The sequence below is a fragment of the Triturus cristatus genome, chromosome 8, assembly GCF_964204655.1.
Source record: "Triturus cristatus chromosome 8, aTriCri1.1, whole genome shotgun sequence".
NCBI classification, from domain to species: domain Eukaryota; kingdom Metazoa; phylum Chordata; class Amphibia; order Caudata; family Salamandridae; genus Triturus; species Triturus cristatus.
The window spans coordinates 651,169,436-651,241,524 of record NC_140591.1 but is presented as its reverse complement, the minus strand read 5'-3'; positions in this window follow the sequence as shown (position 1 = coordinate 651,241,524).

The window sequence follows — 72,089 nt, the reverse complement described above, 5'->3', positions numbered from 1 at the left end:
TACTTTGATCATTATATTACCATCCTGTAAAGTTACAGGTTAAGTTAGCATAATTACATTACAAAAATATAAAATTCAATTAAATATCCGTAGGTTACATATATGTTACAATTTTCATATGCAATTTAAAAGACCTTAGAAATTCACTGGAAAAACACCACTAGGTCACAGGGATGTTATAGCTAGGACATATTAAATTAGAGAATCTATAAAAGTCCCTGTAAAACTCCCAATGGTTAGCAGGGCATTATAGTTAGGCAATAGAAATACAAACAAAAAAAAATAATTCATAGAAAAAATAAAGATCACAGGAACGTTATAGTTAGGCTATGGTTTCACTCATACAAAACCATAGAAATTTGGTAGTTATAGTTCCCTGAGCTAACTATAACTTATGGTCAGTGACATCACTGATGACATCTCAAATGATATCACTAATTACATCACTGATAATATCATCCACATAGCTACTCACACCCCACTCATACCCCCATATATCCTCTCACACACTCACTCACACACCCACATACTTATCCACAGACCCATACAACCCTCACACACCCACTCACTCACCCATACAGATACTTACAAAGACACTTACTATGCAATACAGCTACTCACACACCCACTTCCCTACCCATACACCCACTAAAACAGCCACTAACATACCCATACACCTTATATACTCAGTCACACCCATCGAGTCATTCACACAGCCACTCAGCCACCCATACAGCCACTCACACATCCACCCACCAATACAGCCACTGACATAGCCACTCAGTCACTGATACAGATATTCAAACACACTCACCCACCCATACCGTCACTTACACAGCAATTCACTCACCCACACAGCTACTCATACACCCACTTATCCACTCATACAGCCACTCACTATTCATTCACCCACAGTTGAATATATTAACTCTCTAATACAGCCACTCAAACAACCAAACATCTATATAAACAGCCACTTACTCACCCATACATCCACTTACATACCCAGTCACTCACACATACAGCAATTCCCACACACACTCAGCCACCCATGCATACACCTACACACCCACTCATACAGCCGCTCACACAACTAATCACTCACCCATACAGCCACTCACACACTAACCAATACAACCACTCACATACCAACACAGCTGCTAACAAACCCACAAATTCACCATTAAAGCTACTCACACACCCTTTTATTCATCCATACACCATCTCAAACACCCACACAGACCCATTCATACATGAATACACACAGCCACACAACCACTCACATGAAAATAGTATCACTCATTAGTACTGCACAAAGTAAACTAATTTAACTTGTGCAGTACTATAGTGTATATGTTTAACACTCATAAATATTTAGAAAATACTCATAATCTTTGGATGATGTCATCAATGATGTAATTTTAGATGTCATGAGTGATGTCACTGACTATACCATGAGTGATGTAATAGGTGAGGTTATAAGAAATGCATTGTGGGGGCGTAAGTTATAGTTAGCTACGTGCATGTGGAAACAGGCCTCTGCCTGTTTTCCAGACGATCCAACTTTTCCCAAAAATCTTGAAATGGCCCCCCACAAGCACAAGGAAAACAGTCACGCAAGTCCTCATCAGCAGCCGACTCGACTATGGCAATGCACTCTATGCAGGCACCTCGATTGAACTCATACAAAGACTCCAAACCATCCAGAATACATCAGCCAGACTCATCCTTGACCTATCCAAAAGGTCACATATCTCCACCCACCTGAGACACTTCCACTGGCTCCCCATACAGAAGAGATGCCAGTTCAAGCCCCTCACGCACACATACAAAGCTCTCCACAACATTGGATCCCACTACATAAACCACGGCCTCACTTTCTAACAACCCACAAGAAATCTCAGCTCCTCTCATCTCTCCCTCGCATGAACACCGCAAATCAGGCTCACCCGCACTGGAGGACAATCCTTCTCCTACCTCGCTGCCAGATCCTAGAACTCCCTTCCTCCCCACCTTCTCACTCCGTGGCTGACCACCTTCAGGAAGGAGCTCAAGAACTGGCTGTTTGACTGGATCCCCCCCCAAGGTGATTAGCAGCGCTTCACAAGTAACTGATTGTTATAGTTAGCTCAGGTAGGTTGTGCATGTGTGAAATCTGGGCCTAAAAAAACATCTGTGTAATCAATCCATCTATCTATCTATCTATCTATCTATCTATCTATCTATCTATCTATCTATCTATCTATCTATCTATCTATCTATCTATCTATCTATCTATCTATCTATCTATCTATCTATCTATCTATCTATCTATCTATCTATCTATCTATCTATCTATCTATCTATCTATCTATCTATCTATCTATCTATCTATCTATCTATCTATCTATCTATCTATCTATCTATCTATCTATCTATCTACCTATCTATATATCTATATATCTATCTATCTATCTATTTATCTATCTATCTATCTAGATCGGAATTTCCGGCCCGAGTGCGGACGTAAAGTTAGCAGTCGTGAATCCATTCTGTGAATACCAAAAGTAGTAAGTGCATTCTGTGAATACCAGAAGTAGTAAGTTTAGGATTTTGTCTTAAGTTAATTCTGTGAATCGGGCCCTAGGTGTTTGCTCCTACTTGGCGGGAAATTGAAAAATGCTCCTACCAGGCGAGAGCAAACACAGGGTTTCCTGTCTGCACAGCAGCACACAGGAGAACCAGTATGTGTGTGGCCCACTCCCATTTTTTGTTACATTTTGGCCCCAGAAGTGGGCTCCCCAGAACCTTTTGCCGCTTGGAAGGGGAGCTGCATTGCCCCTTCCCATTTTGCAAAGTTTGGGCCCAAGGGATGGGCTCTCTGGAGCCTTTAGAGACTCAAGAAAGGGGAATGCATGGCCCCCTGTCCCACATAAAGAAATTCTGACTCCAGGGTGGACTCCCCTGAGCCTCTGGATGCTTGGTGAGTGGGGTCACGCACTCCTCCTCCCCTTTATGAATACCGCCCGGGGTAAATACTCCAGGGCATGAGGATATTAAATGTGGCCAGGCTGTCATTTTGTTTTTAAATTGTTTTTCGATGCAACACTAGTGTGATGGGATCCTGACATTTTTTGCAGTTTTTTGGGGGTCCAAGAGGGCGGGGTCCTTCTGAGATTCCTTATGGGCCCTCTGTGGTCAGGGTACCCCTATCCTGCCATCTTATATATTTTTGTTTTAGTTCAGTACAGGGTACTAAGTCCCAAAGTTCTGTAATGGCTGCAACAAAATCTTTCTCATGTTGCTGGGAGGCAGGCAGAGTGCTCTCTCCCATGGGAAATAAAGCTCCCTTGGGCAATCAGAATGGTCAGTTTTTAAATTGGTGCTCCTGCAAGAGTCTCTCGAGACTCTAGTGGACCTAACTGTCCAGATATACAATTATATTTTTACCTTAATTTATCAAAGACTACTAAATGGCTTTACTCCAAATCGCAAAATATTGTGTATTTCTGTTCAGCAGGGTTTGCTCTAGCCTTGCCTAAAGATGTATATGGAAAATACATGGAGATTTTGCATTTTGGGCCTCCCCCTTTTTCTCACCCCCCCTCCCCTTAACAGATCTCCTGGAAACTATCCAGGAAGAAAGCATTTTTTTGGAAAGTTTGGTGAAGATTAGTCAAATAGGGCTAAAATAATTAGCAAACCAGAAAACGCTCTTTCCATGGAAAAGCAGACCTAACTATAAATACCAAGTGATGACCATCACTAGGTAATATATGTATGTATTAAATAAAAAAGTAATGGTTATAGTAGCCCTATAGTTAGGTGAATAGGTTCATAACAACATTAATGTTTTGAAATCCCAAAAGGCCACAGAAATTCACCAGTTATTGTCAGTATAACTTGCGCCCTACCATGCACATCTTGTAGCCTCACATATTACATAACTCATTACATGTGCATGATATCATTTATGATATCACTGATGGCATCTAAAATGATGCCTGCCAGGCCCTGTGAACAACGTTCCACAAGCAACCACCCGAAGGCAGCCAAAACACATGCCGTGCATTGACTTTGGTTGTGTGTGGTGTGGAGTTAGCTGCAATGAACTGCCTTTCAGTGATTTATTCAGCACAGCAGATAAATCATGTGCAGCGTCAGACGCGTTTCAGCTATATATATATATTTTTTTATTCAACAAATGCCCTGGAGCTTCGGTGGGAACTCGGCAGCAATCCAGCCATCTGGCTTTCACCTTTAACTCTCCTCTGCATTCCAGATTGCTTATTATTAGCCTGACACGTTTCAATGCTGTAGCATCTTCCTCAGAAGCTCACAAGAATTTGCACAGGAAAGGCTCCCTTCTATGTTTACTTTTTTGCATGAATGTTTATTTCCTATTCCTTTAGTAGGTTTTGCATAGTGCAGTCAATGGCAGGCTGGGATATGTATTTTCCCCCAAGCAGTCAATCTTCCCTCAGTGGGTTCCTGTAAAAAAATCTAATTAAAAGTCATTAACACATCCTTGGTAGGATTCCGGGTGCAGAGAAAGGTTACTTATTTGTCAGATTGCTGCGCTGAATGGTGACCAAATCGTTTCCCACCACAGCCTCTCTGTTCCTAAGCAAGATGGTGCACCTCCCCACGACCGGACCGCCCTGTGGTAATTTTATTCAACAAATGCCCTGGAGTTTCGGGAGGGCACTCGGCAGCATATATATATATAAAAATAACCCTGACATGCCTATTGCACGACATCGATCAGAGAGTCGTGTATTATTCAATCAGATTCTGTTTCCTTGAAATCAGAAATAGTTGAAACTCCAGGAAAATATAAACAAAGTAATCCTTTATTAAATCATCAAGAGACAGGCACATATGTTGATGTTTCTTCACTTAGGAAGTAATGCACCATCTAGGTCACTTCCTTTTCAAGTTCATAAACGGAAAAAATACATCTCTGAGCTTCATGAATGTTAAAGAAATAGCAGTTATTTATTTAGAATATTTATTTGTTCTGGGGGCAAATCTTGGTGATTATAATACCGAATTTGCCCTGCAGAATGCATAAAGTCCCCTAGACCCCAGGGAACTTATTATCAAATTGAGATCATGCAGAAAATGCATAACAGACTTCCTACTCCCCGGGGGGTGCCTTTGAGTGGTTTTACCCTCCAACCTGCCCCCAGGAGCATAAAGCCCACTAGAGGCCAGGGATATCTGTGTTGCCTATATCAAGGGGTGAGAGTGGCCATCTCATATATCAGGCCAGGTCTCTGGCTCTATTTTACTTTTGGGCCTATGTTGCCCTGTTGTCTAGTGGCCTTTCTGTCCTGTCTGGGCAGCTTTTGGTTAAACACACTCAATCCACCCCAGGGGCAGAAAGATTGATGCATCTGTTCTGAGTGGAATTACAGCATGATACATGGGTGAGCTGCCCCCCCCTTTTATTTTTGGGAATTTTTTCCTCTCATGTACTGTGGCCTTTCTGATTTTAGGTAAACACTCTTAATCCACCTGAGGGGGACAGGCAGACTGATGCACATATTTTGGAGTGGGAGCACAGCCTGATGCCTTTGGAAGCCACCACACAACTTTTTGAATTTGGGGAAATATTTTTTTCAATGGTGTCTAGTAGAGGTTTTGTCCCCTGGCGACAGATGTGGGGTAAACACTCTCAACACACCCCTGGGAAGGAAGGCAGAGAGACTGATACACCGATTCTGGTGTGGGAGCATGGCGTGATGCCTGAGGGGGCCACCGACCTCCCCCACTTTATCTGGGCCAAAACATGAGTTTAAAAGTTACACTTTACATGTCTGATAATTGTAATTAGTATTAGCCTGTTAGCTTCTGCCATGTACCTTATTGAGGTGTGCCAGAATGGATTAAAAACAAGGCTTTGCCTTTTTACAGGCAGACCTTGTCATGATGAATGTGAAAGATATGGGTCCATAAACATTATTAACTTGAAATGGACCAGTGTGAGGCATGCTCAATCACATTTAAGTGTAAATTGAGACCTGGGGAAGAGAAGCCTTTTGTTCCAACAGCCTTCTGTAGCTATTGTGTCACCAATCCAGAGGTAGAGGAAGCTGGGCCAAGGAACAGTTTAGTGTATTGAGAAAAATGGGATTGCTCATTTTCCTAAACACATTCCTGGCTGGCTCCTCAGCAGTCTCCAAGGGCAGAAATGTGCTCACATGTTGGATTTTACTCAGAATAATGCACTGTGGGATAGTTTGAAGTAAGGCAAACAGGATGTGATGCAAAAGTGGGAAGGTTTGCCCATGGGAACCTTTACTCGTTGAATAGTGGGTATCCAGGAGTCACAACTACTAAATGGCCAATTTCGAAAGGTAAACTTACACTTTTGTGCAAGTTTACAATGGTTTGCTGTTTACAAAGTTATTTTACTAGTAGTATCTTTGACTGCGGAGTCTTGGCATGAAAAAACATAGGACTGTCCTAACTTTTTATGTGCGGAGACTCCACAGATATAAAGATGCTACTAGTAAAATACCTTTGTGAATAGCAAACAATTGTAAACTGACATAAAAGTGTAAGTTTACCGTGTTCAATCAGGCCCTAAGTTGGATGTTATAAATCTTGACCTTTTGAAAGTGTAAACTTATCTGTCCAACAGAAGGACTTAAACAGCTGTGAACTTAGAATTTCTCCTGATCTGGATTTATCCTGCCAATACCAATGGCTTCAACAGGATCGCCAGCTTTAAGAGGACTTAAGCGGATGTGGCCTGCTACATTGACATGCTGGAGGTTTTTGACTTCCATTTCATAGACCACATTACAGGGTAAAGTCTTTGATCAGATGAACCTAAAAGATACCCCATACATGATTGCTTGGTGTCAACTATCTGAAATTGATCAATTTCTTTTGCACCCGCCTATTCATCAATTCTTTTTAAAACTCACTCTTATGGGGCATTACCTGTATGGATGTTCTAGATACATTTAGGAGATTATTATTTAGAGCACCTAGTCACTTTTGCACCATGTAAAATGGTACAAAAAGATTTATGGAGCCAAACAAAGCCACCTTGCTTTCACTTATACGGAGCCGTTTGCAAAAACCTGCCAGGATGAAAGCAAAAGCCCCATTATATGAGGAATTTATGAAGACGTGCCCCAAGGCATTTTGGATTACCACAAAATAAGAATCATGCCCCTCTTATAGGAACCTGTGAATATACTTGATACATTCACTTGTATTACAAAATAAACTAAATTATCACTACATAATACCAATTAGAAGGCACCAGAACTTCCCAGGCATAAGGGATGTGTGCTACTCACATAGAAGGAAAATCCAGTTTGCTGGACTTATGAGATGCTCCCCTTTTTGGTCCACCAGAATAAAGGTGAAACCATAGGTGGTCCTGAAGTAGGTGGATGTAATGTATTCATTTCACTAAAAAAGTGCCCTATCACACTTTTTCAATTCTTTCATTGCTTCCATGTTGAGCGGGATACACCACCAAATTAGCTTCCCATCAATCCCACAGGAATTGTAGCACACAAAATTAGACTTCTATCAGGTAGCCCAATTTCCCCACATAATTGGTTGCATTGGTGGGACTCATGTAGCCATTTGTCCCCCCTCAGTGAATGAGTACATGTATAGGAACAGAAAATCTTACCATTCACTGAATATCCAAGTTGTCTGCAATTCAAGAAACATTATAACTGACATAGTGGCACAATTCCCTGGCAGCACACATGACTCATACATATTCAGATACAGTGGCATACCCACTTGTCTCCTTGGGGGTGAATTTGGCAAAGGATAGCTGCTTGGTAAACATTTGTTACAATGTCTTGCATACTGGGTGAACAGGGCAGTGGCAGTACCCTGGAGCAGTTTTGTGTCTACCGGCTGCAGTCTTGAAAGGATCTAAAGTATAGTATTTATTTTACTGGAGGTGAATATTAGAGTGTGATTTTAACTTTCTGTTGGGGCATTCTGAGCTTACCTGGGATTTGGATTGAGTGTTACTGCCTGGGCTCCATCTTGCTTCCTTCCCGCCCCGGTCTGACGCGGTAATTAGTACCGTTGCGCAGAGGGCGGGGAAGGTCAGAGCCAAGCACTTCCGGGGGCGGTTAGCGGTCTAGGGTTTTGGAAGTAGGAAGCTATAAGTGCACATGCTCCGGTGGCCACGCAGTGGACGCGCGCAGCGGGCGCACTGAAGGCGCGCCAAAGGCAAGCCCATCTGTGCCCGTCCGCGGCCGACCGGGGCCTGGGGCCACCCCCCCCGGTTGTTCTAGCATTAAATTCCGGTATAGTACCCAGGAACTGTTTGCCCTCCGTCCCCAAATGGCGGAGTTATGTTTACATAGCATGCAAGGTGGAAGTTCAGCTAGGACTTGTGGGCATTGCCCTTTCAAGCTTAGTCTGGGGAAAGAGGGGAAGGAGGTATCGCCCATCTTGAGCTGCTGTCTGTTGAATTGCCGTTCACTTAGGAAACATAGATTAGAGATTCACGACCTACTTATTGATAGTCAGGTGGATGTAATGTTTCTCACCGAGACATGGTTAGACGAGGACTCTGCTCCGGAGATCCTTGAGGCATTGCCGAGTGGTTATGCGATTAGGCGAATTGACAGGGACTCTGGCAGAGGTGGGGGTGTGGCAATTATTTTTAAACATGTCATCCAATGCCTACTCGAGCCTACTATTATTGCTAACAGTGAGGCTGCCCTTTTTACTATCACGGTGGCGAGTAACTGTATTGTGAAAGGTATTCTGATCTATCGTCCTCCTGGATATCCCTCCCGCTTTTCATCGAATTTGATTGATTATCTCACTCAACCAGCCTTGCGTTACAATAAACTCCTTGTGTTAGGAGACCTCAACCTACATCTGGAAGATGCAAGGTGTGTGGCGGCAGAGGAGCTGCGCCAGGAATTCGCGACTTTACAACTGAGATTAACAGCTGTCTCTCCTACTCATCAGCATGGCCATTTGCTTGATCCCGTTTTCACAAATTGGGATGAGTTAGTGGTCGGTCTGCCTCAGCCTATGGTTTGGACGGATCATTATTTGGTCCCTTTTGTTATGCAGCTGCCAAGGCCTAAGGTGCAGGACAATTTGAAGGAGGGAATTACCTGCCGGAAATGGGCGGGTTTTTCCCCAGGCAAGTTCAATAGTGCCCTCTTGCAGGGGGGCCACCGGGGGGAAAGGATGCTGATAGCGCTTGTCTAGATCTGGATAGGAGGATTGGGGAAGTACTTGATAGTACGGCCCCTTGGTCACGGAAACTATCAGGTAGAGCTCAGAAATCTGCCCCTTGGTTCAATACCGTTTTGAGAAAAGCTGAGGCAAACTGCAAACGAGCAGAGAGGCACTGGAGGAAGGACTTTTCCATTCTAGGGAGGAGTGAGTACAAAGCGATGCTGAATGGCTACCATGGACTTATTCGAAGAACGAAGGCAGAGTATTATCTGGAAAGAATTGGGTCTGCAGGCAACTCGACCAGGGAATTATTTAGGGTTTATAAGGAAATATCTTCCCTTGCTACAGTGGCAGCACCTGCAATAGGTTCAGTAGCGCTGTGTAATGAAATGGCAAATTTATTTTCAGATAAGGTGGAGAAAATCTATTCCACCCTTCCGGACTCTGCCCTAGTAGACCAGAATATTCTGGATGAGATAGGGCCAGTTAATGAGGGTGAGGGACTAGACAGTTTTATTGTCCCCCCCCTGAAATGCTGATCAAAATCTGCATGAGCGTGAAGTCGGGTTCTCCTAAAGATCAGGCATCCCCAATAATGCTTAGAGGGTGCATAGAAACATTGGAACCCTTTATTAGACACCTTGTGGAGGTCTCATTTAGGACCAGCACAGTCCCAGGTCGTTGGAAGGAGGCAGTGGTACTCCCTCTGCCTAAAAAACCACACTTAGGTTTAGACCGCCTAGATAACCTGCGTCCAATCTCTCTTCTGCCCTACTTCGCTAAGATTGCGGAGAAAGTGGTGAATAAGCAACTCACGGCACATATTGGGAAATTTCATCTTTTACACCCTACCCAATCGGGCTTCCGAGAATGTCACTCGACAGAGTCTGCCCTGCTATTGGCCACAGAGACCATTAGGCAATATGTGGATGCGGGTCAGATGGCGACCTTGATCATTTTGGATCTAAGTGACGCCTTTGATACGGTTGCCCACCACACTCTAGTGCACCGTTTGAAGAAGGGAGGTGTGTCAGGCAGAGCACTAAGCTGGATGGTATAATTTCTGGCGAAGCGTAGTTTTCAGGTGAGACAGGGCGCGTACTATTCTAGGGTCGTCAGTTTGAAGCAGGGGGTACCCCAGGGTTCAATCCTGAGCCCGACCTTGTTCAATCTGTATGTGGCTCCCTTAGCAGAGATCGCGGATGGTTTTGGGATTAGGGTTGTATCCTATGCTGACGACACCAAACTGGCGGTCTCCCTGACACAGGAACAGGACTCTGCAGCACCCAACTTTGTGGCATGTTTGCAAGAGCTAGCATCATGGATGGATAAGAACTGTCTGAAGTTGAATGGTGATAAGACTGAGGTGCTGGTGGTGGGGAGAGCACCATCGGTGTGGTCGTCGGCCTGGTGGCCGCAGAGCCTGGGGCCCACCCCTGTGCCATGTGCCCAGGCTAAAATCCTGGGGGTATGGATGGATTCTAATCTCTCCTTTGAGTACCAGACCAGACGGGTTGCGGGTGCCTGCTTTGGAGTTCTAAAGGGACTCCGCAAAACCCTGGATATGCTGCCTATTGCAGCCAGGAAGACCTTAGTCCATGCCCTGGTGACATCTCGCCTCGATTATGGTAATATCTTGTATCTGGGTGTAACAGGGAGATGGATGCGGAGACTCCAGTGTGTGCAGAACGCAGCGGCTCACCTGGTTCTGATGCATCCTAGGAGAGCCCTATCGAAGCCGGCTCTTGCCTCCCTCCACTGGTTACTGATTCGGGAACGAGTCTTGTTCAAGGCGTTGTGTGTCTGCCACCGCATTATTCATGGGACTGCGCCAGTCTATTTACTGGACTTTCTCACTCCTTATGTTCCAACTCGCCGCTTAAGGTCGGAGGGGAGAGGGTTGGTATGTGTTCCGGTTGTAAAGAGAGCCAGGATGGGAGGTCGCTCCTTTCTCCTTTTGGCGGCTCAACTCTGGAATAAACTTCCACCGAGTCTCCCACTGGAGCCCCTAGAGGGCGTTTTTAGGAAAAATCTGAAGACTCATCTATTTCCTTCAGGATAATGGTTCAGTAGCTTACTTTAGCGGCTCTCACCGTAGCGCGGGGACACGCTGGCTGAGTGTAACCAGGCGCTTTATAAGTGCAAAATAAATAAATACTCTGGGCAAATGGTGATACATAGCAGTAAATAATCTGTTGCTTACTACCCTGTAGGTGACAGTGCATGCGCTGTGCACTCTTACATCCTGATGCCATACCTCAACCCAAGTGCCCCAAGTGAGCAGCGTAACAATGCAGCGCACATCTCCGCCCGCAATGTCATAGAGCACACCTTTGGCCTAGTAAAAAGTAGGTTCTGCAGCCTCCACAAGACTGGCAGGGCATTGCAGTACTGACTGGATACCTACTGCAAAATTGAGGCCACTTGTGCCATGTTACACAACATCGCAACTAGGAGAGGCATACCCCTGGAACTGTCTGACAGTGAGCCTGAGGAAGACAAACCGACAGGGCAACCACCACAAGCAGCCGCTGGGGCGAGCTTAGTGGAGGGGAGACAGAGACGTTCAGAAATAACACAGCATTATTTTTAAGGTGGGTAATGATGAGTGTAAGACCTGGGGTCACCAAGCCCTAAGGGGTTAACGTGACTCGAGCGGCTGGGCACCCAAAGGCTTTTGTGTAAAGCGACCATACAACACACACCTCCTCTGAAGCAGGGAACGCACACAATAAGGGACGCCACACTGTAGGGTTTATGCAAACAACTCAAGTTTATCTACGCAGTTATACGTAAATACAGTTCATTATATGTAAATGCAAATCATTAGATGTAAATGCAGTTCATTAGATGTAAATGCCGTTCATTAGATGTAAATGCAGTTCACTAGAGGTAAATGCAGTTCACTAGAGGTTAATGCAGTTCACTAGAGGTAAATGCAGTTCACTAGAGGTAAATGCAGTTCACTAGAGGTTAGCATCTGTTGCACCAATCATACATAACGGTGCTGTAGGCAGTACCTGGTACACTCTTGAACAGCGCTCAAGAACCCAGCGCTACTCGTGATAATTGTGCCATGAATCCGGGTGAGCAGAGCCTGCCGACATAGCGTTACTTGTACTAATTGAGCATCGAACACTTCAGAGCAGAGCCTGCGAACACAGCGTTACTCGTAATAATTAAGCATTGAACTCTTCAGAGCAAAGCCTACCAACACAGCGTTACTCGTAATAATTGAGCATTGAGCACTTCAGAGCAAAGCCTACCAACACAGCGTTACTCGTAATAATGGAGCATTGAACACTTCAGAGCAAAGCCTACCAACACAGCGTTACTCGTAATAATTGAGCATTGAACACTTCAGAGCAAAGCCTACCAACACAGCGTTACTCGTAATAATGGAGCATTGACCACTTCAGAGCAAAGCCTACCAACACAGCGTTACTCGTAATAATCGAGCATTGAACACTTCAGAGCAAAGCCTACCAACACAGCGTTACTCGTAATAATTAAGCATGGAACACTTCAGAGCAAAGCCTACCAACACAGCGTTACTCGTAATAATTAAGCATTGAGCACTTCGGAGCAGAGCCTGCGAACATAGCGCTACTCGTACTAATCAAGCTTCAAGTACTTCTGTGCAGTTCGTGGGGCACAACGCTACTCGACAGTCTCGGAGGTGAGGGGCAATCCCTCGGCGGGGTGTGACAGTCTTGGGTGAACGGGGGGAACTCCCATGGAGGGGGAATCCGGGTGTCGGGGTGCGGTGCCGCTCCCGGTCTGTAGGGGGCGCACCGGGTCCGTCCCAAGCCTCCCGGCTTACCTTGATCTTGACGTCTGGAGGCGTCCGACTCAGCTCCGGACTCCGCAGTAGGTCCTTCCACGACGGGGGCAGGCCACGGCCTTACACGCCTCTGCATGCAACTGCCACGGCAGCGGCGGGGCCCCGGGCTTCTCCGCGGGCCACGCTGTGGTGAGGATGCACACTTCAGTCTTCCGGGCCGCGGCGGTGAGCGCGCTCTGGTCCCCGCACACACAGGGGGGGTCAAATTAAGCAGGAGAGCTCTGCGCTCAACGAGGATTGATGCAGGGGATCCCAGGCCAGGTCAGGGAGCGCAGGGGTCTCAGCGCTAGTACCTGGTTGATCCCCAGCCGTTCCGCAATCAGCTTTAGCGTACAGTTTCAGTGTTCAGGTTCAGCATGCAGTCATGACACAAGGTCTCAGCATTCAGTTTCAGCATTCAGGTTCAGCATGCAGTCATGACACGAGGTCTCAGCATTCAGTTTCAGCATTCAGGGGTGACCTGAAGTCCTGATGGCGCAGATATTTCCGGCGCCCTTGGGGGGTTCTGTTCCTGGGGGGTAGGGATTGAGTTGGTGACTAGGTCCTTCCTAGTCAGGTAGGCAGAGGGTCCCTGGGTCCTCCTACTGCTGGGCAAGATCAGTGGGCTTTACAGGATCCCTCACTCACTTAAGAGGCAGCACTTTAATCCTGTCACTCTCAGAGGCATAAGTCCCTGGCTAGGCCCTACCGCCTAAAACTCCTGTGTGGATTTTCCAGCTCTGCTCTACCCCACTGGCCAACTGACTAGAAAAAGTTCCCTCCCTCTGTTAAGTATCCCTAGGTCAGGTGACCTCTATCCAAGGCGGCAAAAGTAAAAACCACACCTCCCTTCTAGAAGGTTCCAGCACATTCCAGGAGCTTCCCCATTCTACCTATGGGACAAAAAAGGTGGGCTGGTGTCGCAACATTGTTGTGGGGTCCCAGCCAGCTCCTGGCAGCTAGGGTGCTACTAATGAAGAACACTCCGCAGTAGCAGGGGCCTGTGGCAGCCATCTTGGGAGAAGGGAGCACCTGCACCTTAACACTGATTGGAAATGAAAAGGCGCCCGGAGACCTAAGTCCAACATAAAAATGAGGGTGGAAAAAATGAGGCACGATCCAAAATAGATGGGGAGACCACCCTAGGCCTGACAGGTCCAACACGCGTCCCCCCCAGCCGAAAGAGAGGAGAGCTACCCAACCTCTAGGGAGTTCTCATCGCTAAGGCGGAAAAACCTGGAGAGACCGTCAGCATTGGCGTGGTCAACTCCGGGCCGATGTTCCACCCGAAAGTCCATCCCCTGTAGGGAAATGGACCACGTCAACAACTTGGGGTTTTCGCCTCTCATATGCATGAGCCAGCGAAGGGGCCGGTGGTCGGTCTGAATGAGGAAGTGAGTTCCAAAGAGATATGGCCTCAACTTCTTCAGAGCTCAGACCACCGCGAAGGCTTCTCTCTCAATGGTGCTCCATCGCCGTTCCCACGGGAGGAGTCTTCTGGAGATGAAGGCCACAGGTTGATCTTGGCCCTCGGTGTTGAGTTGCGAGAGCACCGCACCTATGCCGTGCTCTGAGGCGTCTGTCTGTACAATGAATTCCTTACTGAAATCTGGAGTTGCGAGTACTGGAGCGGTACACATCGCATGTTTCAGCGTGTCAAATGCCTCCTGGCAAGCAGCTGTCCATATAACCTTGCGAGGCTGCTTCTTCGAGGTTAATTCCGTCAAGGGGGCTACGATGGTACCATATCCCTTGATGAACCGGCGGTAATACCCAGTGAGGCCGAGGAAAGCTCAGACCTCTGTTTGGGTTTTGGGGGGCCAAGATGGTTTCTATTTTGGCCTGGAGGGGTTTCACCTTACCTCCGCCCACCAGGTGTCCCAGGTACACGACAGATCCCTGTCCAATCTGGCACTTGCTGGCTTTAATGGTTAGGCTAGCGCGTTGCAGCGCCTGCAATACCTCCTGGCTCCTGGCAGCTAGGGTGCTACTAATGAAGACCACTCCGCAGTAGCAGGGGCCTGTGGCAGCCATCTTGGGCGAAGGGAGCACCTGCACCTTAACACTGATTGGCAATGAAAAGGCGCCCGGAGACCTAAGTCCAACATAAAAATTAGGGTGGAAAAAATGAGGCACGATCAAAAATAGATGGGGAGACCACCCTAGGGCTGACAGGGCCAACACTGAGACAAGACACTGCATGGTTTACCTGTAGCGGATGTTTATTACGAAGAAAATGTGGTAGTGTTAATGCACACATAGCAGGTGCAAACTAGCATTGTGGCTGTAAACATTAGACAGCATGACATTATCATGGAACTTGTATGTCAGCCCAGACAAATGGCATGATACTGGTTACCTCACCAGATTGGAGTTTGTCTCTCATCGCCACCCTACTTTTTGCAGCCACACACTCCCAAAAGCCTTTCTGTGGGCTCTGTCACATCCCTTGTGGAGCCTTCTGATGCAGTGGTGCTCCTAGTATTGCGCCTCCTGCATGTGGTCACTGGTGCCGAGAGACTACTGAGGCTGGTGGCCTTCTCGCTTTCCCCTCCACCCAGTAATTTGCTGCCCCCAAATGAAGCAGTCTGAAATTTCTCGACAGCATTGGTGACCTGCATGAGTCCCCTGGCCACATCCCCACAGCAATGGGTCATTTCCACCTGCATGCCCACCGCACAACGGGACAGGAAAGCTATGTCAGTGCTCAGGTGGTTGATGGCTCTAGTGTAGCCATGTAAGCACCCTAAGATTTGATGATGCCTTTTGCATTGGGACACCTGGTCTTCCTGCATCACCTTGCATAGCTCATGTATGGCTTCATTTGTCTGTCTATGTCCTTCCAGCATAGCTGTAGTGAGCTCATTCATGCTGTCCCTCATGTCTGCCATGTTTGTAGCTATTGTACCAAGTTGTGCCTGCATGAAATGCATGTTCTTGCATTTCAGGCGCTGCACCCTCAGCATTTGACTCCCCAGCCCACCCCAGATATTGGTACTATCATCTTTTGCAGCTCCCATCTGTGCCCTTGACCTGCGCCTCTGGTCGTGGACATTGCTGTGCCGCCCCTGTAATTGGGGTCTTGGTGTGGGGGTATGCCCAGCCTGAGATGTCTGTGGGTCAGGTTGGCTCCCCCTCTACTTCAAAGACAGCTAGTGGTGCCACTGTGGTTCTGCGTCTTGTGGGTGCAGGAATTGGGGTTGCTGGGGCCACTTGTGTCTCCTCTCCTGACTGAGTCTCCAGGGTGTCATGGCCTTCACTTTTCTCTGACTCCTGCGCAGCTGCATCAGTGATGTTAAAAAGTGCAAGTTTAGTTTTGTTTTTTAGACATGGATGTTACATTGTGCATAGGTTTGTTTCATTGAATCAGATAATAACACACGGTGTCTAGATGTTTCACTTGCTTGTTGTACTTGTGAGCAACAATGTTTTGCTCCCTACTTGCCTTTCGTATTGGAGTTGCTGTCCGCTAACGACATAAGTCATTTGTGTGTAGCAAGTAAAACGTGGACTGAAGTATGATTTGGAACATTAACCCTGATCTGACTTGAGGAGTTGTTTGTTAGATTTAGTATTGAATGGCCATATGCATGCATCTTACCTTCTGAAGTACTGGCCGGTGCAGAGGTGTCTATCTCTGTCACTCCACCTACAGCTTCAGGCTGAAGTGTTGACTCCACAAGATCCTCCAGGGGTGTATTTGCAGTTTGGGTCAGAGTTCCTCCTCCAGTCTTCTTGGCCTCTGCAAGCTTGGCAGCAACCCTTTCCTTGGCACAGCTCCGCAGGTCATACCAGCGCTTGCGCAGATCTTCTATCGTGCGCTGTATGACCACCACTGCATTTACTCTGGATGTTATTCCAAGCCAAATTTTGCATTTTTCTGACTCAGCGACCAGGAGTGACTACTTCCCAAAGACTTTATCATGCCTCCTCACAACCTACTTAATGAGGACTTCAAGCTCCTTCTCACTGAACTTCAGCTTCCTCGTGTGCTGTGCTGACTTTCCTCAGTTTGTCCAGAAGCCATGCTGATGTCCTTACACAGGTTTAAATCTTTAAAATGGTCCCTTCTTCATGCTCCTTCAGTCTGCCTCCTCCTCTGTTTCTCTCAGTGCACTAGCTTCAGCATGAGCTGCATCACTTCTTGGTTGTGATGTCATCATGCTGCATTAGAAATACAGAATCGCTTTCAGTGATTCAGTATTAGCGGATTAGCAATTTTGAGATTCGGTCAGTGACAATTGTAAATAGCAATTGCGTTTTTTATCAGTTTGCAAAAAAATTTCGATTTTCTTAATGCATTGCTCTTTGCGATTACCAAATAGTGATTCCTTAAAAATGGCTATTTAGAAATCGCAAAAAGGAAATTTGATACATGTGCCCCCAGGTTGTCTAAGTGCCAAAGATGGTATATTTAGGCACTGAAGTAGGCTCAGGCTTGCTCATGTATATATGATGGGCTAAATTCAAAACTATAAGCAATGCTACAAGCAAAACAGTAAATTTACCAAGTATACAAGCACATATACATTTGCGTTTTGTTGATAACGCATTAGGATCCAGCACGAGTCAAATGCAAAAGCATTGAAACCCTTTCATGAAGCTTTTGCATTTGACTCGTGAGGGACATCTAGTAATGACTAGTGGAACTGCAGCTTGATGTAATAATAATTTCAATGCTTTTGCATTTGACTCGTGAGGGACAGCTAGTAAGGACTAGTTGAACTGCAGCTCTTTGTAGAATTATTTTGATATTGGATACTATAATATTCACTGCCCACTGCTAATCTCGTCCCATAATGCTTTGCAGGGCCTTTGGTTGGGATTGTATTTTTGACAATAACTGTGCTTGGGGTGGTCCTACGAGGATGGGACCACCACTGAATCGTTCAAGAAGATGTGCTTTTTGTTTTCAAGGCATCTGCTTGGTTCTCGCCAGAGGTTAGGGTGGATCCCAAAATCATCACCTCTCTCATTGCTTGCTAATTTATCATTTTCACTTTGTGAAATTACTATTTGCATTTTAGCATATAAAGACAGAGATACTTATTTTATCATAACTTGCGCTGTGCAAGATGTTGTTTGCAATTATTGCTCAGAGCAGACAAGCACACAGTGCTAACAGCTACGCACTACGTAATTGCATAGCTGAGCGTAGATCAAAGTGTACTTCGTGGAGCTACGTGTAGTGCTACTACACAAACTACGCCCAGGGTTACTTAGGTCACGACGGTCCCAATAACAAGTTCAACTCTTCTGCACAAAGCGCTTCACTCAACATGGACTCTAGCCACTTCGCATAACCTCATATACCCATTTCACAATACCCCAAGCTTTAAGCATTTGTAACGTGCAACCCTATGCTTTGAGCCAGTCTCCATCAAACTCCTCCATCTGCACCGGCACTTGGTCTTCTTTAACCAGGCATAAGCTTTCAATGTAGGCTGGTGTGGGCAATCTTTTGGAAAGGGGACTTCAATAGAGATCTCAGTAGGAACCCTTTCTATTTCCTAACTTCACCGTAAAAACCATCCTCTGCTACCAGATATTACCTCTGTAGTGCCACTGGGCCCATTTACCTTTGACTCTCAATTTTTGACACTACACAGCAGAGTCATTTACATGGTACTCTGATGGATCGTTGAACTGTGACAAGAGTGGTCGGCTATAGGGGATCCAATCCAGCTATCCAATGAGGACTAGGAATTGGATAACTGACCTACAAACTTGTAATTAAATTCATGTATATAACCCTCAAGACTACACTATACAAGTAAAGAATTATCACAGCCATGCCAATTCTCCTGAAGAAATTCAGTCAAACTAGGATCATACAGACCAATAATTCAGTTAAAGATATGCAAAATAGTAACATTAGAATCTGTTCACTATAGAGCTCTCTATTTAGATTCCCGTCACTCATTAATACTCAATTTGGAAAGCACAATCCAAAATTGGAGAGAAGTCATAGAGAGGCAGAAACAGGATTTAAAATAGTTATATTTAATCAGTAAATTAAGAAGAATAAATACATAAATATCAGGCATCTGATTTTAGGAGTGCAGAATAATAAATGTTAATCTTTCGCAGGCTATCAATCAGTAAGTTCAAAAGGGAAATTGAGGAAAGGACATGAATCATCTCAGCTCAAAGATTCTCTCCCAGAAAGGAAAGAAGTCCAGAAATAGCACAAACAGCCTATACATCAGCCAAGAAAAACAACACATCTGCAAAGAGTAATATCTCCAGGAAGGAGAAGTCTCTAACAGCCACTGCCATTGTTTGAGAGAGAGATACCTTTGTCTCACAGAGTATATTAATCCACAAGTTCCAGGGCAACACCTTGTGAGTCACTGCATCTGGTCAGACCACTCAGACCATTGGTCAGTTTGTATAGGATGATTGACATGCAGCATACAGAAGACACATATTATAGCAAAAAGGTGGTGATCATCACGTAATTCATTGAACCATCCAGTGTGTATGATTTCCAATAATAGTTATTTTGCAGAAGCACATAAGTGAGTTCAAGAGGACAGCTTCTCATGGCAGATGTTCCTAATATAACAAGAAAGTTGCAAACAGTACTAGTATGTACATGGGAACACTCTATGAAACATATTTTGTTTCACATTGAAGGTTCACAAAGTCTTTCCATGAGAAAGGAATTAAGCAAAGTAAGAGAATTGCAGGCCCAAATTGGATTTAGTTCATAAAGCGTTTTTTAGTGTCATTGCAATATGCACATGTAACTATGGTACATTACTACATTTTGAATGTAGAAAAATATTTCAAAACACAGAAAGTATATGTAATTTTTATGAATCCTCATTAGTACATATATGAAGATTAATCTGTAGAAGTCTCGAAGAAATTGAAATTATTATACACATAAAGCACCTTTCTTTCTTTTTCTGCTTGGTGCACATTTTTACATTTTCACTCAGGTCCGTCCGACATCGGTCAGGAGCCGTAACCGACCAACCTGCTGTCGTCGGTTTCGGCCCTGCAAGTACAAAGCGACCGAACAGGGTTCGGTCGCACTCGTATACTTCACAATGGGAGAATGCATTCCGAGCGGAATGCATGCTTGCACTGTGAAAAGCAGGGGTGCAGTTCATCCCTGCACCCTGTGGTCGGCACCCCAAGGTGCCTGCCACCGGGTGCAGGGATCCACAGAAGGGCACCATGGGGGCCACCAGGCCGCCATTCTGCAGCTTCGCTCCAATGGAGGCCCTACTGGGGGCCCCCGAAGACAGTTTCCGACTGCCTTTTCGTGCCGTAAAGACCAGCACGAAAAGGCAGTGAAAAACTGCCATCGTACTCCCTCAGTCGTAAAGAGGCGGCCGGGGGAGTACTGAGGGATTTCCAGACAGCAGACGGGCTCTCCGAGCCTGTCGTCAGCCATCCGGAAATCCGAGTCGGATTCCTTTCCAACCGAGCCCATCGGAATGGCTCGGTCGGAAAGAAATACGGCTGACACGTTCCGATTCAGTCGGAAGGGCTCCGACCATCGTTCAGAGTCCTTCCGGCCGAAATCGGAATCGGCCCCTTAATGTCATCTGAATTTCATTAATCTAATTATTCTTCATGCACATTGGTATTTTAAGGAAAATGGTTAATAAACCCATTATAACACGGTAGTCATTGCTTCCACTTTTCTAGTACACGTTAAGATATACCAACACAATTTAATAAATCATTGAACCTATGTTTTTCAAATAAGCATTTTCGTCTAGTCTACACTCTCTGTAGCCTTAACGATGCAGTAACTAAGTGTTTTCATTATCTGTTTCTCATTTTTCGTAATTCTATAGTGAGTACAACTTGTGCACTTTTGTCATTTTTCTCTCAAAAGGTATCAAAATTGGTTTTATGTGTCAACTAAGGGATTGAACGGTTTATCTGCTTCATCATACTCCATCAAAGTTGATCGCTCACGAGTTTTATCAATTGGCCTTCTACAGAAGTATTTTCTACTTGAGCCAATATGAACAATAAGTGTTGCTTCCTCACTAGCCTTCTGGAAAATCAAGTTATTAACTTTGAGGCTGTGTTAATTCCTGCCAGAGTTTCAGCTATAGACATTTGCTGGACTACTGGTGACTGTTGGGGCAAGATCGCTGTTGCCCTCAAGGGCACTCCTTTCCCCTTTTGAAGGGTTATGAGCAACCCAAGATACACTATTGGAGTGTGTCTTGGTTACAACTGCTTCTTGTTTGGATGTCTTTCCAGGCTGTCTCCACACTCCAAGTTTTTAAATGTAATAGAATCTAAATTTCTTCGGAATCCTTTAGTATCTTTTAGCAGTTTTCTTATAACAGTGGCTTTGTAGCCCTGGTATCATTCTGTCCTTTACCTTCATCACACTTATCACTGACTCTACTGGTTTGATCTGTCCTGCAGCTTGCCACCACCACCGTCACCACTTCTAAGGGCCCTATGCTAAACCCCTTATAGTCTCCTTCTCACCACTCGACTACTCAAGTGGCTGGTAGGGGACCTTTAGGCGGTGGGATATTCGTGGTGTCCATATACCAACGATTGGTGGTGGGACAATACGTGTATGGTACAAGCACACCCGCTGCCTCAAGGGTGCTTGCTTGCTCTCCCATTGGGCAATAGCTCCAACCCAAGTGAGTCCTAACTCCAAACTACAAGATACTCCTAGTCCAGACTCCAGGCTGATTGCCCATATAACTCTCTCTGGCTCTCCAGACCCCTATGGACCCCAGCAATCTCTATTGAGACCAAAAAATACAGCAGCAGCAGCCATAGCCACAGGCACAGCCAAACAAAGACAATACTCAGTCCAGCAGGCTAATTTCAAGTGATTTAGGCAGTTACTGGATGTTTACTTGTCATTCAAATAACATATTACATATAAGCATATGCCTTACTAAGACATGGTACTACAATGCCAAAATAATCATAGTTTTTTTTGTTAATCTCATTATACATTTTCATTCATTTGGCTTCCAGTTGCTATGCTATTTGTGCTAGGGATTTTAGCTGTGCAGAGAATCTAGACCCTCAATTGATTTGTATGTGTGTCTTGAATGCTGGGACCAATTTCTTGAAAAACAAGTGGCAAGTATATTTGAAGATAGAAAGCTGACTATCAACTGAGATGTCAGAAGCAATATTGTCCATGCAAAGATGGCCTTCTTCTACATCGTAGTAGTTTATTGAGACATCAAGTTTGAAATCTACAGTCCTGAGGAGGTAGGGAGGGACATGCACCCACCCACAAAAGAGTATGCTATTGCAATCCATACACTGTACATCTATAGTTACTTAAGCCAAACAAGACAAAAAATTATTATAAATGTACTGCAGCTCAGAGATGGAGTAAGTACAGAACCATATATAGTCAACCACTGGTACTGCAACACCCTCACATAGACAATAATATGAACAGGGACATAAAATAAACCCTCATACGAAATAACGTTAACGTTGCTTCATTCTTTTAAATGTATTTATTTTAATTATATATATTTAATTTAGTGTGAACTAAAATGAATTTGTCATACACACATATTTTATTATTTGAAAATAGTTGAATGACCATTTGTCAATTTTGAAAATACATAATTAATTGTAACTTGTATTTCTTTAAAAAATTTAAATAGTTCAAAATAACTTCATACTGTTAGACCTGTCAGCCTTAGGGTGGTCTTACTCTAAACGCTTTGCCTACTTATCAACCAAATAATTGTTTTTTGTTGACGTTAGGACTCTCAAGGGCACTCCTTTCCCCTTTGTCCACTTACCACTGCTAAAGTGCTTGTGCTCATACATCCAGGGCCTGTAAATTAAATGGTAAAAGTTGGCCTGCAGCACGTATTGTGCCACCTACTTACACAGCACTCTAAAATATATCCTAGGCCTACCATTGCAGTCTGAATGGAGTAATATGCTACCATGTTGACCTTGCATTTAAACCCCCTTAGCAAGTGTTACGCTCCCTTTGTAGTACATATAATCCAAACCTGGGGTAGACCTTAGTTAGCCCATTGGGCAGGGCGCTATGTGATTAAAAAGTTGGACATGTACTTTAAAATTTTACATATCCTGATTGTGAAAAACTTCTAAATTCATTTGCACTACTGTGAGGCATATCCCTCCCTTAGGATAAACTTGTATATTTTGTATTACCTTAAATAAGGTGTAATTCCTAATTAGGAGTATGTAGATACGTCATGTTTGTAAAACAAAGGCTGCCATGGCCCCAATGGTCATTCATTTTATGGGAAAAAAATCACAATTGAGAAGGACCTTAAATGGACTATATTATTTGCAATCAGATCAAACCCAAGAGGAGGAGATATAGAGGCAGCATTACTACAAAAACGAGGCATATTTAATTTTTAAGTTTAATGGTGCCGTGACAGGCCTCAACGAAATGTCAGAAAGAGGTGGAGTATATTATCGAAGAAATTGAGCTTTGCCTTGCTGTGAGTCCCTTGATTGATATAAGGATCCCGATTTGAAGCCTGAATCCTTATTAAATATGATCCAGTAATGTATTAAATGAATTTCCATTTATTCACTGTAAAGCCAGAGTGCACCATTCTGGAAAATTTTGAATGTGGCATAAATAGTTTCAAACCGGAAGTCACTAAGACCAATTCAGTTGGAGGAAACGTAAAAACAACGCCGAAGGAAGAACTGCCGCAGTAAGTGTGTGCTGGAGCAGAGTTTTCTTTTAGAAAATTCTAGGGCTTTTGAAGCTCTGGCATGTCTATGCGTTTTATTAATTTATTAATAATTAACAATTAACTATTTGTCTTTGTGCAAGTGTGTTTTATTAATCAACCCGTTTGTCCTAACATAAGAGAAAGTTACACGAGGGTTAGCTTATTTGTGCTGTTTCTGTCCTAATAATAACGTGCAAGTTTTCATGTTTAAACGTTGCTGTGTGCTATTTATTTTGAGCACAAAACGCTGTCTGAATTAATGCTTTTTATGTCGCAAAGCTAGATAAATACATACACATAAGGGTATTAGTGGGGTTAACACTGTTTAATCATTATGCTGTAGTAACGTTTATTTTGTCTCTTTAATTAAGATGGTCTATTGTGGCCTATGAAGGCCTTAGCCGAGCTGACAGTATTTCGAAGCCTGGCTGTGGCATATTCTGTGATGTGGCAAGAGAGACCCCTGCTGGAAAAAGGTCGAAGACAACTGACCGTGGTCCTTGTTGTATTTTTCCATGAGGACATCAGCAGTTTGGAGGATCTCCAAAAGAAATGGAACGTCCTTGGCAAACAAAGGAGCTTCAGAAATGAACAATGAACTGTGGCCTGGCTGCCGAGGGAAGTTGTACAAGTTGGATACTTTGATAGTTTCTTGGTTCCTGTTCCGTAGTTCACGTCTTGTGACTTTTCCTGAGCGAAGATTTTCAGATGTAGCAATGTTACATCCCTTCCTTCTCGCTCTGCTTAGTGATACAGTTTATTCTGCCAACTTTATGTGAGTTTCCATTGTAATTTTCACTATAAAAACTGTTAGCTTAGGGAGGGATCTTGCCACCCTTTTGCCACTTGCCATTTTACCTTTGCCGCGTGAACTTGCGTTGCTGAGGATCGATGCTGAGGACTTTTGTCTTGAGAGACTTACCGAGAGACTGGTCCTGACCCGTTCTGACACTTAGTTAGAATAGGTAACTATGAGAAATGATTTATTCTGATTTACTTTGATTAATTTTAGATAAAGCAATATAACTTTTAAACATGGTGTTGAATATTCTTTCTTGTCAATTATTGTGTACATTTTTGATCATTGTTGTATAGATTGTATAGAGTATGTTTAAGGATAACCACTATAATCAGGTCCTATCGTCCTAGATATAGATGCAGGGTTTTCTTCCCACAGGTATTATGCTGGTAGAGTATTTGAGCGTATGTTAGTGAAATGGGCCCTAGCGTATGATGAATGTATGTGCGTGTAACTGTGAAATTACTCTATCCGTGGAAGTGGGTTTATTTTAGGTACCCTGATCTCTATCAATTTCTCTGGTAGCAGAGGATGGTTATAGATGGTTGTCTTGATCTGATAAGATAAGATTGCTTGTATATTAGCTTATTGATTATTGATTTATTTTTGATGATATTGGTATATGTACTAATACTATATGTTGGAGTCGTCATGTTGAGTTATATGTAGTGCTTCTGGTATTTGGAAGCTGTTGTAGCAGTTCCGTAGTAGGGCAGAGGGAAGTATATGCTGCTCTCGGGAAAGACGGGATTGTAAGGAATACCGTGTGACAATTGAAGTTGCGCGTTCACATTGTCTGGGTTCGGAATCAGTGACATCGTCGTATGTTACTATTGGATATTTCTGGTATATAAGGAGTGTGTATCGTAGTGAAGGTTATCTGTGAAACTCTGGTCTTAAGTCCCAGGGATCTGTAAGGATTGCCGTTAAAGCTTATTGCGGGAGGAGTAATAGGTATTATCTGAGCTTGTTTGAGGAACTGGGCAGAGGTAAGCTGCTTAGTTGTTGTGAGTTATAATTCTGTAATAGGACAGATTGTGCGCTGTTCTCGGGAAGCAGGATTCTGTGTGCATGTACTATATTTTTCTTGTATGAATGTGCGTGAATGCATATACATTTATTAATTGTAAGACTCTTTGGATACGTTCTAGAGGAAACAGTTATGAGATGTATGTAAGTTTGTTGATTCTTGAGAAATAGACTCTCTTTTTACTATTCTGTAGTTAGCGAAGCAGACAATGGAGATGTTTTTATGTTGTAACTAATAGATTTTGTAGAAATTTTTGACATGAAGTCTACTAAGAGTTTTTTGTAAAGGAGGGGTAGACGAGTGATAGAGACAGGAGACAGAGACTGCAGCGGCTGTTGACGTCAGAAGGTCCGCGCTCTGATTGGATAGTGGATCAGAAAAGGGTTCGCGCTAGGATTGGTGCGTTAGTGTGAGTCGCGCAGGGATTGGAAGAGCTGTTTAGTGACGTAAACGCTCCAGGAGTGGTGCGTTAGTGTGAGTCGCGCTGCTATTGGTTGAAAAGCTTGTATTGTATATTTATAATACGGAGAGAATAGAGAGTTTAGTAAGCGATAAAATGTATTATCAAGAGGAGAAAAAGAAGAAAACCTTCTTTGGAAAAGTTAAGAAGTGGTTTAGCAAGGATAAAGAGGTTAAGACGAGAGAGGGTGAGTTGCTACCTCCAGCGAAAACACCTGCATCCTTCATGGTTGCGAAATATGGATTACATACCTGTATATGGTTGCAGAATTGGGTTAGGTATACTAAAGAAGATGGTGTTCTAGCATTCCCAGAACATGGTTCATTTAATTTGGCCGTGTTGAGAAATTTACGGGAAAAGATGTTATGCTTAGACCCGAAGCCAAGACCTACACAGTTCGAGGCTTTAGTGGAATGGGAAGAGGAAGTTCATGACCGAGAAAAGCAAAGATCTGGAGGGTATTACAGATACATGTTTGGGAGGAGACATGATCGTGAAACACATCATGATCGGATGAAAAGATGGCGAGATGCTAGTATGACAGAGGGATTATATCCAATGAGAACAGTTGAAGTTTCTGCTCCTTCTGTAGAAAGGGTTCCTGAGTCAGATATGAGAAGATATGGAGAGTATGAGGATGAGGATGAGGTCTTAAATGACATGATTTACAAGAGACCACCCCCATATAGACCAGAACCAGATGAGAGTACACCAGTTGTTTCTCCGATAAGAGATACAGTTGAGAAAGAAAAAATGACACCTGAATCAAGAAGTAATAGTTCTTTCAGGGAGAGAGAGAATCGAAGTAGTGAGGAAAATGCCAGAAGATTAGCAAAAACGACAACAGAACTGACTGAGAAAATTAGGGAGTTAACGAAGAATCTGGAAGCTGTTACGGTGCCTGTAACAATAGGTCCAGTTATGCCTGTGTTTGACAAACAGAGAGCAGGTGAGAATGGACTAGTGATTCCATATGTTGGGAATAATCTGACAAATTCAGTTGGTCCTTCAGGAGATTCAAATAAAAGAGCAGAAAGAAGTGACCTGAGACAAACAAGACATGACACATGTAGTGAACTATTGGATGTTAGTGAACCTAGTTGTTCAGGGATGCCGATTTTAGAACCGCAGAAAAAGGTGGTTCCAGTGAGAAAAACTGCTGAAATAACAGTTGATGATTTGAATGATTGGATGAAGGTTCTTCAGAAAAAGGATAAGGATTCACAAGTTATTGATGTGGTTAAGTTACGTATAGAATTAGAAGAGCTTGTGACAGGAACAGTTCCAACAGAAATTCTGAAGAGTCACCATGATGGTGAATTAATGTTTATGTGTAAAAGCATAACATGGAGAGCAAGAAATACTCATGATAGACTAAGAGCGATAGCAAATGAGCAAGGAGTTGACATTGATAAAGTAAAGGTTTTGCAGAAAACTTAGAGGATGGATTTCACAGAGAAAGACATTGAAAATTTGAATACTTCTGGTAGAACAGGACAGATTAAAGAAATGGTGGTATTATTGCGAAGATGGGGTGATGTAGAAAAGTGGAAGGATAGGTGGTATAAGAAAAGAGAGGAATCTGAAGATAGAACAACTTATTCAGCATTTCCAGTGAGAGAAAAGGAGAAACCAGTGGATAATTATCCTATGAGAGAAATACCTGGAGGAGGATATGTACATGTTCCATGGACCAGACAGGATATATTATCATTTACGAATGATTTCCCTCGATTGAGAGAAAAGCCCGTCGAGTGGTATAGGCAGGTAGATAGGTTTGTGAAATTGTCAAAAGTGCTGTGGGTTGACCTGAATAGTCTGTTTGATATAATTGTTCCAGCAGACTTGTGGACTGAGTGTAAAATAGTTGTGAGTTGGTCTACTGAGGAATATCCAAGAGATCCGAGAACAGGGGCACCAGATCCAGAAGTGATGAGGAAGTATGATCAGGTAATGGTATACCTGAAGAGTAAAGTTCCTCCAAAAGAGACAGACTGGGTTAAGATAGATCGAACACAACAGGAAGCAAAAGAATCAGTTCATGCTTTTTACGAGAGGCTGATACTGGCTTTTAAACAATTCAGTGGAGATGAACACCTGGGTGACAAGGATTTGAGTCATTTTGTATACAGATTTGTATATGGTTTAAGACCTGAAATTGGTGAGAGAATTCGTGAGCACACGGTGGATTGGCAGAGTAAAAAAGTAGATGAGATTCTGAGACATGCAAAATACTTCAGTGATGAAATTGAAGCAAAACAAAGAAAGCTGAAAGAGAAGGCAATGTGGGCACAGGTGAAAGTTGCAGAAAGACAGGAAGCACAGTTAGTGGAACAGGCGAATAATCCAGGAAATAATGCAGGAAATAGACCCAGATATGCAGGAAAGGGGAAAGGAAGTCTTGAGGAAGCGAAAAAAAAGTTCCCTTGTCACAACTGTGGCCAGCTGGGACATTGGAGATCTGAATGTCCTAATCCACCATTAGTGAATAATGAGGGTAAATCCTTAAATCAACAGGTGCAGAATGAAGGGAATAACCAGCAGCAACAGCAACAGAAAGTTGTGAGACAGCAGAGTCAGGAGCCAAAACCGCCCTTGCCGCAGAATAGAGGGGTACAAAAGTACAATCAGGACTCGGGATTCTTCAATGATGAGCAGGTAAACAAACCAAGACATTCTAACAAAGTACAGCAGTACTTGTTAAAGAGTGAAGGGAGTGAGTCTGAGGGTGATTATTGACGGTGCCGAAGAGAGGAGGAAGAGTGCATACTTGGTGCAACTCTAGAAATAGACCAGGCAGGACCATTTGTGGATGGGAAAATAAATGAGGAGAGTGTTACTTTTTTGGTAGACACAGGTGCGACAAGATCAACTGCCAGGTCAACAGATGTTAGAAATCTTCCTCTCTCGGATGAAGCAATCCAAGTAGTTGGTGTAGCTAATACACAAATCAGAACACGTCTTACTGAACCAGTAAGAGTACAGATAGGGAAATTTTCAGACATGCACAGATTTATTGTCTGTGATACGAGTCCAGTGAACCTGTTAGGTAGGGACTTATTGTGTAAGATGAACTGCACAATTTTTTGTACACCAGATGGAATAGCTTTTGAGACACCAGATGATGATGTTTTGTACCGAATGACTCTAGAAAATAGAGAAAATGAGTTAATTGGTGCATTTGCTGTGTTCAATCCGGAGGATTTGCCTCAAGAGCTGAGAGACACAGTGAAAAGAGCAGTTTGGGATTTTACAGGAGAGGATGTGGGATTGATGAATAATGTAGATCCAGTGAAAATTGCAGTGAAAGAGGGAATTACATATCCTAACATTCCTCAGTACAAGATGACACCAGAAATAATTGAAGGGATAACTCCTATAATTGAGAAAATGATTCAGCAAGGAGTTCTGAGAGAACTACTGAGTAGTCCGTGTAATTCACCGATAATGGGACTGAAAAAGCCCAATGGCAAATTTAGGATCGTACAGGATCTGAGAAAAGTTAATCAAATTGTGGTGGCATGTTGTCCTATTGTGCCAAATCCATCAGTGATTCTGTATCAAATTCCACATGATGCTGAGTGGTATACAGTGATTGATTTGTGTCATGCGTTCTTTTCAATTCCATTGCATCATGACAGCCAGCCGATTTTTGCGTTTAGGTTTGGCCAGCGTATTTTAGCATGGTGTCAAATCCCACAGGGGTATACGGAGAGTCCTTCGATATTCAATCAGTTATTGAAGAAATCGTTGGAAAGTTTGATCATGCCTGAAAACTCAGTGTTAGTGCAGTACATTGATGACCTACTTGTGGCATCAAAGACACGTGAAGCTTGTGAAGTAGATACCATAGCTTTACTGAATCATCTGGCAGATGGAGGGTTAAAGGTATCTCCAGCCAAATTGCAATTTTGCAAGAAAGAGGTTCATTATCTTGGACACAATATTGAAAAAGGTCTGAGAAAAGTGACTACTGACAGGATCAGAATAATCAGAGAAATGAAAGCTCCGAAAACCCAGAGAGAAGTGAGAATGTTCCTGGATATGGTGGGATATTGTCGTCAGTGGATAATTAATTTTTCCCTGATAGCAAAGCCACTGATTAAGCTGACGAAAAGTGAAATGAAAGATCCATTAGATCTGGATGCAGAACAATTGGCAGCATTTGAAGAGCTCAAAAGTAAAATGTGTGAGGCTCCAGCTTTGGGTATGCCTGACTATGAAAAAGAGTTTGAGTTGTACTGCAGTGAGAGAAATGGATGTGCACTTTCAGTGTTAATCCAAAAACATGGACAATTGAGAAGGCCTATTGCATACTTCTCATCGACACTTGACCCTGTAGCTGTGGGTTTACCGGGTTGTCTAAAATCTGTGGCTGCAACATGCAGAAGCTTGGAACAGAGTGAGGGGATCATAATGGGATATCCTGTAAGGGTATTCGTACCTCACAATGTGGCAATTCTTTTGACAAGAAGCAGAACTCAGCATATGTCACATAGTCGGCTGACTAAGTACGAAAAAGTGATTCTGGGAGCTTCAAATGTGACTCTTGAGAGATGTGTGAATGTGAATCCAGCGACACTCTTGCCGGATATTGAAAATGTGGGTATAAAGATGGAAGATGATCATGATTGTTTGGATGTGCTTGAGTACTGTACAAAACCAAGACCAGACATAAGGGATATTCCCTTACCTGAGAATGACCATGTGTTGTTTGTGGATGGATCATGCCTGAGGAATGATGATGGTGTGCTATGTGCAGCATATGCGGTGTGCAAAGTTTCAGAGGTCATGGAAGCATCACCATTGAAAGGAGTAAAATCTGCGCAAGTTGCTGAATTAGTGGCATTGACAAAAGCTTGTGAGATTGGGAAAGATTTGAGGACAACCGTGTTGACTGATAGTCAGTATGGATTTGGAGTGGTGCATGACTTTGGCCAGTTGTGGCTGCAAAGAGGTTTCTTGACATCGGGTGGAACCCCGATAAAGAATGCTGAATTGATTGGAAAATTGCTTGAGGCGATACAGCTGCCTGAGGAGTTAGCTGTTGTAAAATGTGCTGCCCATGGTCCAGGGGATGATTTTATCACGGTTGGAAACCGTTACGCCAACGATGTGGCGCAGTATTGTGCTAAAACAAATCAGTCAATTAATCGGGACAGAATGGAGGAAATGTCTTTTCTTTCTGTGATGTTTACTAATGTCCTAGAAACGTGGGATGAAGTAAAGCAGTTACAAGATGAGGCAGGAGGAGAAGAGAAACAAGATTGGGTTAAAGCAGGATGTGCTCCAAGAGAGACAGACCATGTTTGGGTCTACAGAGATGGCAGACCAGTGATGCCTAACTCTATCTTGTCGTCAATGGCAAGGATGTATCATGGCCAGGGACATCTGGGGAGGGATGCGATGGTAAGGTCGTTCAAGCAGACCTGGTACAATGCAAAGTTCAGGACAATTGCAGAGAGCATCTGTCAAAGGTGTTTAATTTGTCAGCAATTTAACACTGGAAAAAAAACAGTGGTGAGTCTGGGAACAATAGGCAGAGAAGGAGGTCCTTTTACAAGAATGCAGATTGATTTCATTGAAATGCCCCAAGTGAACAGACTGAGGTATGTTTTGGTGGTAGTCTGTTTGTTTTCAAGGTGGGTGGAAGCTTACCTGACTAGAAGAAATGATGGATTAACAGTGGCAAAATTACTGTTGAGAGAGTTGATTCCTAGGTACGGGTTTCCAGTTACAGTTGAGTCTGACAGAGGTAGACACTTTCAAAATGAACTCATAGGTTTAATTTGTGAAGCATTGAAAATACAGCAGAAGCTACATTGTGCATACCGACCAGAGGCTTCTGGTGTGGTTGAGCAGATCAATGGCACAATCAAGAATAGAATTGGAAAGATGTGTTTAGCCACTGGCATGAAATGGCCAGATGTTTTGCCTTTAGTTCTGATGACTATGAGATCTACTCCAGATAGAACTACTGGTTTGAGCCCGCATGAAATAATCATGGGACGTGCTATGCGCCATGCATTTGTGCCTGTCAATAAGTTGGTGACAATAACTGATGACATGATTTTGGATTACTGTAAAGGCCTGGCTGACGCAGTTCATTCTGTGTTTCACCAGGTTGGAGAGGAAGCTACCACACTTGAGAAGAAGCAAGCCCATGATCTGAGTCCAGGAGATTGGGTGAGGATAAAAGTTCACAGGTGAAGAAATTGCTTGATTCCAAGGTGGGGAAGGCCAAGACAAGTTATTCTGACTACGACGACTGCAGTAAAGTGTGCTGGAGTGAAGCACTGGGTTCATGCAAGTCATACTCTGAGAGTTCCAAACCCAAAAGAAGGAACTGGTAAAGAGTATTTTGAAGAGTCAGATTCCAGTGATGATGAAGATACTGAAGATACGGAATCAGTGAGAAAAGAAGCACAGAGAGCTTCAAGAGAATCACTGCGAGTATCAGAGAAAAGATCAGATTCTGTTAAAGAGCCTGAAGTTTCAAGTAGCAGTGGAGGGAGAAAGAAATTGAATAAGGAAAAGAAAAATAAGAGGTTGAAAAGAGAACCTCAAGAAATTGAACTAGAAGAATTGAGGGAGAGTGTTTATTTAGAGACAAAGAGAGATGATGAAAGAGTGACTAGTGTTTAATGTTGTGTAAAGGGAAAAGACATTTCTGATTTTCCTAAAAGGGGACTACATTTTCACTAATTTTTTTTTTTTTGGGTTTATTTGGTGATAAAGTCACCAAAGGGGGGATTGCTGGAGCAGAGTTTTCTTTTAGAAAATTCTAGGGCTTTTGAAGCTCTGGCATGTCTATGCGTTTTATTAATTTATTAATAATTAACAATTAACTATTTGTCTTTGTGCAAGTGTGTTTTATTAATCAACCCGTTTGTCCTAACATAAGAGAAAGTTACACGAGGGTTAGCTTATTTGTGCTGTTTCTGTCCTAATAATAACGTGCAAGTTTTCATGTTTAAACGTTGCTGTGTGCTATTTATTTTGAGCACAAAACGCTGTCTGAATTAATGCTTTTTATGTCGCAAAGCTAGATAAATACATACACATAAGGGTATTAGTGGGGTTAACACTGTTTAATCATTATGCTGTAGTAACGTTTATTTTGTCTCTTTAATTAAGATGGTCTATTGTGGCCTATGAAGGCCTTAGCCGAGCTGACAGTATTTCGAAGCCTGGCTGTGGCATATTCTGTGATGTGGCAAGAGAGACCCCTGCTGGAAAAAGGTCGAAGACAACTGACCGTGGTCCTTGTTGTATTTTTCCATGAGGACATCAGCAGTTTGGAGGATCTCCAAAAGAAATGGAACGTCCTTGGCAAACAAAGGAGCTTCAGAAATGAACAATGAACTGTGGCCTGGCTGCCGAGGGAAGTTGTACAAGTTGGATACTTTGATAGTTTCTTGGTTCCTGTTCCGTAGTTCACGTCTTGTGACTTTTCCTGAGCAAAGATTTTCAGATGTAGCAATGTTACATCCCTTCCTTCTCGCTCTGCTTAGTGATACAGTTTATTCTGCCAACTTTATGTGAGTTTCCATTGTAATTTTCACTATAAAAACTGTTAGCTTAGGGAGGGATCTTGCCACCCTTTTGCCACTTGCCATTTTACCTTTGCCGCGTGAACTTGCGTTGCTGAGGATCGATGCTGAGGACTTTTGTCTTGAGAGACTTACCGAGAGACTGGTCCTGACCCGTTCTGACACTTAGTTAGAATAGGTAACTATGAGAAATGATTTATTCTGATTTACTTTGATTAATTTTAGATAAAGCAATATAACTTTTAAACATGGTGTTGAATATTCTTTCTTGTCAATTATTGTGTACATTTTTGATCATTGTTGTATAGATTGTATAGAGTATGTTTAAGGATAACCACTATAATCAGGTCCTATCGTCCTAGATATAAATGCAGGGTTTTCTTCCGACAGGTCTTATGCTGGTAGAGTATTTGAGCGTATGTTAGTGAAATGGGCCCTAGCGTATGATGAATGTATGTGCGTGTAACTGTGAAATTACTCTATACGTGGAAGTGGGTTTATTTTAGGTACCCTGATCTCTATCATGTGCATACTTGTTCTGAGTGGCACTGTGACTGTATAAACCTCATCCTTAGTTTTAACATTGTGCGGAAGTGCAGACAATCATTGCTGCCGTTCTTGTTCATTCCAGATTTTAATTATAACTGCCCTTTATGTGGATCGGAGTTGACGAAAACCTGCGTCAATTGGTGAAGACAAGGAGTTCCCCTGTTCAAATTCCTCTGGAACACACTGAGAAGTAAGTTGTGGAAAATCGTTTTCCTGTCCGAAGATTTCTGACTTTACCCAAAGGTCACGATCAATAGCTAAATTAGCTCTTTATGTTTATGTTACAGACCGGATGGCCGATGACATGAGCATTGCATTTTCATTGATTAAGAGAAAGACATAAAGATGAAAGATATAGCAGGTACCATGATTAACACAATAGAAAGGAAATGAAAACACATGAAATATGTGTTAAAAGAATTCAAGAAGGGATAGACATTAAGTAGAAATCTTATTTATTTTCTTTGATCCATAGATTACATCCAGTCATAGCCCTGAGGAAAATCCCAAGAATAATATTGGGGTTTGAAATGCGTCTGCACTTTTCACCATTTGGGAAACATTAGTATGGAAATAGGATGCGCTCTAAGGGATCTGTTTCCGCACACCTCATGAGCTTGAACATTTGCTCCCTTTGGGCTGCAAGGTACAGAGGAATTACTAGCTGAATTAAAATTGATTTATTGTTGCAGTTGCTGTGAAAATGATGACTGGTTGAATACTGTAATTCATTTGCAATCAATCCATTTTTGTGTATTTGTAATGTTTGTGGCATTGTTGTAGTTTGTTTGCATGTTTATTGTCAAAACGAACAGTGTTTTGCATGGTTTTGGTTTAAAAGATAAACTGAAATGGTCTTCTGAAAACAGTATCAAAAGATAAGTAAATAAACTATGAAGACCAATGCAATCAGTGATAGGTCATAGTCTTTAAATTTGAAAACAGCATGATAATATGATAGCTAGATGCTCTGTTCCTTTATACTTTCAGAAAGTTGGCATTTTCCTGCTCCCACCCCCATGTCCCTGCAGCCTGTTTTAGGTCACATGACTGATGTAGCCCATAGTTGGACGTTGTGAATTCCTCCCAGACAATCACACAATAGAGGGATTAGTTGTGCCTCAATGGCCCACCTGTTGGCAGGATGAGGGGGTGAAGCTCAGCACAACACCATTTACTCCTGAATAGCCTGAGTTCCGCCTTCACACAAAGGGCCTAGCAGCCCTGTATTGTCACTTCAGCTAGCATGGAGCCACGGCAGGGAGTCAGGAAATCCCATGCACTTTCCGGAAACTTATCCCACCTTTAAGGGCATCCGGGTATAAAGTAGGACCTTTAGACCTACTTTTCAGTTCACTACTGGGCCTGCAGAAGGACTCTCATAGTACTGCCTGCTGCTGTGATCTGCTGTGCACTCTCTCAGCCTGCTGCTGTACCTGGAAGTACTGCTTTGCTGCCTGAAGCCTGCCTTGAACCTTCAGACTTCATTCCTGCTGTTGAGCCCTGTATCTCCATCTGCACCCAGGGCTACCAGAAGTGACTACAAGGGCTAGTTTGCTGGCCTCCTGTTCAGAGCTGCAGGGAAATAAAATGCTCCTACCATCTTGAACCCACAATTGGAGCCAGCCTAAGTGAGTCCTGAACCCCCAAGAGATGTTAACCCAGACTTGTACCCTTGGTTGTGGTGCTAAAGGTGCCCGGATGGCCAATTTCCCAAACCAAGGACTTGGCAAAATTTGCCCAAAAAGTGCTCTGAGATTCAATAGAAGACCTGGACTACTGCGCTCTCCTATCCACCTAAGGCGCATTGCTGTTCAGATTGACTTTGCGGTATCTGACATCATGGAAATATCTAGTTTTTCGACTTCCTTTTCGGTGACTAAGTCTGAACGTCGAAATATTCACTGTGACTTTGACCCAAGACCATTTGATGGCAACGCGCTCTCCTCGGTCACCTTCTTCAGCTTTGTCCCACTGAACTTTACCCACTCAGACATTTCTCTTCAAGAATATTTCTCAGTCTGAAGGTAAGCGCTGACCAGGCCCAATCCACCTCTTGTATCAGAACTGCGCTCCACTGCGGTCAGCCTTAACTTTCGACTTTGACCTGTTCTTATGCAAATAGATGTCCACGGTTGTGGCTTTGATCTTTTAGGTGTTAGTTTTCACTAAAACCTTTACAAATGCGTATCTTTGGTTCTACGGATTGGATTTTTGTCTTTTTGGTGTCAAATTATTTATTAAACTTGACTTTTTTGTAAGTGGTTTGGGATTGTTCTTGTGTTGTGTTGTCACTTTATTGCTGTTTGTGAGGAGCTGCATAAATAATTTACACTCTACGTTAAGCCTGGCTATTTTGTGCCAGCTATCCAGAGTTAAGCACAGGTTAATTTAGTGACTTTTTGTGTTTCACTAAGCAAGATATTGTGGCTGTTACTTGACCAGGGCTCACACACCTGAGTCAACCAAAACCCAAATTCTCACATATACATAACTTGTAATACATAGTAAATAAATGAAAACATTTTACTTTATGTGTGCTTAGCTTATAAAAAATTCAGTTTACTTACTTGTATTAAATTGAAATTTAGAAGCTGGTTAAAACAGTAGTAACAATTATAAGAAGTGTTCCACACCTAAAAACCCTTCAGAGAATTATTTATCATTAACATTTACGTGAAAAAATATACTGTTTTAAACTTTAGCAAACTTTGATTATATTTCCTTATACTTCACCATAGGGAGATCTCTGCTCCAATTGCGAAGATCTCTTCCAATTGTGTGGGACATAAAATACAGTCATAAAGTCACTACTAGTAATAAATGTACAGTTTTATTTGATAGTTTTACTGAATCTAACCTCTAATTCACGCGGTGGGGACACGTAAGTCGACACTTTTAAATGTACACTCATAAATGATGAACAGCCATATGTTGTAAAAGTACAGAAAAGTGTAAGAGCGGCTTCACACATGTAGGTTTACTCATGTGTAAAGTTAACTCTGTGAAAAGCCCCTTTGATTTTTTTCGGTCTTCCCTGACCAATGAGAAGGATCGATTTCAGTTCAAGAGCCAACTCACAAATTACCAATCAACTATTTAAATATGTTCTCTTGTGTCAATTTTAAAAACATTGGAATGGATTTACATTCAATTGCAAAAGTAAAGGAAATACAACTGCAGCCTGTGTGTTTAAGTTATTTTTGTGTCAATACATTTGATTCTTCTGGCTATATAGTATCGATTGTCTCTGAATTCGAAATCCAACTTTCATGTGACCCTAAAATACTAGCGTCCTAGTCCAATCTGCACACATGTTCCTTAATTAAGCAAATGTATCATGACTGTACATTTTATTGATAGTTTTGTGCAGATTCGTTAAATGGGAATAAAGTTATTAGTGATTAAAAAAATCCTTTTCTTGTGGACTATCCAACTAAACCATGGATACAGAGTCTGCGATGTAAATTTATAATTCAAGAATATTTGAACCACCTGATAAAATCAAACACAATGATCCACTGGTAATGGAATGCATTTCTCTTGGTCTATCTTCTTATTAAAATCTAAACTTAAAGCTGCAAAAAAAGCTTACAGAAAGTGAAACGCTTATTTTTTAAATGTTGCCCTACATCAATTTCAAGCATTTTAATAAGACATACACCTAGGGATATATATTAAAGCATATTATTGGAGAGGAAGGTTGGCTCATTGCTCAAAACTACTTAAATGTAGAGGTTTTTATTGTACTTGAATGAAAACAGTGTTTTCAGATGATTAGACTCCATGCTAAAGAATACTTCTGGATGTGTTCCATCCATTAGCAGAAAATGGACAATACCGCCAAGAGCTGGATAAAGCTTGGCAATTATTTTTGATCTAGTGCCTTTTAAGCAGGAGACTAGACCTGTCATTCTGAATAAATGTAGTGTATAATGGCCTGTAAAGAAATATAATTTTGGAGATGGCAGGAAATGACTAGTTGTCACAGACTATTATCCAAGTAATTCAAGATGTCATTTGTGAATTGTAGGGAGAAAGTCAAGATACAATATCATTCCGAAGATTTCAATTTGCCACTGCACTCAGTTTTCTGCACGTGGGCATACCATGCTCACGAAGGCTAACTTAATTTGTTTGATTTTTTAAACTAGGTCACATATCTTACAATGCCAACTACGTCTAATTCGGTATGTCACACGCCAGATGCCGTGTTCATTGCCATATCCATAGCTGAATTTACACTTTTACTATTCCAAAAACTGACGAAGAGATTAGTTTTCGTTTCAACAAAATGTCCGCGGTGATAATGTGAAAGAAATCAAGGGAAAAGACCGAGTTAATGTATTCTTTAATAAATGAACTAGACGGTGTTGGAGATATAAAGATCTGTTGTGGAAAAAAAAACGCAACAAAAGGGAAATATACTTTTTAAGGGAAAGCAAACCGACTTTAAAGCGAGCACATACTTTCCAATGTAATATATTTATTAAAAAACGTATAAAGTCACCAAAAAGACATCCGTACCATATCTTAAAATATGTGTCAGTTATGCAGCCGCGGTCGGTAGTAGGAGTAACTGCAGGGCGGTGACGTGGGGAGGGGGAGGGGCAGGGTGGGGGGTAGTAAACTATGGATTACGGAGGTTTACAGGTAAGTTAAGATATAAATTAATAAAACGAATTTCGTTGTGTGCACTGTATCCCCAAATGCAATGCAGTGCACGCAACAAAATTCGTTTTATTTATTTATATGTTAACTTACCTGTAAACCTCCGTAATCCATAGTTTACTACACCCCACCCTGCCCCTCCCCACGTCACCGCCCTGCAGTTACTCCTACTACCGACCGCGGCTGCAGTTATGTTTACTTATGCAGCAGTAATTCCCCAGTGCAGTGTACTTTAATTTATACATCATTAATGGCAACTCCAATGACAACGTTGATGATGCCATGGATTAGCATTCAATTATTGTATCACTGACATCATCAGTGCTTCATTCACGGCACAGAGGACACGAGAGACAGCCTGTTGCTTTTGGTATATTTACTGCACAAAATGCAACATTTTCAGATACCTGTGCACAATATATGCAGTTCACACATGGTACATGTTAGAAATGCGGGTCTCTAGTTAGCAGGTTGTAATCCTGTCCAAGTAGTGACCCTTCTTCCTACCCAGGATAAAGGGGATACACTACTGAAATAACCTCTGCTTACCCCCTTGGTAGCTTGGCACAAGCAGTCCGGCTTATCTCAGAGGCAGTGTGTAAAGCATTTGCACATAACCAACAGTAATACAGTGAGAACACTACAAAAGGACACTACACCAGTTTTGAAAAATATCCAATCTTTATCTGTGTAAAACAAGACCAAAACGATAAAAATCCAACATACAATAATCAAAATATGCACTTTGCAAGAATAGCCTTAAAAATGCAGTCCCTTGAAGTCAGTAGCTCCTGCCGGTGCTACCGCGGTGCTGAAAACAACCAAATCCAACAGTTTTGGTCAACTGCATCGGTGCGGATCGGCGTTGGTGTCAGAAGACTTGTAAACAGTACCTTATGTTCCGGCTGACCTTGACGGTGTGGGCCGGCGGAGGCATTCATCTAGGTTGTGGTGTGAAGCGGATTGGTGCCCTCAGGTCGCGGTGCAGGCAGTGGTTCTGTGGCAGGCATCCAGCGGGGTCTGTGAGACCATGACTGTGAAGCGGGCAGTGCTCATCGCTGTGTTGACGGTCACGGCAGTAGCGGCCTGTGGAGGGAGTTGCGCCAAACACCAAATGCGTTTCAGCGCACGCAATGAAATTCGTTTTATTTATTTATTTACATTACTGTGGTCCGCCGTGAGCCGGAGTTTACTACCCCCCACCTTGCCCCTTCCCCGCCACACCGTCCCGCGGAACTCCCTCCACGGGCCGCTACTGGGTCACGGTGCACGCTGCGGCCGCCGTCGCAAATCGGTGGTCGATGGAGCTGGTGTCGGTGGACCGCAGCTGCAGTTTGGTATGGGGCAATGCTTTGTGAAGCTTACGACTGGTGGGTGCACTTGCCAATTCAACATGGCAGTAAAAACTGCGAGAAGACACTGCAGTGGCAGGTCTGAGATACCTTTTTAGGGCTACTTCTGTGGGTGGCACAACCAATGCAGAAGGCCCACTTGTAGCATTTGATGTGCAGGCCCTGGCACTCTCAGTGCACCTTACTAGGGACTTACCAGGAAACCAAACATGCCAACCATTGTAACACCAATCCATAACATTATTTACAGTAGGAGCACTTGCACTTTAAAGCTGAACAACAGTGAGAAAGTACACAGAGACCCTAAACCAGCAAAAAAAGAGGCAAAACCAGGCCAGAAAGCAAAAAGACAGGGGAAACAAGCAAAAGAAGCCAGGTCTAACAGCACACTTACATACAAGTGTTCCATACTTGTGTGCAAGGTGCACAGGGCTTGAATTTTGTTCTTGGCATTTATTAATTCATATTTGTTCAACGGGAAAAGACAATGTACATGGTAAAATCCTGAATTTTGCATGTAAGGCCAGGCCAGGCCCTGTAAATATGCATGATTTTGCGGAAGATATGTTTAAGGTGCAGGACATTGCCTTCAACAATGGTAAATTGAAAATTCAGCAGTAGGCATTAGAACATGGCTTGTGACTGCAAGATCCTATGTTTTACATGCACAGGTCATGGTATGTACCCATGCTATCTGCATGCTACATACAAACGCATGTCATCCTTAAACAGTGTGCTTAAAAAAGAGTGGCTCAGGGTGCATAGGTTACAGTCTGTGTCAAAATTAATGCAAATTGCTATGCCATCGTAATCTCATCGTAGATGTTTCTTAACATCTGTGATGGTTATGTGTGATATTATGGTTTCGTCTATAATTCCAAGCATTCACTACCCTTTTTCTCAGGTTCTTAATGGTAACCGTTTTGCCGATTCACATGAAGTGTTTTTAAGCAGCGAATCACCAAGGTTATTATTATTAACACAGGTTAGAATGCAATTTTAACAAAGGAAGATTACATGCTACTGAGAAACATTAGTCAGTAAATTTAATTAGTTTGTGATTATATATTGTACTTTATTCACGTCTCATAGTAATCATGAAGTATTGCCTTTGGCCTTGACCTTCAACTTTGGATTTGACCATGGCATATGCCCAGTTCCCCAGCCTACACTGCTAACAGGGGGAATGGCCTGAAACTAGGCACCGAAGGTTCAGGACATTTGAAAGCACTTTATGGAAGAGTAAACTTTCTAGGCCCATTGTGGCAGCTATATACATGTGATAGGCATGTTTAGCTACAGGGTTTTGCTACTGTGATCTCCATTGCATGTTTTCTAAAACTTCACAAGCTTCACAACCTTCGAGAATGATTAAAGTTGGAAAAATAATCAGAAAAAATATTCCGCATAAGTGCATTTTTCCAGGATAGTCGTGAGCTAAAATCCATTCCTAGTGGGAGGAAAAATTATTTATTAGAAAATCCTCTGGAAAATATGTTTTCTTAGAAATATTTAAACCCATAGACAAGGGTTTTCAAACGTTGCAATATCATCTGGTATTAACATGTTTTCATAAAAACGACTACACGGTTTGATCATATCGCACAAAGTCCTGCACAAATAATTGAGTTTGATATCCATGTGATTTTGGTGATAACCTGCGATCATGGTCATCTATGTTCCTGGGAGGGCAGACACTTGTGATATCAGCTACTGTGTTTGCTTTCGACATTTTACTGATAGTGTATGTGTGGCAATGAGGCATAACTTGCTTAGTTGCCTAGATTTGTTTACTTTGAACTGTGTGGTTTTTGAATTTCTGCTGTGAATGTGACACCAAAATGTGGCTTCATCCACTGTACGCTTCTTTTAATGGGTTTTTAAGTGATAATTACCAGTGAACGTTATTTAAGATAGGGCCACCTGCGGCACAGCTAGGTTGTAATTCTCAAACATGTGTGCGCTTGTGTGCAGGTTAAGCGAGGAAGACAGTTGTCTGACTTACACTAGTATATGTGCGCAGGTAGCTTGGTTAAAGTAGTTATGGACTGCGCAGCCCTTATAATTTAATAGGGAATCCAATTAAAGCGTAATTCTTTAGTGTGTCACTTTATTAACACTTTGAGTGAAAACTTAGACATATAACATTTTGGATTACTTAATGATATTTTCTATGTTTAAAAGGGGAAACATCCATTACCACGCGGGCATTGCATTGCAATGACTTTACATCGAGGGTATTACAACGCAAGTCGTTACAAAGACTTGAGCTGGATGGCGCTCTAACCTAAGGAATAGTATGATTTTTCTATTCTAACACCTTCCCTACTGTACGTAGACTGGTGTTGGAATTGTAAATCATACTATTCCTAATTCCTGCGCCCTCCAGCGCAAGTCGTTGTAACGACTTGCGTTGTGAAAACTGCGATGTAATGTTCCGCAATCATTTTGATCGCGTTGTAACATCACATATTTTTTTAAAAGGGTCCTAAGTGCAAATAAAATATTCCATTGGCCATATAAGTGCTTCTTAATATGTTTTGGCTTTTGCAATATTCTCCTAGTCCTAATGAGATTTGCATTTTAAATTACACTTCCGGGTCAAGACATATACATGGCTGGCCAGCTGGTAATGGAAAGCTACCACTAGAATATATACACATTTAGTTGGGAATAGACGTTTCTTTGTAAAGGAAGAAGATGGGGGGCATAAGGTGATTAGCCGACACCTATGAACAAGCCTGGGCATGGGACAAAAAGAGAACATGTAGACTTCTGGCACAAATCACACCAGAGACGTCTGTTGAAGTCTTCGAGAGAATGAGTGTCAGTTAGGGACAAACTCTATGCAAGGGCTTGAAAAACACTTTTATGCTGTCATCTTGGAAAATCCCAGGTTGCTCTTCAGAGAGATAGGCCATCTTGTGAGGTACTCCCAGGAAATGAATTTTGGGTCTTAGATCTGGTTTTGTTAATGGTGTAAATTCTGTTATAAATGTTGGTATGCAAGCAAATGGTGTGCAAGGAAATAATGGGCCATCAGCACAAGTTGAGAACGTGATGCCACAAAGAGAAGTAAAGGATTTGTGAATGACCCTATAGTATTGCATGTGAATATTAACAAGCTTAAGAAAAGTAATACATGTCCTTATTGTTGGCGGATTGGACACTGCAAACTACAATGCAGACAGAATCCAGATCAAATTCAAAATGATGTAGCAGAAGGGGAATAAAATGACACAGTTAGTTTCCATAGCCCAAATAGCCTCTATGCAAAATCTGCAAAATCAAAAGAAATTCAGTAGAAATATGCCTTATTTAATTGTTCTCAAGGGGGATGGGCGCCTAACCAACCAAGAGATGGGACAGAATGACAGAAGTATGCCTACTTCTATTGGGACACACAGAGGAACTCATTTTAAAAATGAGCCACTGAAGTTCTCAAACTATAAAATTAAGCAAAAAATTCCATTGATTTTACAGACCAGAAGATACAGGAGTGGTAGAATGAGTTAATGGCAATTTAAAATTGAAGCAGATCAAGGTGTTTACCTCACAATCCTTGACATTTCTAGACACACTTCCACTTGCTTTGATGAGTATTAGAAGCACTCCAAATAGAAAGACTGGTCTTTTTTTTCCACAAAGTGCTCTTGGCGAGGGCTATGAGAAGTGATGACATTGTGTCGATTACTGTAAAGGTATGGCTAATGTCGTGCAATCTGACGCTCATCAAGTGATTTTGGTACCACAAGCAAAAGAAGTCCTGTGCAATGCTCTCCAGACACGCAACTGGGCCCTGGTGAAGAGGCATTTTCACAAATCCTGTATGGAACCAAGGTGAGAAGGCGCCCACAAGATAATACTTGTGATCAACAGTGCTGTGAAATATGGATCAACACATCTCACACAAAGAGAGTGAAGACTTCATATGAATAAGTGGTGACACCATCTATTGATTCATAGTGTCAAGCTCAAGTTCACTGCATTGATGAGGCAGGTAATGAGAATCAAAATGAAAAAGAAACAAGAACATATCATGAACAAGAAGAAAAAGAGACAGGAACTCCTTACCATGAGATAGGAGTGAAGCTGGAAATTCTGGTCTCAAAAACTCCTAAAGGAAAACGGTTTGCAGTGAGACAAGCCGGTGATGCAGATGAAAGCACAAATCAAGTTGCAAGTAAAAAAAGATTCAGCAGTACTCACAAAAGAGACGACAGAAAATAAGAATGCTCATCAAACAGACAAGTGACCGGAATCACTGAGAAGAAACAAAAGGCTATTCAAGAAAGCTAAAAGGCTAGAGATAATCAGAGAAGAGCAAGAGACAATAGAGTTAGACTCTAATGATCATAAAAGTGAAGTGGAGCCCAATAAAATACAAAGGTTTTAAAAGGCAGGGCTTTTGATTTTTTAAGAACCAAAAAAAATCCCTCAGATTTTGAGAAATACACCTCACCCACAACGTATTGTGACATGCTTTGTCATTGGCAGTTCTCCACACATTGGTATTTAATCACCACCTCAGTGGACTTGACCATTGCTGGGGGTTTTCATATTTGGGCAAGCTAAATTATTTAATGGTTCCTGACATATAGAAAAAATATCTGGAGCCAAACCAAAGGAATATCGTTTATCATTGGGTACCTCATTATTGATTTAAAAAGGTGTGTATTGGATTTTGGAAAAGGATCAATTGTTCATCTATCTGATGAAATATGCCAACCTGTTTCGCCCATTTAAACAGTCTATATGGATCTCTGGCCTTTGTCAGGGCTCCTATAATCCCTGCATCTCTACAAATTTGTGCCATGCACCAACAATGAAGCCTAATGCTCTTAAACATTTCTTTTTCTACTTCTCCTTAGCCAGACACCTGTAGGTATAATCGTATTTGGAAAACTATGAGAAAAGCATTATTAAATTGGGATCAAATAGATTGAAGCTCAATGAACACCCATCCCAAACATGTGGAAGATATAAAAATCCTGTTGCATTTGTTGTATTATTCCTGGAGATGAATCAATTGTCTATATAAAAAGAGGAGAGGGGGGGGGGACCAGGAGCTTGTTATGGTCCAGTGTCTGTGCTCCGTGTATCGTCTGTATCAATCAAAAAAGGAGACACTGTTCTAAAGAAGTAGAGAAAAAAGGAAACTGAAAAAGCGTAAGAAAAGAGGGTCCTAGGCTATATAAGACCCAAGGGTTGGAAGGGGAAGCAGAGCTTATTTTCTCTTGTTGCCCTCACACACCCCGGAAGGTGTCATGCTTTATCATCGGGCGTTTTGCTCCTCGTCGGGCCGGCGTTGCAATGCCCTACGGGTCCCCCGAAGGGTCACTTTAGCGGAGATCTTTTTAGAGAAAACGCCGTTTGGTGCATGCGGGTGTGTGGTTTGGGTCCTAAAATTAGTAGTGGTGCAGTCGTGTGTGTGACGTGATGGATTAAAATTGTCTAAGGGTTGCTCAAAAGGTATTGTTTAATAAAGACAAGGGAATGGCACCCTTGACAAGCTAAAAAACCCCCGTAGGTTAGGTGTTACCCTAGTGGGGTTAATGTCCCATCCAGTAACTACAATGTGGTCAATGTGGTCGACATGTTTCGCGCCCCTGCCGTCCAAACGGATCCGTGGCGCTTCCTCAGGACCAACTAAGAAGTGTAGTGTGCATAAAAGTGATCTGGGGGATAGTACCCGCAGTGTATATCCGGGCGTACAAGGACAAAATGGCCCTGCTATCTGTTCTGTCAGATTGAAAGTCGCTCCTGGATATAAGCCGAGGTAAACATGAAAAACAAAAGAAAAGAAAGAAAAAGCGATATGTCAAGGTTTAGGGTAATTTTGCCCCAAATCTGTCCTTAAACTGGACACAAATAGATAAAGACTGAGTACAGGATTGCTGTGTACATGAAACACAAATTCCACTCACGAGTGACTGGGAAAGTGGGGTCTCAACGATAAGCAAAACGGATGACCATCCACAGGATAGGCATCCTAGTATGGGTGGCCTCCTGCCGCCGATCGGAGTCACCCACTCATCCCATAAATCTCCAGTGGAAGGTCTGATAAATTCCAGATCACTCAACATTGATGCACAGGTGAGTATTTAACGACGATAGAGTGGGGGTGATGACAGCTCATCTCCCATTGGTATCTGAGCCACACTACAGAAACCCCACAAGTACATGTCACACCACTCACCTAAGTATAAAGAGTAAGTTGCTCCATAGACTAGGGGTCGAGCGTTCACACCTTCTTGTGCTGAGAGAGGAATAAATGGAAGCCCCAGTGAGTAATGGCATATTGATAGATTTAGACCCTGTGGTCTAAAGTCAGCGACTGGTACCCTAGATAAGCCTTGAGGATAGTGTTACTTACAGTTTTGCTCTGATGTGGCCTCTGACGAACCTCCCCCAACCGTCCTCCTGTCTGGAATGGAACCGCGTCTGGATGTAGGCTCCATTTGTAGTCCCAGCAAGTATCGTGAAGGCGGTACCTGTATCCGGTCAAAATCTGTAACAGGTGTGTGTTCGGGTGTATTTTAGATGATGCGCATGCGCGAAGACCAGACAAGTGGTCTTCGTGCATGCGTGGCCAGTGTGTGACTACGTGTTCTCTAGTCTGCCTCTTAAAGAACGTATAGATTACACAGTAAATTCAAAGTACAATAGAGTGATAGGATTTCCATGGGGAGTTGTTCTTTAACAGATGTAGGGTGTCATGTCAATCTAATTGGGGACATATTGTCTGCATGTATAGAAACCTCCCGATTGTGAGCATGTGTAGTGCCACGGTAGCTGATTATAAGCACATGCGCGATAGACGCACGTGTGTATGTGCCCTCGTTTGCTAAAATAAAAGTTGCATATTCCAATCCACAGGCCACGTTGAGAATGGGTGTGCGGAGAACGATGCGAGGAGGGGGAGAGGAGGATGTAAGAGAGGGGCAAATGTGTGTTGTGGTTCGAAACACAATACCTGATTGTGTACAATGCTACCGGTCATCTAATGATAGTAGATATAGATGACCTTGCTCCACGAGCGGGGTCAGGTTGTATTAATAGTCTATAAAGGTACATGATAATCAGATTAATTGTCACGATGAGGTGGTCACCGCATCTCATGAGGCACTCTGTATAATGATGAGCTTGTATGTGAACTCCTCGGGAAAATAGCGTGGTATGACGTTATCTTCCCCGATCACCACTGTGCACAAGACAAAGATCATAAACGGTTAGCCCCCGAACAAAAATGTATGCACCCAGACTCTCATTATTGAGTATGTCATTATAAAAACTCACATCCAGGAGTGTATTAAAGAAGGGGTAAAAGGAGACTAGGGAGCATATGTATCAACATCTCCATTTGCGATTCTCAAATAGCGATTTTTTGAGAATCGCTATTTGGGAATTGCAAAACGGGATGTATTTAAAAAATTGCAAAACATTTGCGATTTCTTAAAATTCCTTAATTGCGATTAGCAAATTGGGAAATCGCAATTAAGGAATGCCTTCCCATTCATTCCTATGGGCCAGGAGGCCCATAGCAATGAATGGGAAGTCCTTCTCAATTTGCGATTCACTATTTGCTAATCGCAAATTGAGAATAATTTCAAAGGTGCAAGGGTGTCATGATGACACCCTGATGCCCCCCTGAAATCAGCATCTGTGCACATATGGCGCACATACATGCCCTAAGGGCATGTATGTGCACCACATGGCACTTTGAAATATGCAAAAAAGGGCATATTTCAAAGAAATCGCAATTTGCCACCAACTTGAAGTTGGTGGTAATTTGCAATTTCTTAAGGAGAAATCGCACAACTTGGGTGCGTGTTACATTGCATTTAAGAAATCGCAATTTGCGATTTCTTAAATGCTTACGCAAACTTAAGAAATCGCAAATTTAGCGATTCCTTAAGCTTGCGAGGCTGAAATGCCTCATACATCTCCTTTTGCGATTTTGTATTCGCAAACGCTGTTTTTTTGCGATTCGCAGCATTTGCGAATACAAAATCGGTTGATACATATGCCCCCTAGTGTGTTACTCAAGAGGGGGGAATGTGGCTTGTATGTGTGTGGCCAGAGATGTATATAGCTGGCATATCGGCTGCGTAATGTCTAAAGATTATAATAGATTTACAGTTCAGTCCATGGTATCTCATCATTGAGACCTTGTTCATTTGTTCGTAGGCGGTGTACCCATCGTTGTTCTCGGCGTAGTAAAGAAATACTACTCCACAGCTGGTTACTCTCCAGTATTGTCCATCTGATGTCATCGCATGAGTGGCCTTTCTCGATGTAATGATTAGTTAGTCTTGTGGCCGTTCTGCCCCGCCTGATTGTGCTTCTGTGTTCACTGATCCTCATTTTAACCTGTTGTGTAGTCATCCCAACATAGCGGAGTGCGCACGGGCAGGTAATGAGGTAAACACAATTCTTGGTGTTACAGTTCGTGTGTTTCCGTTGATCCCATGTGAATTCGTCAAGATCGAGGGATGTGGTATGTTTGGTGAGAAGGCACACACTACACATCCCGCAGGGGTAGTGGCCTTTCACAGCAGGGAGATCCCATAAGGTAGGTTCCTGTCGGTTAGGCTTGGATCGTGGCCTGGTGTTGATCAATTGGTCACGTAAGTTTGTGGTTCTCCTGAACGCAAATCTCAGGCGTTCTATCGTGAGACCACCCGTATTGAGAATCCTCCAGTTGCGATTCACAATGTTCTTGATTTTGTTCGATAGTGGTGTGAAAGTTGTCACGCATGTGATGATGTTATCAGCTTCCTTGGTCCTGTCCTCCAACAATGCTTGCCGATTATTATTCCTGGCTCGTTTACGTGCTTGCTTCACAATCGTCTCCGGTTAGTTCCTCTGTTCGAGGTTCTTCGTCAGGGTGTTGGCCTGGGTGTCATATTCGTGGATGTTAACACAGTTCCGGCGGATTCTAAGAAATTGTCCATAGGGTAAGTTTTCCCTCAGTGCTTTTGGATGATGGCTATGGAAACTCAACAGGCTATTGCGGTCAGTTGCCTTTCTGTAGGTGGTGGTGTGGAGTATTCCTTCCTCTGAAGAGATGAGAAGATCCAGGAAAGGAATTTCTTTCTCACTCTCTGTTTTGCTGAAGCGTAAGTGGGGGTTCAGATTGTTTATCCACTCATAAAATTCTTGGCAGGTGTCAGCATCCCCTTTCCACAGGATGAGCACATCATTGATGTACGGTTTCCAGGTAACTATTTTTTCTTTGTAGGGATTGTTGTCCGTGACGATGTTACTGGCCTCAAAGTGTGCCATGGACAATCCCACCAGGCTCGACGCGAATGTGCTCCCCATGCTAGTCCCTTGTATCTGATGGTAGATGGTAGTTTTATACATGAAGAAATTGTTCTTGAGGGCTTGCGTGATGAGTTCCGTGGTGAATTCCGCTGGAGTGTTGGTGGGTAGGTTCGTCTCATGAAGCAGTTGTTCTACCACTTCAATCGTTGCGTCCTGGGGATGTTTGTGTATAATGCCTCCACATCCAAGGTCAGGAGGAGATTGATGGTCTCTGTGTTGTTATCATTGATCTCCTGTATGAGATTGAGGACATCCCTAGTGTCTTTCAGGTAGGCCGGAGTGGCTTGAACCAAGGGACGTAGGAAAAAATCACTAAACTTGCTCAGAGGTTCCAGTAAAGAGCCTATGCCAGAGACGATAGGACGGCCTGGAGGTGGGATGATACCCTTGTGAATTTTGGGTAAAAGGTAGAAATACGGCATCCTGGGGTCCTTGTTGATTAAGAATGCTGCTTCATGAGGTGTAATCCAGCCTTCATTTGTTGCTTCGTTGACTAAGATTCGTATGCGTGAAAGTAATCTATCAGTGGGATCTGTCTCCAGTTTTTTGTAGTATTCGGTATTACCGAGTTGTTTGGAGCATTCCTTATCATAATCCTCAACTGATAGGATGACGGTAGCCCCGCCCTTTTCTGCCGGTTTTATAATCATGGTTTCGTCATTGGTGAGTGAGAGTACTGCATGGCGCAGTCTTTTGGGCAAGTTATCGTAGACGGGGTCTCTTTTCAGGTTATTAGCCTCCTTGAGAACTGCTTTTTCAAAGGTCAACACCTCGCTGGGAACCATACCAGCTGATGGGGTGAATCTAGAGGGTGGCCTGAGTCCAGTGTCCTGACGTTCTGGGATAGGACTGTTACTGAAGAAGGATTTTATACATATTTTCCGGAAAAGTTGTTGAAATCCAAACCCATCTCCAGGATGGTGATTTCGTCTGTGTTAAGATGTCTGTCTGTTAAGTTCACTATCAAGGTCTCGGGTGTGTCGTGCTCCGTGTTGTCCTCTGTTGTGTCTCTGGATCCTGCCACTGAACCTGCTTTTGTCCTCTTCTTCTTCCTCTGCCTCGTCCCCTGCCTCTGTTCTGAAAAGGAGGAGGCGCATTCCTGTACTCAGTCTTTATCTATGTGTATCCAGTTTAAGGACAGATTTGGGGCAAAATTACCCTAAACCTTGACATATCGCTTTTTCTTTCTTTTCTTTTGTTTTTCATGTTTACCTAGGCTTATATCCAGGAGCGACTTTCAATCTGACAGAACAGATAGCAGGGCCATTTTGTCCTTGTACACCCGGATATACACTGCGGGTACTATCCCCCAGATCACTTTTATGCACACTACACTTCTTAGTTGGTCCTGAGGAAGCGCCACGGATCCGTTTGGACGGCAGGGGCGCGAAACATGTCGACCACATTGACCACATTGTAGTTACCGGATGGGACATTAACCCCACTAGGGTAACACCTAACCTATGGGTTTGTTTAGCTTGTCAAGGGTGCCATTCCCTTGTCTTTATTAAACAATACCTTTTGAGCAACCCTTAGACAATTTTAATCCATCACGTCACACACACGACTGCACCACTACTAATTTTGGGACCCAAACCACACACCTGCATGCACCAAACGGCGTTTTCTCTAAAAAGATCTCCGCTAAAGTGACCCTTCGGGGGACCCGTAGGGCATTGCAGCGCTGGCCCGACGAGGAGCAAAACGCCCGATGATAAAGCATGACACCTTCCGGGGTGTGTGAGGGCAACAAGAGAAAATAAGCTCTGCTTCCCCTTCCAAACCTTGGGTCTTATATAGCCTAGGACCCTCTTTTCTTACGCTTTTTCAGTTTCCTTTTTCTCTACTTCTTTGGAACAGTGTCTCCTTTTTTGATTGATACAGAGGAATCAATTGTCACATCAATATGTGCTTGTGCTGTGAAGGAAGTGCTAAGCAGACACAGAAAATACTCAACATGAGCATGCTATTGTGTTCACTCATATTCACATCTATGCACATATGTACATTACTTACCCTAACTTGAGGGTGGGTTCAGAGACATACTGATCAGGTTAGGGAGGCACTCCTCTGTAGTCTCACACATCAAAATACGAGGTGGAAGAGGTGAAAGAGCCGGAGTTTGCAAGTTTATCTCACCATGACCTTTGTATAGACATTGCTTACATCTAGTGTCACTAGAATTATGTAATTGTGCTGCGTTGTTCACATAATTATGGATTAGCCACATAATCCACCATCTGCTACATAATCTGCAGATTTTAACAAAAAAAAATAGTTTCTAGCTGAAACGGTTCACGAGTTACTAAAAATGCAACAACACGTGTTGCAGCTCAAAGGAAGACCCTTCTCAAAAGTTGACTGGTTACCTTTCTGTAGCTTTTTGCTGTATTTGGATATTAAACTGTTACTAATGAGGTCAACCAATGCCCCAACAGTGATAAAAGTAATAAAAGTAATGCTGTTGCAAAATATGTCACATTATGCTGCATAATTAGCTTTTTCTTGTCGCATAATTTACTCAACCAAGCCGCATGATTTGGCCCATGCATATATCAAGTGGCCCTGCTTATATTTCCCTTAAAGTACCTTTATATCAGTTTCCCATTACGCGTAGTTAAACCTTCTTACGTGAGGGGTGAACAACTATTCTGGATGAATTGGTGAAACTGAGGCTAACAGCATTAGGAAGGCTTTCTAAATCTGAAACGTATGATGTTTTATAATGTGCAACAGTTCTATGAGAAACAGACAGAAAATAGAGCATGCTGACAAATGCCGGGTATTATTGCCAAGAAGTTTTAACTGCCTAATCTCAGTGCTGTATGGTGACAGTCAGTATCCTTAGGTATATCTGATAATCCCAAATTGATGTGGTTGTAAATCCTCCCAATCCCCACTACTTCCTCAAGGGGATGTACCTGCATCTGCTCCTAAGAATACCCCATCTGCTGGGCGCGGATGCTTGAGTCAGTCCGGCATCCCATATTTGAACTGCTGCGGTCGAGGTGTACATGATGCAACTGCGTTACATGATCGAAACTCATTGATGCCATCACATAGCGTAACAACTAGAAAGCCTCTATTGCGAATATACAGTAAACTTGGACCACCATTTTGGGATTGGAAGCCCCAGTGAAAACGGATAGGGACATTCCTTATAATTGCAGATTCTGGTAAAGCGTAGAAAGAAACATTTTAAGACCCAATGAAAACAAACCAATCTTTTGATTTACAAATGAAGCAAAAGGAGATGGGGAAAGAGGAAGGAGGGTGTTATGTTTTTGTTTTTGCCCTGGTCCTTGTCTGGGAGCATTGTTTTCATGTGAAACACCATTAATTAGTGCTTTAGGGTTGAGATAAATTGACATTTACTCTGAATGTCAGGTGAGAAATATAAAAGCTAAAAAAAAAATAATATCCGTTTTCTGTTTGTTGTTTTTTCAAACTTATATCATCTGTTTACATGGAGGGCCATATCTGTAAGGAGTGGGTAAAATATGAGTTCCCTCGGAAGGAACAGACCGCTCATCATATCAATACCCTACAATTGTTGACAGAATGCTTTAGTTTATTATTTGAGGCAGCTAAAACCTTTTAAACACAGTACATGATGGATTAACCTATATCAAGAAAAATGGAGGAGACTGGAAGAGCCTTTATGGGAGAGCCTGGAGTGCGTGGTACTAGCGCTGACAAATCGACAATTGTGTTCACTGGATGTCATCAGTCAGGCCAATACTGGAACTATTAAGGTAGTATATCCATCGATGCTCAAAATAAAATAATTTTGAATCTAGATTACCTGCTCTTGGGGGTAGTTTATCGATAACATACCATTCCAGTGATGGAGCAGGTGTTCGAGAAAGAAACCTGCTCAAATTTATATCCCCAAAATACGTACTAACAGTAAGTAGTAAATAAAACTAACATGCATTTTACACGAAAACGTGGGAAATAGCTGTGCTCATGTATGCACTAATATGAAATAATATATGAAAGAACTAAAATGTATTTGCAGTATGCTTTGGAGAAAAACGAAAATAGATGCATGACTAGGCCGCATGTGCATTTCGTAGATTGCATGTTGCATTTTGCTTTTAAACAATACATAATGCTGCTTTGCACTTCTAGCTTATGCTAGGTAACTCTAATAGGGAATAGTGCAAGGGAGGGGGGTACACAGTAAAAACGACATTGTCATATAATTAATAAATGTTCGTTTGCATTTACTATAGTGTGCTGGATGAGAACGCCATCTTGCCTTACATTGTCCAGAGTTAGAGGGGTGAGATGAGGAGTGGATCTGAATTGTCAGCAGCGAGGCAGACATGCTGTGCACAGCAGAAATGATGTACGAGCTGAAGGTCAAAGTGACGACTGCCTGCCAAATGGCGAAGTCAACTATGGGGCCAGAGTCTTATTCCACCGACATTGACAAAATTTATGAATAAAAGTTTAAAATGTAACTTATGAATGAAAACGTGAGCACGTGTTAGAGACCTAACTGTGAGAAAAGATGCTGAACAATAAAGTGACTATATTGTACATGAAGTCATCATGGTGTGACAAAGCCACCCCCTAAGCACACCAATCATTTGCTTGGATTTTAGTAATATTTCAGTTTATGTGAGATGGACATGCAAGTTTGAGGGTATAACTGGGGTGCCTTTAGGGGTGTGGTTTAGACTTGCGGGGAGGAAGAGAAGACAGGTGAATGCATCGCTGTTCGTCAGTTTGCAGAGAGGCCTAGCTGTTTTCTGTCCCCGTCCTACCTTTGGTTCGAGTAATCTTTGTTCCCTGATCCTATTTCAGGAACCCCCACCATCTCCTAGGCCGATGGGGTGGTTTTTCATAAACCAATAGGTTTGTATTTGTCTCTGACTCATACATGTAAATTGTTTGCAAATGTACTTTATTCCTTTAAATTTTGTCTCTCCACCTGTCCACTCCATTATAGACACATTGAACGTATTATTTTAGATGAAACTATTGTCTCTTCATCTATCCCCTCTGTTAGGAGTATTCAGTTTTTTTATATGAATTTGCTGAAACTTTTGTCTCTTAATCTATCCACCCCTTGATGCATAATTGTCATTGTTTAAGAGATGAGTTTGTATTTCATTTGATGTTGCTGATGTTTATCTCTCCCTTTGTGAGTTCCATTATTTGCATTTGTGAGTGTATGCAATGAGCAATCCACATTTATATTAAGATAAAGCTTCATAACTCTACTGAGTGTCTGTGGTTATTTAGTTAACTGTAATGATAATTTAGATAAGATAATTATTATCATCAACTATTGAAGTAATTGGTCCATCGACCAAGTAGAAGGATAGTTGATTAAATAAACTAGTAGGCATCCTAATGACACTATACATGGTGTACGGAAAAGAAAAGCATTGAAAGTAAACAAATTGACCCCCGGCACATCAGGGATTCTGGGTGAACGTGTATGGGCCATTGTAATTGTATGAATTGAGTATTGATCCCTGATCAGGTATTTACCTCGCGCTGGATCACCAGGTCATACTCAATAAGTTTTCATTTCTTCTAGAAAATGCCCCATGACCTTTGTCACTGTCTTTCTATGTCTTATCATACTTCTGTGCATATTCATCCTTGTCTGAACCTTGCAGATTGTCTTTCTAAGTATGTTGTAGGTTACAGGAGCACACAATCATGAAAATGACATTGGTTGAGTTACAATTAGTGTGGAGTCTAAGGCAATACAGCATATTTAGACCTGGATGAAGTTTTTTTTACTTTGCCAGTCAGTGGACAAATGGTACACTGTCCACACAGATAGTGCCCAGTAACTGGGGGGAGTTTAATGCTGTTGTACCCTTATAAGGAGTCGTCTTAGGCCCAGTATTATCTAATGAGTCTTTCCGTGATCTCCCACATTTAAAAGAGAACATAGATTTTTGAATTTCAGTATGCCTGAATGAGAATTTTCCTGTGTTTGTTGATTAATTTTCAGACACTATTAGAGAATATAACATATTTTGTAACACAGATTGAGCAATCTGTTTTGGGTGTGTCAAAGGATTGTAGGTGCTTGCGAGGCATATTCAGGGCTCTTTTCATAGCCCTTTGAATCATGTTACTTAGATATAATTTCTCTCTTAGTTTGTTTTCTAGAACACTTGAATGATATTTTAAATCTTTCTTCTCAGTGCAGTTTCATTTGAGCCTGAGGAACTGGCCAATTAATAAGTTAGCTTGTAATGTTTTTAATGGAAACTGTTGTACCTCAAGAGGTCATTCCTGTCTGTTGGCTTATAAAAGACATCACATGTCAAATTAGTGCCCTGTACTTGTAGGTTTAGGGAATTTCTTTTTTACTCATAGTGGATCTCAAAAACTCATTCCTTGTCTTTCCATCCAGTTCATGAAAGAGTGAGCCTCTGTCTTGCTACCTTTTCAAATTATGAGAAAGTCATCAATGTACCATTTCCAAACCCTAATGTTGTTAGAGAATGGATTAGAATGGATTCAATATATGTTTCATTTTAAAATTGTGGATGTATAGGCAGGGATACTGGAGACAAATGTACTGCTCATGGACTTACTGTGTACCTGCAAGCAGAAAATATCCTCAAATCTGAAATAATTTCTTTTCAATGCCATATGTGTACACTCTAATATGAAATCCATGGGAGTAAATGCGTCCCATTGTGTCCCCAACAGATGAGCTTTGAGTATTTTTTAGTGCTTTTCCCCGGAGGAGTCTCATGTACAAGGCCTCAACATCCATTTTTATTAGTATTTCAGGGTTTGGATCAAACTCCATGCCCTTCAAAATATTAAGAATGTCTTTAAGTTATTTGACAAAATATGGCATTTTTTACACAAGTGGCCTTAGGAAACAGTCAGCAAATGTTGAAGGTTTGTCAAGATCTGAAACAATGCCTGATACTATTCATGTGCCTGGCTGAGGGTGTTTCCCTTTTTGTATTTTTTGCAATATGTAAACATAGGGAACTTTAGGGTCTTTTTGATACAGAAAGTCGGCGTCATGTTTTGTAATCCAATTGTTGTCTGCTGATGTTTTGACCATAAACTCTATGTCTTCCATGATAACACTGGTTGGGTTTCTGTCAAATTTTGTGTAGTTCTTCAGTGCTATACATTTCTTTTGGAGGGACCACGGTTGCCCCACCTTAAGTGTTGGCTACTATGATAACTGAATCCAGTTGTAATATTTCTGTCAAAGCCTCTTGATCATTTCTACCTAAATTGTGAAATGTGTGTATATTAGCATTTCTTAATTGATCTACACCATGGGACACTGCCTGTTTGAATACTAGTAGTTCATATGGCATACAAACAGGCGGGGTGGTGAACCATGATTTGTTTTCCAAACCATTGTTCTTCTCTTGTTCCCCTTCTGTCAGCAGAAAAAAAGACGGTAAGCCTAATCTCATGAAAGAATTTGGCAAGTTGTATTCGGAGGTTAAATATATCAGGCTTTAGTATGGGGACAAATCCTAGGCCTTCGTTAAGGTTAAGCAGTTGTATCTGTGTGAAAGTGAAGTACCAGCAGTCAAAAGATCAACAAGTTTAGGAGTGTCATATAGAAAGTACGCATATCCTGAATGGACTCACCTCGCTGAGGTGGATGAATATTTGGACGTGGAAGCTTATGATTTTTTTAAATTGCTGCCAGTTAATTTTTTAAGAAGAACCACACTAAACTTACTAAAAATTGGCTTTTTATGAAGTCTTGAACTTCTAAGTTAGGGCTTGTTTTGTTTTGTACCTTTGGTACCTTAGGTATAAAGTTGAAGATGGTAGAGTTTCCTTGAACTCTGTGGACTAAATCTTAAACTGGACAATTAAAGTAATTGACTCTGGATTCCTGATTCTGTACCCTTAGGGGTATATTCACAAGAACGTGTGATAAATCCCGCAAGAGTAGCTTAACGCAACTCTCAACATCGCAGCCCATTGCGGGAAAATAATCCTGTGACAACCTGGAATTACCAACACGGCGGTACCATGCGATAGTCTGCCTAAGCCGCGGACAATGACCATGATACAACCACGCCGATGGAGATAAAAACACAAACCACAACACAAAAAAACCTGCAATGGGCCAAAGCGCGATGAGGAAATCAGCGAAAAGCAGCACAAGGCCTGCAACACACACCTGGCATGCAGGAAAAACCACCATAAAAGTAGAAAAAACACCCAAACACAAACTGACCAACATCCAGGCACCATGGAGGCAGCCGGAGAAGGTGCAGAGGACGAGCGCAACCCACCAAGCACCCCGGACGACTAGCCTGGGACCTCGGGGACAGGGAAGGGCAAGGACAAGAAGAAGAAGAAGACTAAGTTCAGTCCACAGGCGAACAGGATCATAGTCACGGAGGTGAGGGAACACCATCAACAACTGTTCGTCAACTCCAACGTGTCATTGGGCACCAAAACTGGAATATGGCGGGACATCGTGGACAAAGTGAATGCTGTCGGAGAGCACAAGAGGACAGTGGATGAGGTCAAGAGGCAATGGAATGACATCAAGAGAAAGACCAAGGAGAAACTCGCAGCCAACCAGAAGGCAGCAATGCAGACTGGGGGTGGGGGCCCAGCGTCACAGCTCGTACTGGATGACATGGAGGAGCTGGTGTCGACAGTCATCAGTGTCGAAACTGTGGCCGGAGTCGGGGTGCCGGACACTGCTCTACAGGACACAACACAACCGCAACAAGGTGAGTGACCACAAGGTACTAGGGGGACGGGCGGAGATGGCCACGATGGCACACATGCACAATCAAGCAGAGCACAGTGCACACCCTCAATGACTCCGGGTCATCGCCCAGATCTATAGACTGTCACAATGTACAATGCCATGCTGTCTGAATGTCAACATGTACCATACGAATGCATACATGTGGACACATTGCAATACACTATCTCCCCTTCACATTGCAGGGCCACTGTCAACACCCCCTGCAGAGCAGTCCCAGCCACTCTTCACTGATGATGAGGAGGACAACCTCAGCATCAACGCACAAGCCCTCCTAGACATCATTGACATCATCCGTGACTCACCTCCAGGATCAGGGCTGACCAGCTGCATCGAGGAGACCCCACCCACCACCCAAACCACCCAGCAGTTGGCACCCATGGCCCCAGCAGTCTCCCAAAACCCCCAGGAACAACACACGGCCTTTCAATGCCGTGTGCTGGAGGCCCAGAGGGAGACGGCTGAGCAGGTGCGGGTGGGGTTTGACCTCATGGCCACCAAACTAGATGCCATCCGGGTGTCTAGGCCCGCTCCATGGTCTCCAACAAGCCCTGACTGACATCGCTGGAGTCCTTACGCGGAGAGAAGAACACCTGTCCACTCAGAGGGGCACCAGCGATACCAGCCGTGAACTGGCACACATGTGGAGGCTCATGGAGGACATGGTGTGGGTGGAGAAGGAAAGGATGGCAGCCACCGCTGTACATCAGCAAAATGTAGCTGGGATCTACCATGCCCTGCATGTCACCATCATGGCATTGCTGCCACAAGGCATGGCGCAGATGAATGCTGCTGCCCCCACACCATCCACATCTCCGCCCCCTGATGTGCCATTGCCTCACTGTGCAGCAGACGTATCCACTCCGGCACCTGGTGTGTCTGTGGCACACAGTGCCTCAGCTGGTACTGCAACACCTACAGGTGGGGCAGAGCACACATCCGGGGATGAGGACGTGGATGGGTTTGTGATCAGGAGGCACTAGCATGCATTCCCACCACCTGGCTTGTTTCTGCTTGGTGCTGCACATGGCCTCATGACCTTCCACTGACCCCGATGCACTCACCTTGGACATCGACATGGACTGCCATATCCTGTATGATGACCAATGACACGGCAACCAGACTCCAGACTGCACCCTTCCTCTTCCGCAGTACTTGTCATCCCGGGATGGACTCTGGCTGGCCCTCCACAGGCCCATATTGTGAAGTGTGCTTGACATGTCCCTGTACCGCTCCAGCTGCAGAACTGCACTGGATGTGCAATAAATGGACTGATCCACGACCAGCGCCCACGAGTCATTTTTGCAGGTCCTGTGCTGATCTGTCGTATGGCAGGCCAGACCACACCGCTTACGCTCTGAGGGGGGGCCCTCATTGCTACCTGTTGCAGGCCTACACGCTGGCGGGTCACTGGTCTAGTTGTCTGCATGTCACAGCCACTCCCTGAGGGCAGGTTTGCACACACACCATACCCATGGCACAGGCGTCACAGGCCATGTGACTCTGCCAAAATAAGGGGCCGATGACGTCACATTTCCCTCTGCCGGTGGTTACTGGATGACGGACGCTCCACGGTTCCCAATCATGAAGGGCCCATGAGTTGTTGCGCACAGGGTTAGTGGCATCCCAGGCCTTGCGGCCATCACGGGCCTACCACCACGTGGTGCTGACTTGCGTTGCACAGGGTTAGTGGCACCCGGACCATTCCGGCCAGCACAGGCACCCCGCCACGGGACGGTGACTTTGGGTGCACTGAGTCAGTGGCACCTTAAGCTGCTGAATGGGTGTGCAGCCTGCGATGATGCAGGATAAACTGGTATGTCCTATGCCATCGAGTGATCAAGACCCAGCACCAAATGTGAGACCTGGTAGCCTGTGGAGCGGTGCTGCATGGTGTTGAGGGTGCCATGTCCACGGACCCCAGGCTTGTGGCTTGCAGCGGCACGTGGTGGGTCCTCCTGTCCACACGCCGGTGGCAGAAGGTGAGCAATGATGCCTGGGTGTGCATGGGCAGTCATGCTCCGATGGGCGGCGTGAGGGGCTGGGGTGCCTCTGCCTGGGTGAGCATGGGCGGGCAGGCGATGTTGTCTTGTGCAATTTTGTGTACTGTGCCAATCATGTATCCGGACTCTGTTTCAGATGATGGCTCTGTCTCAGATGTGTGACCTGGTGTACTGCTAAACATTCCTGCAAGTGTTTGGAGACACACCGGTGGCAGCAGGTGAGCAGTGTGGGTGGGTGCGCAGGGGCGGCACTCTCTCTCTCCCCCTCTCTTCTTCTCTCTCTCTCTCTCTCCCTCTCTCCTCTTCTCTCTCTCTCTCCCCCTCTCTTCTTTTCTCTCTCTCTCCCCCTCTCTTCTTCTCTCTCTCTCTCTTTCTCCCCCTCTCTTCTTTTCTCTCTCTCTTCCTCTCTTCTTGTCTCTCTCTCTCTCACTCTCTCCCCCCTCTCTTCTTATATCTCTCTCCCTCTCTCTTCCTCTCTCTCTCCTTCTCTCTCTCTCTGACCTTTGATGTGCGCAGGACACACCTTCTCATCATGATTTTTGTCTTGCAGGCTGTGACCTACGGATTGTCCCAAGGGGAGCCGCCATGTGTCTTCATTTAATTTCAGTGTTAATGTTAATAAAGTTTCATTTGTTGCTTCGAAAGTGAATGTGTGATGCTCATTTTTGTGACGCCACATGCATGTCACCAGTTGTGATTGTGCAACATCAATCGGCTTATTTTGGACGTGTTTAGGTGTAGCTGATGTGGCATGTCTTTTGTCAGGGGGGTGCTGGGGAGGGGGGTCCTGGGGGTGGTGGTGCCGGGTTTTGTTGCCCTTTCAGCACTCCGGGCTGCATGTTCAATTGCCCGGGTGCATCTGTTGCCCTTCCGATGTGGCTGTGGGCTGTGCTCCCTTTTGTGGTGCAGGCTGTGGTCCGACTTTGCACCAGGTCAGAGGAGGTGTTATTTTCCTGCTGCTAACGCGCCTTATCGCCTGTTTTGTGTTCTTATCGCAGTTCTCGCTGGTCATTGTGAATGTTGTGGAGTGGTGTTGTCTGCATCTCATTAGCGACAGTTGTGGGGGTAATTGGTGGCGATGTCTTTTGCTGCTGCTATCACGGGTAAACTGGTGATGTGGGCTGTTTACACCAGCTTGTGATTGGGGCGATAAGTTTATCACTACTTTGGCTGCGATAAAGTGCAGTTGACTTGCCGATAGATCCTTGTGAATATCCCCCTTAATGTTGATGTTTGTTTTTGAGTTTGCTTGATAGAAGTATTGCAAAGAGCAAGCAAATGTGCTGAACAATTTTTGTATATTGATATTGTCACTAATAATTCTAATCTTAGTTGGCCTATTGTTATTTGTGATTTAACCAGTTAGACATGCATCAACACAAGTTGAATTAACCACTACACCTAACAATGTAGTATGTATGTGATTAACACAAAGGCACAGGACTGTAGGTCATTTCAAGTAAAATATACATTCAAATATGGAACCAGAATACACAGATAATATGCAAATAAAGAATTGGTATGTATGGGCTTTCATTCTAACATTTGTTTCAGAGGGGCTACCTATTTGTAACTGCCGCTGACATATTCACATTTCTGCAATGTTTTTGTTAATATTTATATGGTTGAGAGTTCCTGGCTCCATATCTCATGGATTTCAGCACATCTTTGGGAAAACTTCCTGAAACTCAGAAACTTGGTAATCATTAAATTTTTCTAAACATTTGGATTAATCACACAATACACTAGCATGACTAAAAATAAGTTTATGTGTAGCTTGAGTGATGAGGAGCGTGGATTTATTAGGTAGTATGATGAAAGAAAATTGAAAATGACAAAATAAATTGCAGAGAGATTAAGGTGCAGACAGGGGCTAAAGAGAAATTTTAAAATCCAAAGAGGCATCCTAGGGTGAGAATGGAGCACATGAAGCAAGGAGTGTTGGGTATGAAGAGACGGAGGCATCAAGTTATGAGTACAATAAAAAAAAATTGAGAGTGTGTGTGAGGTGAGTTATGTTGTTGATGATAAGTTTCTAATTGGTGAAGAACTGTATTTAGAGCAATTCATTATTTTTGTGGTAAAAGTGCCTATATTAACCAAGCACATAATTGGGTAGAAAGCTTCCATTTGCTCTTGCACTCCCTAAGGTATATCATGTGACTGAAATGAGTGATATTGTCGATTTAAAGAGAGCGAAACATGGTTTTGGACAAGTTATGCTAGATATTCTTGGTACTATGATTCCATCTGTTGGTGTTGCTTTGAATGAGTGGAAAATTAGAAAGCTGCCTACATTGGTAGATCACTTGGCTTATATCACTGCTGGTACATTAGCTCACATCAATAAGGAGCTAATGGTTAATGATTATGCAAAATCGTTCTGCTTTAGACATTTTTCTCATAAAAGAGAGCGGAGTCTGCGGTGTGTTGAAGTTGCAACAGGGATGCAACAGTGCTGTACCTTCATCCCTGATAACAGCATGCTTTTTAATGATTAAATTAGTAGCATCGCTAATGTTTCACATGAGGTTAAGGATCTGGAAGATTATGGTTGGTGAAAATCAGTTGGTTCATGATTTAATGAGATGGAAAGGGATTTGCAAAGGTTGGTGAGTGGTTTGACAGTATAGGCGGAATTACATTGAACAACTTAATAACACCATTATTCATTGTAATCAATTGTTTAATTAGCCTCATTCTCTTGTTTGCAATGTTGGAAGTAACTTGTTGTAAGGAGGATCTACATTGTGTGTGTGAAAACTAGGTACCAGCAATGTTTGCAAGAAAGAATAAGAGAGATCAAGTTAAGTTGGAGGACATTAAATCACCAGCCTATGATGGCATCAAGATTTTTGAAGTATTGAGACGCAAGAAACAGTGTATGGGGTGACTGTATAATCAAATGTAGCAGAGGGACTATGGGGATTATTAATATTCATCCGAGGGGGTAAACTGAGGAAGATATCTTTTGATTAAAACCATATTTGCTTTGAACTTCAATATTTTGCAATTAAAACAACAACATTGCATTTTGGATTTCAAAGTACCCATGTTTTCATTAATTTGTTCATTTATTATTGACATCTACACACTGCAGAATGTGCACTGGTGCTTTGTGATGACATACTATACTTGAGTAGTTTCAGAAGAAGCTTCTATACATATGTATCACTCCAAGGCTACTTCCTGCTTGTTCACTGTGAGCCAACTCCTTTATAAGGCTTCCATTGTTTAAGTAACTAGATTTATCACATCTGATGACAACAGTTTAGAGAAGAAAATATTATTAGTAATTTAGGGAATAGTGCTAATATGATGGTATTAGATGCCATTGTATAGTTCTCTATTGTGATTCGTCAAACATGTGGTACATTTGCTAAGTTTCTGCTGTGCAATTTCCATTTGTTTCCATTGTAAATTTGGTTATAAAAGGTCATGGTTTTGGGGGTAAGCTAGGCTTTTGTCCTTGCTCATGCTGAATCTATTGCATAAAATATTGTCACACTTTATGGTAATTGATTACTGAGCCTTTTGCTCATTTCTTATCATTGATTTATTATGTATTTTGACTAATTTTGAGACTAACTATATTTTGCCTTCTATGTTGCAATTTACTGTTTTATGAAACCAACATGTTTTCGAATGTAATGATCTTTTTGAGCAGCTATTTTCATCGCCATCAATCAATTTTTGGCCATAAAAGACACAAAGCAATTTGAAATTAGACAACACTTGTGTTAAGTGCAAGGTGCCAAATAAAATAGTTAAAACGTGTTCAAACCATATAAAAAGCCACAACCAGATAAATATTGTTTCAACAGAGCAGGCACTCCATGGTGGTTTTCCTAGTGCTAACTACAGCTTTTAGAAAAGAGCAAACCCCAAAGCAAATAGCAGGTGTATTTAATAGTTGCAAATGGAACAAAGCCTGCCTACATTTGAGATGGGCAAATGATTTTAAAAGAGGTTTGAGAAAACATTTGCAATGGTATCTAAAAAAGTTGCAGGAAAAACATGTAGTGTAAAAGCGATTGTTCAGAGAACCCATCGCAGGAACAAGTTAAAATATGCCCCCCAAAATATCGGTTGGGTTGCTTGCCCTCGTGAGCCACCAAACAGTAGCAGCCCTAAAACGGAAAAGGAGAGACCTCTCCCATGTAATGATGCAAAGTGTAAAATAAAAGAAGGGCTCGGTGCTGGCGAAGTGTCTGTCAAAAAGCAACACTATGTTTTTGTTAACTCAGTTTTCAGCCTTCTAGGTTCACAAAAATCCCAAAAGTGTATTGTGGCTACTGATTTATAATCTTTTTTAATACTCTTTGGAGAAAAAAAAAGAGAAGTCAACCCCAGCTCCTGAAATGTGCATGAGATGTAATTTAACCAGGCAATTGTGCTCCATTTCTCTAACCCGAGACAATCCAAGATAATGTCTCTACAGAGTTGAGCGTGTGGATTAGCCCCCAATAATAGTGGGGCTAACTGTGGCTATGTATCTCTGGTATAGCTCCAGGTGCATAATATGACAGCAGGCTGTGGGTGGCAAGTGTAAAAACCATATAAGATTTTTCAGTAGCTGGTGAAGGGCACTCTTGTGCCATTCCCAAACACTCACCCCATATGTGGCACCTGGGAAACTTTGTGTGTTATATATTTTCATCAGTGGCCAGATGGTTCCCCTTCTCAGGCAGCTATTTCATTATTTGTTTTCTGAAAATGTTATTTTGAATCTTATCTTTATGACCACATCCTCATCTATTCTTGAGGCCAATACTGTCCCTAATCTTGCAAAGGTGCTTTATCTATATAGTATCACATTACCTGCCATAGTATCAACAGTGCCAAAGGATAGAACAACATTTGTAAACCAAGTGCCTGATTTGGATGTCGGTCAGTCGGGTCACCGACAGGGTGTCGGTGCAGTCAGGCCGTTGACATCTCTTCTGTCCAGCAGCTGCATTACAATGCTAATGATTGTACTAACTTCTGTACGACGCAAGACCGCTGCCTCTGTCAGCATCAGACATCCCGATGGGGCGACTGTTGGAGCTGCGTCCCAAAATACTGGCAAGCCTAGCGGGCATGGCCGTAAAGATTATAATCCCGACAGCCTTTTAATGGTCAGAAATGGATATGGGAGCCCTAAAAAGGGCCCCCATACATCGTGGGTTCACCTGTAATGCCTCCACACACCACCTCCACCATGTGCCATGCCATGCCATGTGCCATGCACACACGATCGTGCAGGAGGTGTTGCCCGGTGGAGGCATGTGCTGCAGCCCTTTTACATGAACGCAGCATTCCCCTGCAGCATTTCCAACTGCCTTCCCAGCACTCACATCATAATTCTGCAGTCCGACCACCCGCATGCATGTCAGCGATCTCCTGACTGCCACAATAGCGGTCGGCGGTCCGACCATCCAACTGTCCAGCATCATATGGATGCTCTGCATTTTTAAATCCTACTTAGTTCTATTGAATGAGTAGAACAATTAATGTTGTATCAGCAATAGGCATGTTTTAGGATTTTACTCTATAGCAGGTGAGAGAGGTATAGTGAGAGTAATATTTTTCAACCTAGGCCATCTGAATGGTGTTCATGGATTTTGTAATCAAAACGTTGGTCTTAGAAGTAGGTTGGTCCACAACTCTGCTCAGCTTAAATTGCAGAACTTACCCACTATGCAAACGTTTGCTATTGGTAAGTGTTCTGACAATTTCAGCTCAATGAAGCAGGGCTCTTAGATGGCAGAATGTGTACAATCTATCATAAGCCTTGTAGTTAAAAAGGGGTGCCAATCAACTAAAGGTGCTTAAGACCTTAGTTTTTTGTAGAGAAAGAGAAACACTTGGGAATGGATAAGTGGAAAATAAATATGGTCAAAATTAGCCTCATGTAAATGTTTTTCTTTGAACATGTTTGTTTTTGTACTTTAGGAACACCTATGTTAATTCTAGCTAATAAAAATGCTTGAAGACAGGAATTTGAACTTAGGTAAAGTAGGGTTGACCCAATATCACCCTCTAGAGCCTAGACTACACATGAACAATAAACAGAAAGAAGAATAGCTCTAGCAGGATAAATGAAGGTACACATAATTGATTTTTACTACAGTAATGTATTATTTTTCATTGGCGAGGATTATTTTTACATTTTTAATTAAACGCTTGGGAAGAAAATAATGTTTTACATGTTGACCAGAATGTAGTGTTTGGCAGAATGAAACAACACACATTGATGAAGCAAATATTTGCAATTTTAACTTAAATCTAAATAGAAAAAATCGAATAATAATGAATAGATAACGATTTTTCAGCAAATAAACACCATTCTATAGTAAAAACATGATATTCAAAGTAGTGCACAATCCTTGCTAAGTGCATTACATTAGAAAGGTGATGGTCATTCCCATTATTCTGGTTTAGGTGTGTGTAAACACATCCACTATAAAAAGCATTGGCATAGCCAATAGGTCTCGCCTTTGGCACCTTATAAGTGTTTAGCCATGCGACTCTTGATGTTGTTGCACCAAGGATATTGTGCTGCATAACTAAATACTTATAAAGTCCCAAAAGCGAGACCTATTGGCTATGCCAATGCTTGTTTTGTTATGCCACTGCTTTACTGTGAGTGAAAGCATTTTGTTAATGCACGTGTACACATCTGCCTAAAAAGAAACCAGCTTCAGCGCCAGGGTTGTTAGGCCAATCTCTACTTTCATTTCTGTTTTCATTCCATGTTTTAATTATTTATTTTTTACGATGGGTATTTTGTTGCAAGCAAACGCATGCCACCTTTGCCTAGTGCCAATTTTACTTGTTATTGCCTTCACAAATGTAATGCTCACTGCACGGTTGTAAAAATACAAGCTTGCCAATGTAAGACCGATTGACTTTGCCATTGCTTGTTTTAACCCGAATGTATGCCCTAATTAGGGTCACTAGTATGTCGCCTGGACAGTAGCTGCTACTCTCAGCTTAGTGTTCGTGCTGAGAGGCGTTCAGAGGAAGAGCTAATGAGTCTAGAATGGTAACCGGCTAAAGTGCTTCTGTACTCTTTTGCCAAGGTACAGGCCTCCATGAGCACTACGCTCCGCGGGTCAGATTCAGCCTGTGGTGTGTTAGGTACCTTGGGAGGGCATCTGTATAAACATCTGAGAGCCACCTAAGCTCTTATCACATTTCTCTGATTCACTACACATTCCACCTCCGAATTGGAGCATATACGTTTACATGTGAAATTTCTACACTAAACACTCACACATTCGGATCACAGCTTCCTGTGAAAATGAACATTTATGGATCTTTTCTGCTCTACTAGTTTTATGAATAAGAAAACAAAAAGAGAAAGACAAAATAACGAACATTTCAATTAAAAGACCGCCATTTGGATTTGCCAAGGTATGCGTTCTTAATACCACCATACAAAGCCCGCTCATAAAGATGTTAGGGGCATAACAACAACAACCGGCGATAATTATCGCTAAGCGCACTTAGCGCTAGGATAATTATCGCCGGCCAGCGTTGATTTTTATTGCTGTGATAGCGTGCTATTAGCAACGCTTATCTCAATAGCGTTAAAAATCCTCACGCTAAGTGGCTAACGTGAGATTATCGCTGGAAACCCAGCGATAATCTCACGTTAGCTTGTTGATAGGGACAGACAAACTTAGCCATGATATCCTCCTTCCATAGGATATCATGGCTAAGTCAGAAAAATACCAGACGTAAAAAAGCAGCGTTAACCGCGGTTAGCTCTGCTTTTTTTGTCTCTAACAGGGTTCGCGATATTCTTGATAATAGGAGAAATGGCGCTTAGCGACATTTCTCCTATTATTTTACTCTGGAACGCCCCCTTTGCATCTCATTAGAGATGCAAGGGGAAGCGTAGAGTAAAAGGGTGCTAACATGCGAATTTGCATGTTAGCACCCTGTTGTTGATAGGGTGCTAGTTTGATCTCTGCTTTTTTGGCTTTTAAAGCCAAAAAAGCAGAGATAAAGCCCTTGTTGATATGCCCCCAAGTATCAGATACAGAAATCGTTTAGGTGTACAATGTACGTGGTGCGGTTTTAGAGAAGCACATAAATATCCTTATACTTTAGTCTTAGGTACAAACTTTTAAATTTAGAAACCGCCTCAGATGCACAACACGTTTATAAGGCTCTTCAGTTGACGCCGTGAGAATTGATAACATAATATACGATTTGAAGCTAGAGTAAGAACATTGTTTGATTTTCTTGCAGAAAACTGATGCATGGGCACAGGAAGGCTCAGTGTGTTAAAGTGCCTGCTGCCGAGGTCAGTGTCTTCCTTACAAGTCACAGGCTCCCGTACCATCAGGATCACACAACATCTCATCCATCTGGGGTGCAGTGGCGTAACGAAATAGAGGGGGGGGGGCGCCTGCAAAGTATAAGGGGGCCCCACGCTCCTGACATAGTCAGGAGTTCTGAGCCCAGAGTCCCGCCGCCCGTGAACTGTGCCAGAGGAGGCCCCCTGGAGATTGCCCCTCCCCCCACACTGCGGGTGCTATTTGTTTTTTTTGTGTTTGAAAAGCTTTATTTCAGGAAAAATATTAGTACAAAGATATCAGCGATAGTACAAATACAGTTAAATAGCATGAAAAGGCCAATATCATAAGCAATGAGCAAAAGCATTTTATAAGGATTTTTAAGGGAAAAACAGGAGAAAGGGTGAAAGGGGAAGGGGGAAAAAAATAAAGAGGAAAAAAAAGGAAAAAAGGAAATGATGCAATGCAATGTGAAAATACAATAACATGCTTTAAAAGTAAGTGCTGTAGGCGAAAACAATAGTCAAATAGCAAATACAAGAGCAAATATAACAAGAAGTAAATCCTGTAGTGTTATTGCAAGCAGAGAAGATGTAAATTCCTCAAGGCGGGTCAAAATTTTCTGCATTGGTGCATGATAGTTTCTTACGAACCATCCGGTCCAGATAAGAGGTAAGGGGTAACCAAAAGAGATCCCTATTGTGGGTGGGATTACAGGAGGAAGCAAAAGCAGTATCAAGTCTGTGGAAGTGACATAGAGAGTTCCACCAGCAGCGTATGGAAACCTTAGTGAGGGACTTCCAGTTGGAAGAAATATGTTCAAAGGCTAATGCAAGCATGAGGTCAAAGAGACCGCGAGAGTGAGGAGGGAGAACTAGCGAGTCTGATAAACTGCCAAGAAAAAGGATTGGTATAGAGTATTGAGAGAAAGTATGAAAAATGCGCGAAATGTATAGCCAAACAGAGTCCCAAAAGTGAGAAACAGAGGGACATAAGAACAAGAGATGAAAGAGGTTGGCATTGGGGGAAGAACATGTCCAGCAGAGAGAATCAGCAGAGGAGGAAAAGCGGGCTAGAGAAAGTGGAGAAAGGTATAGCCTATGATACAGATAAAAGAGAGATTGAGTAAGAGAAGCAGAACGAGAAATTTTTAGAGATCTGGACCAGAGTTTATCCCACATGGCAACGGACCAAACACAACCCAAATCCGCCTCCCAGGAAAGCTCCAATTTATATTTAGGGCGATCCGGGTTAGGAGCAGAAAAGAATTTATAGATGAGGGAAGCCTTGGGGAGGACAGAAAGCACCTTAAGAAGAGGAGTGCCGGGAGCAGAAGAAGGGGAAGAAGGAAGAGAGTAGAAAACATCAAGAATAAGTGTCATTAGAGTAACAAACTTTTGCAAAAAAGAGCGAGGACAGTGAAAGGACCTCTGAAATTGAGGAAAGGAACAGGGAGAAAGACCGTCAAAAAATTGATTCACCCAGATGATGCCCTTAGACCTCCAAGCCTTCCAGAAGATGGGCCTATTCTTTATAAGAATAAGTGAGTTATACCAAACGGTGGAATCCAGAAAAGACTCCCGAGTAGTAGGTGAAGGTTGAAAGAGAGGCTTTAAAAGAGAAGAGGTGTGTTTAAATAAAGGGAGTGACGAGTGTGGAGCTTTGGCAGAGAAACGAAGAGTCTCTTTGAAAGAAAAAGGCAACAACAATGTTTGTTCGATATGCAGCCAGAGAGGAGCAAGAGGAGAGGGAGTAGAAGCCAGCCACCTGGACGCCTGCCGGAGAGAGAAAGACTTATGGTAAAGACGAAAATCTGGGAAATTAATCCCACCATTGGACTTGGGCTTACAGAGACACGCTAATGAGATTCTAGCTTTCTTCTTGCTCCAAAGAAATCTCGACAAATAAGAGTCAATGCGTTTGAAATAAATTGCTGGAATATGAACAGGCAACATAGACAAAATATAAATTAAAATGGGAGCTATCATAATCTTGATTGAATCCATTCGTCCCCACCAAGAAAGAAAGAGGGGATTCCAGGTGGAAAATAAATGATCAATACGAGATAAAACCGCAGACATGTTTAAAGAAATTGAGGAGGAAATAGAGTTGGAAAACCATACTCCTAGGTACTTAATTTTGGAACTATTCCAAGCAAATCCAGTAGAAGAGAATACAGAAGGAGTACAAAATTTGGTAAGAGGGAGAATCTCAGTTTTATCCGAATTAATTTTATACCCCGAGACCTGGGAAAAGGAGTCAAACTCAGACAGTAAAGGGGGGATAGAAGTTTCCGGAGCAGAAATAAAAAGAAGGATATCATCCGCATAAGCAGAGAGCTTCAATTGACCGGACCCATATAGAAAACCCAAAATAGAGTCGTTATTACGAATGGAAGACAAAAAGGGTTCAAGGGCCAGGACGAAAAGTAGAGGAGATAAGAGACAACCTTGACGAACACCCCGTTGTAGAGGGAAGTACGAAGAGACTTGACCATTAACCAGGACAGCAGCTTTGGGAGAGGAGTACAAGAGAGAAATGAGAGAGATGAAACGAGGGCCAAAACCATACCAACGCAAAGAAGCAAAAAGGAAAGACCAGTCAACTCTGTCAAAGGCCTTCTCAGCGTCAACAGAAATAGCTGCCAAGGGAATAGATAGAGATGGGACTTTATTTAAAACATTAAGAAAGAGACGAGAATTATCGGAGGTAAGTCTGCCTTTAACAAAACTGCATTGTTCCTTCCCAATAAGATGGGGCATAAGGGGGTCAAGCCGTAATGCAAGAGTTTTAGCAAACAACTTGTAATCCACATTTACCAAAGAGATCGGACGATAGTTCTTGCAGAATTTGGGATCGCGACCATCCTTAGGAATGAGACAAATGGTGGCTTCCTGGAATGTACCTTCAGCCTTGCCCAACAAACAAAACGATTGAAAGAGAGAAAGAAGTTTGGGGAGTAAAAGATCAGAGAAGTGTAGATAGAATTCAACCGAAAAACCGTCAGGACCTGGGGTTTTGCCTTTGGTAAGAGTATTCAAATAGCTCTTGTAAAGAGAGATCCGCATCCAAGTCTGGGAGATTGAGATGAGAGTGTGACGGTTTAGGAAGTTTATCAAAATAAGCCTGGACCAAAGAGGGAGGGGAGGAAGTTTCCGGAGTATAAAGCGCAGAATAAAAGGATTGAAATTGGTCAAGAATATCCTGAGGTTTATGTAATAAGGTGTTCTCAGATGAGTAGATGGATTCAATAAAGGAACGCTCCTTGCGGGACTTAAGATAGTTGGCAAGAAGTTTACCTGCCTTATTGCGTGCACCATAATAACGCGCACTACTGCGAAGAAGCACCGACGAAGCGTTGTCAGTAGTAACTTTATTGTACTCGAGCTTGGCACGAATAAGATCGGGAGGGACGGGATTATTGGGAGAAGAGTAAAACTTATGTTCCAAAGATTTAATATGAGCCAATGTAGTTTTCTGCTTCTGAAGAAAACGCTTTTTCTTCTTAGAGACAAAGTCAATGACAAACCCGCGAGCCGTAGCTTTAAAGGAGTCCCAAAGAGAATGGGGGGAAATATTAGAAACATCATTTA